This window comes from Rousettus aegyptiacus, unplaced genomic scaffold, assembly GCF_014176215.1.
Source record: "Rousettus aegyptiacus isolate mRouAeg1 unplaced genomic scaffold, mRouAeg1.p scaffold_m13_p_10, whole genome shotgun sequence".
In the NCBI taxonomy this organism is placed as follows: Eukaryota; Metazoa; Chordata; class Mammalia; order Chiroptera; family Pteropodidae; genus Rousettus; species Rousettus aegyptiacus.
The window spans coordinates 70855805-70927893 of NW_023416285.1; the positions used below are offsets into that span (position 1 = coordinate 70855805).

At 34.6% G+C, this 72089-nt stretch overlaps 1 long non-coding RNA gene across 1 annotated transcript; it reads right to left on the bottom strand.

The window, feature by feature from the left end:
* Nucleotides 1–34453: 34453 nt before the first annotated feature.
* Nucleotides 34454–55615, bottom strand: LOC107501689. The gene is made up of 3 exons (XR_001594855.2): nucleotides 55540–55615; nucleotides 45909–46072; nucleotides 34454–36047 (listed from the first exon to the last, which is right to left on the bottom strand). It is a non-coding gene; the product is annotated as an uncharacterized LOC107501689 (long non-coding RNA).
* Nucleotides 55616–72089: the final 16474 nt, after the last annotated feature.

Consider the following 72089-nt stretch of genomic DNA (forward strand, 5'->3'; position numbering starts at 1 on the left):
AAGAGACTCAGCATTGGCCATGAATGGAACATGAATGTCAGTCTTACCCTGTCTGGTAGCTCTTCTTTCTCCCACCTTCTCCATCTCTACTCTGTTCTCTGTTTTCATCAAAGATCTCTGAGAGAACATCAAGGACTATGTTATGCATCAGCTTATTTTGTTTTTTCCTCTTCTTCTTTTTCTCCTTATCCTTCTCCCTCTCCCTCTCCTTCTACTTCACTTTCTCCTTTCCCCTCCCCCCCTTTCAACCCCTCCTCCTCCTCTAGGACAGTCATGAAATCTGCAGTTTGCCATCACACTCATCTTTCCTATCAACTTACATTAGACCAGCTTCCCTTACCTTCATTTATCTACAGTCTGGGACATTTCTGTCTGAAGACAATGTATTTTAAACCTGTTCATGGAGCATTGCCTTGGTCAAAATGAATACAGTCTAGGAGTGGCATATCAGACATTTGTTCTTTACCTCAGAGTTTCAAAGCAGGTCACGTGCAGAGAATCTATGTCTAAATGACCACATCATTTTGAGACCTAGAATAAGAAATACAGGTCGTTCTTTGCTGTTCTATGGGTTTATGAATTGCTTTTCCTCTTCTGGACTGTAACACTTAAAGGCCATGTTTCTGAGTCTCTAGTCTGGCCAGAATGCTTCAGTCCTCACATTTTATTCATTTAACTTCTGATAAATAATCATAAATCTGCTTAAAAATCATTTTCTCAAGGGAGGAAAAAAATGGCATAGATGATAGAGGCTCTGTTCATTCCTCTGGCAACCAAATAAAAGTTGTGACAGAAAAAAGGAGCAGCAGCAAGGAAAAATCACCTGAGATCTAAATCAACAAGTGATACAATAGGGAGAAATCCAAGAAATCACCCTGCAATGGCAGAAGATAGGATGGGGTGAGGATGTAGGGAAATCCAGTCCTGAGCGGCTGAGAGAGATGGAGGCTGTAGCAGAGGCAGCTGCAGAAGCCTCTTAAAGGGGCCACATCCACAAGTGGATTTTCGTTGTGATGAATGTGCTCTCTCTGAGCACCAGTGCTGACTCAGCTGCACACAGAGGGCACCAGAGACTAATAGGTAGACATTTTTGGAGTGAGAGAAGAGCTCAGAGTGAGGGCTGAGGTGAGACTCACTCTGTACAGAAGTGCCGGCGGTATCCATTGTTCCTCTGTTGAGCCCTCTCCCCTCTCAATGCCTGACAAGGCTGCCATAGTCATGATGTCATCAAACTGGATAACAGAGGCCACTCCACTTAGAGGATTCCCTAAAACCCTACCTCCATCAACTTGCAGATCCACCAAAGCCACATCCAGGTGTGTCCTCAGCAAGTCAGGTGCTCCTTGCTGAGCAGCGCCTAGACTTACACTGGTGGCAGCTGGCCTTGGTTTCTGGTGTGTTGTTTTGAGGCAACTATAAGCACAGCATCTGGGGATTGCTTGCTGAATTTTAATAGGTGGCACTGGAGGGAAAGTGGCTTGAGCTAAATTGGGCCTGCAGCTAAACCCCTCTCAGGACTGTGCCACTGAACACCTTGCCGGAGCCCGCTGGCAAAGACTGAACAGCACCTGAAAGAGGGGGGGTGAAGCCTAAGGGAAAAAAAAAGAAGACAGAAAAGTTTGTATGGGAGGACGGGAGGACGTACAGTCAGAACTGCAGCCTTGAGTTTATTTAACCCAGTTTATTTATACCTAAGCACAGAGTACATTACCATAGGAATGCTGACATTAACATAAGTTCTTATACATCCTTCCCTCAGGGTACAAACATTCTTGCTTTCTGGGCTGTAAAACATTCCACCATCTTAAAAGGATTTCTTTAGGAGGCAAATCTCCTCACCAGGGTCAGTAATGTTTAACTTAAAACCCTGCTTAATCTCCTCACCAGGGTCAGTAATGATTAACTTAAAACCCTGCTTCCTAAAACCATTGTTTAAGCAGATTTAGCAGCTGGTTCAGTGCCTCGTAATGGCTCCTGACAACACCTACTTCACAAATCCACACTACTAAGACTGGGAGACTCAGGAGCTTTGCTTAGTACATAGAAACAGACACAGAAAGGCAGCCAAAAGGGGAAGACAAAGAAGCAGAAACCATATGAGAGTACAGAACAGAGATCCAGATATAATGGAATCAGGTAATCTAACAGATGCAGAGTTCAAAACACTGGTTATAAAGATGCTCAATGAACTTTTGGGAAGTGTAGATAAATTCAGTGAGAACTTCACCAAAGAGATAAAAAACATAAAAATGGAAATGGAAATTTTAAAAGGGAACCAATCTAAAATGAAGAACACATTATCTAAGATGAGAAGTATATTAAATGGAATAAACAAAGGAATAAACAAAGTGAATAAAGAAAAGGCTCAAACAACCTATCTAGAGGATGGGAAAACCAAGGACACTCAATCAGAATGGAAGGAAAAAGATGCCAAAACTAAAAAATAATTTAAGGCGCATATGGGTCATTATTAAGGGTCAAAATATCTGTCTGATCAGAGTACCTGAAGGAAAACAAGATGTTGAACAGCAGTTTAAAGAAATAATGATAGAAAACTTTCCTAACTTGGTGAAAAAAATAGACATAAAACCCAGGAAGCTCAGAAAATCCCCAAAACCAGGAATCCAAAGAGACTCACACCAAGACACGTTGTAATTAAAATGTCAAAGGTTAAATATAAAGAATGAATATTAAAAGCAGCAAGAGAAAAGCAGATAGTTACCGACAAGAAAATACCCATAAGACTGGTAGTTGATTTCTCAAAAGAAACTATGCAGGACGGAGGCTTGGCAAAAAATATTCAACATGATGAAGACCTCGGATCTACAACCAAGGATACTTTATCCAGCAAAGCTATTATTTAGAATTGAAGGACAGATAAAGAGCTTGCTAGTCAAATATAAGCTAAAAGAATTTGTCAACACCAAGCCAGTATTACAGGAAATGTTGAAGGGACTTCTTTAAGAAGAAAATAAAAACATGTATCAAAAACAGGAATAAAGAATGATAACAATTACATTCCTATCAATAAGTACCTCAAATGAAAAAGAATTCAGTGCTCCAACCAAAAGATAGAGTGAATGAATGGATAGAAAAACAAGACCCCTATATGTTGCCTATAAGAGACTCACTTCAGATTAAAAGATACACACAAACTAAAAGGAAGGGGGTGGAAAAAGATATTGCTTTGATGAGCCTAGAAGGTATTTAAGTTAGACAGAGAAAGATAAACACTATATGATTTCACTTACATGTGGAACCCAGGGAATAAAAAGAGCGAACTAACAAAAAAAAAATCATTTTCTCAGGCAGACCTGGCATGAATCTCCAGTCTAGGTTGAGCTGCTTCTGTCAGATGCTACTTTTGTAGTTGTAATTTCTTATCAGGTGTCTGTCTTCCCACCAGGCAGAATGCTACATGGAGACAGGGACCAGATCCACTTTATTCATTGCTGCATTCCAGAGCCTAACCCATTGTCAAGCATATTGTTATGTATTAAGTAAATATTTGTTGAATGAAGGAAGAAAGCAATAATGAGGTGGTGAGGTGAAATAATTACTATTTTCCAGTGTCTAAAAATCAGCCAACATCCTTGAGCTTTTGGCTTCCTATCAACCTTCACATTTAATTTCCTCACCTTTTTCCTGTGCTGAGATTCTAAATGAAAGTGTCAGGGGAAATATTCACAAGGGATGAATGTAACTTTTATAATCATTAATAATTTAGAACTTTTGTGGCAAAAGTCTCAGTGCCTCTCATGCAGCTGAAGCCTGAGAAGAAAACATTTAATTCTCAGTCATGTCTATTTAATAAATCAGGCTTCAATAACATTAATTAACTAAAAAAGCATATGATTTGGAAAAACCCATTAAACCTTTCCTAGATTAAATGATGATGAGAGGCTAGACCAATACCCAAGTTCGATCTCTGACTTCACTGTCAATCCTGTAGAATGGGGAAAGTTGGCTGCTGGTGGAACCATCTGGTTACACAGTGATAAGAAATATGTTAAAGCAACTTTTCAGACAAATGGGTTATGAACACATGTCAAAGTTTTATTTCAAATTTACCCTGAGGGAAAAGGCTCTTAGAAGCCCACTTCAGTGATTTCAATTTCACTCCAGAAGAGATATTGCAAAAAAGCATTAGGGGAGAGTGTCTGATTAAAGATAATTAGGAAAAAGACTAAAGATTGACTTAGTTCAGGCCACTACAACAAAGTACCACAAGATAAGGTGGCTCACAAAAAAACAGAAATTTATTTCTTACTGCTTTTGAAATTGGTAAGCCAAAGATCAAGTCACCAGCAGATTCATTGTCTGCTTCCTTGTTCATAGATGGCCATTTTCTCCCAATGTCTTCACATGAAAGAGAGAAAGAAAGGGAAAAAATGAGAGCAAGAATGGGAGGAAGAGAAAGAGATTTCAAGTCTCTTCTTATTAGGTCATTCTTCCATTCATGAAGGCTCCATCTCATGACCTAATCACTTCCCACAGGCACCACCTTATAATATCATCACATTGAGGGTTAAGATTTCAACATGTAAATTTGGAGAGAGCTCAAACATTTAGTCCATAACATCCCACTCCTGTCCTCCAAATTAATATTATCACACGCAAAATACATTTATTCCATCCCAACAACCCCAAAGTCTTAACTCATTCCAGTTTCAACTCTAAAGTCTAAAGTCCAAAGTCTCATTTAAATATCATATAAATCAGATATTGGTGAGACTCAAGGAATAATTAATTCTGAGGTAAAATTTTTCTCTATCCGTGAACCAGTGAAACCAAATGATTGTATTTCTCCAAAATACAAAGGTGAGACAAGCATAAGATAGACATTACCATTCCAAAAGGAAGAAATAGAAAATAAGAAGAAGAAAAGCCAAGTCCAAAACTTAGTAACATAAACTCCAGGAGATCTTAAGGCTCTAGAATAATGTTTTGGGGCTCAATGGTCTGTTCTCTAGGCCCATGGGGAGAGTGGTTTAGTCTTCCACCCCACTGGGGCGGTGCTCCACAACTCTGTCAGGTGAGGGTCACAGCTCCAAAGCCCTGGGAAGTCTGTCTCTCACACCTTTGGGCAGAGGCAATCTGAACTGTTGAAAACATGTTGATGCCCCTCTTCACCCCTTTGAAACTGAAGAGGTAGCCCTGATAATCTCAGGGTTACTGTTAGGATCATTCTTCCTTAGTCTTGAAGAATAGGTCCCAGCTTCTGTTGTGATGGCTGATCTAGCCTGTGCCTCATATTCACACTAATCTTACGAAATAGTGGTTTGGCCTCATGTTTAATGTTCTCATCCAAACATAATTTTTCTTTTTTTTTTTTTTTGGTAACATGTATAAAAATTTCTAAATCTTTAAGTTCTGGTTTCTTTTAGCTCAACAATTCTTTCTTCAATTAATTTCTCTCTTCTCGCATTTTACTGTAAGCAGTCAGTAGAAACCAAGCCACTTCTTCAACGCATTGCTTAGAAACATCCTCAGCTAAATATTCAATTTCATCACTTACAAGTTTTACCTTCCACAGAATACTAGGACATGAACACAACTCAGTCAAGTTCATTGCCACTTTATAACAAGTGTCACCTTTCCTCCTGTTTCCAATAATATGTTCCTTATTTTCATCTGAAACCTCATCAAAATGGCCTTTACCATTATATTCCTACCAACATTTCTGTTCATGATTATTTAGATATTCTCTAAAAAGACAGCTCTCTCTACAGCTCTCCTTTGAGCTCTTACCAGAATCACTTTTAAATGGCCCCTTACAACAATATTGACTCTAGTATGCACCTCACAAGTCTTCTAGCCTCTACTCATTACTCAGTTTCAAAGATGCTTCCAGATGTTTAAGTATTTTTTTTAGTAACAATACCCCATTCCTCAGTACCAATTTTTGTCTTGGTTTGGGTTGCTATAACAAAAATATTTTTTTGTCTTCCCGTCATCTTCCCCCCAGAGATCAATAGTAATCATTGTCAGAAAAGGCCGAGAAGTCCTAAATATTTCTTTGTCCTTCCGCCCTGATCCTGGCAATGTTTTTCTTTTCTTTCAAGCATGAACTATTTAGTGAGCTAGATTCTATGGAAATAGAGAGGAAACTGGCACAAACAGATTTAAAACCTTGCCCAATTTCACAAGAGTATTTAGGGGCAAATCTAGTTTTGGAAGTCACGTGTTTATCCTTTTCCTACATATTACAATTTATTGTATAGGAAAATTGTGACAGATGATCCAGGGCATAAAGAATACAAATGAAGTTCAGGAGAGAAGTAGAACAGTAGACAATCACTCAATTTTCTAGAACGCACAGATGTGTTAAACAATTTCATTGTCATAGTCACTTTATAGAATAAAAGTAAAACTGAATCAGGTTCTTAACATGTGCCAGGAACTGTGTTAAGTGCTTTATCTGGATTGTATCTTTCAATTCTCTAATTCTACTGAGAGATAGGAACTATAAATTCCCCTACTGTATAAGTAATGAACAGAAAACAAAACTAGACTGCACATTTGGAATCACCTGGCAAAAGAAGTGTTAAAATACTGATATCTGGGTCTTACCCCAAGAATTGCTTATCTAACTGATATTAAAGGGGGTGGAGGAGCTATGCAGCAAGAACTTAAAATTTTTCCAGGTGATTCTAATATGCAGCATGGTTTAAGAATCACAAGGTCAACTACATGGAACCAGATAGGTCAAATATTTGAACCCGGGCAGCTTAACTAGGGCACTCAGTTCTTAAAACCACTATTCTGCCTTTATGTTATGTGCACTTTGTAGAATTTCATGCTCACAAAAATAAAAAATGTAGGTGAATTTATTTCCATTTTACAAATGAACACATCTGAGGTAGAAATAAGTTGAATAACTTATCAAGCAGCATAGCAAATCGGTAGCAAAGTTTGGAGTCTCATCCAAGACTTTCCAGTGTCAATGTCCACCAAAAGTTGTCCTTTGTTATTCTTCTGTAAATATGGGAGTATAATATATCTAAACTATAATATTCATTGTGCACAGTAGAGAGGTAAGAAACAACAGAGGACTAAGAACTTGTACATGCTCAGAAGCTGGTATTTTTATCTCATTCAGAAAGAGGTAAGTTCCTGTTGTGTAATATATTTTCTCAGACTCACACAGAATGGTACATAATAGTGATATAGAATTTAAAGAATACTCTGTATATGAAACATCAGGTTTCTGTATACTTGCCTGATAATCTGGATATTGTTCACATTTTTTGAGTAAATAAGAAACTCACAAATAAATTTTGTGTGACGACTGTAAGGTAGGGGATTGTCTGCACCATATAAACACCAGATGTTGCTTTATAAATGCTAATTTGTGTGTATGTATATAGAGAAATAAGCTTTAAAAATGTAAAAATAAACTGAATCATCTATTTAGAAATATCAGATGAATGTATCCATTTTCTTTATCTTCGGAGGCCAACAAAATGGCTTTTAAATCTGCAATGTAGCATTAAAAATTGTTTCTTTGAATTACATTTCCCTATTCTAAGCAGCTAGCATATGGTGGCTTGTTTAGTCAAGTGATAAAGAATTATAGTAGAAAACAACCACCTAATTCAATTAGTCATCAGTCACTTAAAACACATCAAGCTTTGTTTCCACTGTCAGGGCCTTTATAACTAAATAAACCACTGATATTCCCTGTTCAGGCTTACAAAATGAAGTTGATTCTTGATCTTTTCTTCTCAGTGTATGCTATTTCCCCTTCCAGAAAGCCTTCTGTAGTCATCTCATTCTACTCAAATTTTCCAGAAAACATCTTTTACTGTTGTGCTTGTTATGCCCCCATTCCATATCGTGTGTGTGAGTGTGTGTGTGTGTGTGTGCGCGCGTGCGCGCGTATCTTTTCTTCCTTTGCATGAAGGACTGACTAGCTTAAACGGCAGGTCTCCCAGAAACCCTCCCAAAGGCTGCCATGTGAAATTTCACCTTCAATTCCCTTGCATCCCTTTAGCACAGCAGATTGTGGTTTGTCATCCTGCTTTCCAGAGGCCACCTTGCATTCCTTCCAGAAATGCATGAATGCCTGTTCTATGCTGAGAACTTATATCAGCAAGCAATGGGAATATTAAAGGAGTAAATCTTAGATGCTCCTAGTCTGACAATAGATATGAATACATAAAGTTATTAGAACATAATCGAATCAAAATTATTGTTTTTAAAAATATTTTACTTTAAAATAGATAACATATTTATATGTTAAAAGATTACAAAAAGATAAAACAATGAAAATTGTCTCATCTACCTTTTCTTCCAGTTATTCAGTTCCCCTTTTCAGAGACAGTGTTAGTAGTTCTTGTATTTTCTTCCAGTGGTAGTTCTTGAGTATATGACCAAGTACGCATGCATATGTATATACATACACGTGTATATAAAATTTTTAAAAATTTTTACACAACCTTTGCAAAAACCAAAACGAAGTTTTTCAGCTTGCTTTTTCACTTAATTCTAATATTTTGTATATCACTTGATCTGTACATAAAGAACTTAATTATTTTTTTAATTTAACCATAAAATTTTAATTTTATGGTATTTTCATAATAAGGATATACCATAATTTATATAATTGAATTCCAACTGAAGAATATTTTGGTTGTTCTCAATCCTTTGCCATTACGCAAATGTTACCTTACATATACATCATGTGTGTATGTATACATGTATGTATGTATGTATTCTTCTTATCTGAACTGCCCCGCAAAGTGTTAAAATGTCTATTTCCTCACACTCTTACCAGCATGTTACCAAACTTTTGATTTTGACCAATCCAATATGGGGGGAAATATTCCATTATCCCGGTTTAATTTTCATTTCTTTCATTATGAGTGAACTTAGATCTCTTTTCTCATTTAAGAACTATTTGTATTTCCTTTTCTATGAGTTTTCTGGACATTTTTGTAGCCAATTTTTCTATTGCATTGTTGTTTCTTGTTAATTTATAGCACTATAACTCAAGGAAAGTAACCTTACCTAAAGTGAGTTGGATATGTTTTTACTCTCAGTTAATATTTTGTCTTTTGAATTTGCTTTGTTTCTGGGGGCTTGATAAAACTAAATTTATCAATTCCAAAATGGATAAGAACTTTCAAATTGTGACACAAAAAGTTTAGTCTTAGCTAAACTTTTGAAAGTATATCTGGCTTTTCAGTTAGAGGAAAGAAGAAAATTATAGTTTGTTTTCTAATTGTTTCATATCTACATTCACATTACATATAATGGATGGACATATGCTGATACTAAGTAGGCAACTTTAAGAAGCAGTCAGCTAATACCTGTCATTCCAGTTATTTAAGGCTGCATAACAAATTATTCCAAAACTCAGTGCATAAAACAACCATTTATTACATTCATGGATTCTCTGAGTCAGAAATACTGACAAGACACAGCAGGAGCAGATTGTCTCTACTCTACAATGTCTGAAGCCTGCTGCAGTCTCAAAGCTGGAACTTGAAATTGTATTACAAAGGCTCAAACACTGCTGCTGGCAGCAGGCAGAGACATTAGCTAGAGCTACTGAACCAAGAGCCTTTATATGGTACCCTCATGTTGCCCGGAGTTCCTCACAATATGAGGGCTGAGTCCCAGAGGTGAGTGTCACAAAAAAAGAGAAAGCCAGACTAAAGTTGTATTATGATACACAACATCACTTCTGCTGTGATCTATTGGTCAGAGGAGTCATAGACAGTCCAGGTTCAAAGAGACAGAAAACACAGAAAGATAGATCTTCAGTTTAAAGACAGTCTCCATCTACAGACAGGATTCACCTGTTGGACTCATTGGATTAGAGGATCATGTCTGGCTTTCCTGTAGCAACAGCTAAAGGATTATCCCTGCTTCAATCCATAGGGCAGGTTCTTGAGCCACTTCTAGTGAGTGAGTCTGGTTAATGAAGTTGCTTCATCAACCACCTCAGAGTAATGGTAGAAAAAAGAAACATTCAATACTTACTTATCTAGGAACATTTCTTTTCTCCTCTCTTCTGCTGGTTATTTTTATAGTCTGTATTCCTTTTGTCAAATAATGGGGAAGACAAGATGGAAAAAAACTATCAACCCAATTGATTATGCATTAATCACTCTGGCAAGATCAGTGCTCAGAAAAAAAAAAAAATATTGCTGTTTACCAAAGGTGGAGTATGTGGATTATCTGAGTGAGTTTCAATTATCCATAGTTGTTTTTCTTTGCCCTGATTAGCATCATTGACTAATCCCATATTTTAAAAACAAAATTTCATATAAAGAACATATACAGAACATACCCTACTCAGTTAAATAGTCAATAAGTACAGCATTTCCTTTGGCTGAAATCTACAGAGTTGTTTTAATTAAAAAATGTACAAAAAAATTATCGATTTATCACTATGGCATTTCACTCAACAGAGCTAAATAGCACGTTAAATATAAATTCACACATGTCTTAAATAAGTAGCCAAAGTATAAGGTCTACTTGGTTTTTGTACCAGATCAGGATACAGAGTGAAGACAATTTTTAGGGTGAAACAAAGAACTACCAAGGACAATTGTCTTGATTCCAAAAAAAGGCCATCTAGATAGTGTAAAAGCAGTACCCAACAGATACCAGTAATCTTTTAATTTGTTTTAGAAATCGAAAGAGGAGGTCAGATGATAGAATTAGGTAGCAGGGAACCGAGAACAAAGAATTGTAGCAATCATTCTGGGCAGTGTAATGCAGCAGACACCAAAATACTGAACCATGAAGAAGAGTTCTCATGTCTCAAAGGGTTTCATGTCTCAGTAACTTTTAGCCTGGTGAACATGAGTCTCAGTAAAAAATTCTGGGTGCATTCTATTAGTAAAAGTAGAATATTTATATTAGTAGGAGCAATTAGCTTAAAATAGCAAGCACCTAGGAAAAAGATTCTGCTAATTGAGGAAGTGGGTAGTTGAGATCACAGGGTGAATTTATGAACTCCTAGGTTAGACACAGAGGAGTTTCAATGTATAAACCCAGTAACTCAAGAGCAAGCACTGAGCATATGATTTAATTTTAAGTATTCATTGATTATTTAGAAAAGGTTATTTTTAACAATGATTAGCAGATTTTCTTTAGACAATTGGAAGATCTGAATCTGTCTAAATTTGAGTAAGGATTCAAATAAGTTATGAAAAGACAGATTCCAAGAAAATGAGACAGGGGAGATAGCATGTTTTAATAGATGCTATAACACAAAGCATGTCCCCAACATCTAGTATGTTCATTGTTTTCTTTTCAAATATATTATCACTTTCATCAAATCTTCTAAAAAGATTCAACTGCTCTTGATTTCTGTCAATATTTCAGAACTTGCTGAAGGGGTAAGTTGGATATGACTTCAGGACCCTACTGATACTTTGGACTTTGCAAGCAGCCACTGTGTAACATTTTAGCTCAGCCTCCTAATAATGGGTGAGGATAACTGGATACTATCCTCCCAGCAATGAGAACACCATGACATCTAATTTTACATTTTGTGCCCTTTTCATAACAACAACAACAACAAAAAAGATAACTACGAAATCCCTCATGCTGCCCTGAGCATGTTTTAAACTGGTTGGAAAACTTAATTACAGCTCTTAACACTGATTTTGCGTCCTATATAATCCAAACGAATCCATATTTCAGTTTTAAGATTTACACTTGGGTCTGATCTTCATTTTATGTCTAAGTATTTCTTTCCAGCTGCAAAAAGCACTGACAATTTAAAATTGTTTTCTCGCAAATGAATATATAAGGGGAAAAATATATATATTTCATGTGTTATTTGAGCAGTATATAGTGCTGTGGCGGGCCCAACATCATTCTAGTATTCATTTTATTGAGCAGAGCCATATGTAAAATAATACTGGTAGCAGACATCTATTGATGATTTACTGCACACCAGTCAGTGTTTAAGATTTTTAGAAGTAATATATTTAAATATCTCATTTTTGTATGTAACATCTCATATATATGAAATATATCACAGAGTGACATCAGAAGCATGGCAGCGTGAAGGTTCTCCCTGTGAGGGTACTCCTTGTAAAGTTTCTTCCCTAATATCCACCCTTGAAATCACAAGCTGAAGACCTACATTACAACAAATAACACAGTGTGCACACCAGCATGTCTGAAAGACATGTGCATCAGAGAATCTAAAGGTGGGAGACTCACATAAGAAAGTGAGGTAGAAAGAAAAAAGAAACAGAGGCACTGTAGAACGCAGCCAGAAGCTCCCTGCAGGACCAGGAGGAGAGGGGAATTACATGGCAGATTTTTAACTCTTTGAAAACCGGAACAGTCCAGCCTGAATGATCAGCATATTCCATGCAGCGGAGATCAGTGATCAAGGCAAAGAGCAGGGAAGAGATGGAATGCAGAATGGTGATAGCTATGTCTTAGCAACTGCCATTGCCGGGCAGGATGCTGAGTCACAAAGCCTGGCCTCTTCCCACCCATCCCAGAATATGCCCTCCTCTACCCCACCTGCACCCTCCCAGAGCTAGCACTGACACTCAGGGGAGTCTGGAGCAACCAGAACTGAAACATACACTGCAGCTGGTCCTAGTGATAGAGGCAGAGATATAGAAACAAAGTAGCTGAGGGTTGAGGGCCAGCATTATCAGGAGGAAAACAATCAGGCACAATGCTGGCCTCTACCAATCCACCCCATCCCTATCTAGTCAGTCTTATTCAGAAAGAAGCAGTGGAACATTGCATCTGACAGTCGGAGCAGTACCACGACTCAGACCCCCATCGTCCCTCACAGTCTCCCATGGGAGTGAAGCACTGAGATAGAGGCAACCTGATCACAAAAGGGACACAGCTCCTCAGAGAATAAAGGGCATTTTTAACCTCAAAGCAGAGATCCAAGAGGCTTGGGCAGTGCAGGAGACTTGGGCACCACTTACTGGAAATCAAAATAAAAATCTCTTCTTATGAACCTGCTAAAGAGAGATCACTATATAATATTTAAAAAAAAAAAAAAAGCAAGGTACACTACCATTAATGCCAAAGCAGAGAGATAGTCTATCAAATACCATGAACAACTAAGGTGACAAGACAGTTCAGAAAGAAAATTAAAAACCTCTGGAAAGTAAACTTTAAAATATAGAAATATGTAACTTAAAAGACAATTAAAGGTTGCATTTCTGAAAATAATTAACAAGATGCAAGAAAATTCTAATCCACAATTCAAAGAATTTAGAAACAAAATCAACAAACAACAGGAATACCTTAGCAAAGAGAATCAAATAGAACTTCTGGTGATGTAGAAATCATTAAAAGAGATGAGGAATGAAATAGCAAGTTTAGAAAACAGAGCTGACCAAATGGAGGAAAGAATTAGTGATATCGAAGACAGAAATCTGGAAATGATGCAGATCGAAAAAGAGAGAGACTTGAGAGTGAAAAAAAGGTGTCTGACACCATCAGAAAAAACAATATCAGAATAATGGGTATACCCAAAGGAGAAGAGAGGGAGAAGGGAAGAGAGAACACATTCAAACAAATAATTGACAAGTATTTCCCAAACCTATGAATAAAACTGGATCCTCGAATCCAAGAAGCAAATAGAACGTCTAATTATCTCAAACCCAAAAACACCTTCTTCACACATTATTTTAAAATAGTCAAAAATTAACGAGAAAGAAAGATTTCTCAAGGCAGCCTGGAAAAGAAGGCAGTAATTTATAAAGGAAAATCCATTAGGTTAACATAGTTTAATATACACAAATCAATTAATGTAATATACCACATAAACAAAATAAAGAAAATATATATATCAATAGATGCAGAAAAAGCATTTGACAAGATACAGCATCCATTTATGATTAAAATACTTAATAAAATGGGTACAGAGAGAAAATACCTAAACATTATAAAGGCCATATATGACAAACTCTCAACTAACATCATACTAATGATGAAAAACAAAAACCTTCCCTCTAAGATCAGAAACAAGACAAAGCTGTTCACTATTGCCACTATGATTCGGTATAGTGATAGAAGTCCTAGCTAGAGCAATCAGGCAAGAGAAAGAAATTAAAGGCATCCAAATAGGGAATGAAGAGGTCAAATTGTCACGTTTTGCAGATGACCTAATTCTCTATATAGAAAATCCTAGAGACTCCACTAAAAAAAAATATTAGAAATAACAAACAAATACAATAAAGTTTCAGGATATAAAATCAGTGTGCAAAAATCAATAGCATTTCTATACTTTAACGATGAAATTTCAGAAAAAGAAATGAAAAAAAATTTTTCTTTTGCAACTGAAACAAAAAGAATAAAATACCTAGAGTAAACCAAATGAAGCATGTGAAGAACCTATACACTGAAAACTAATATACATTATTAAAAGAAATTAAAGGAGACACAGAAAAATGAAAAGATATTCCATGTTCATGGACTAGAAAAATCAACATAGTTAAAATTACCTTATTACCCAAAGCATTATACAGATTTAATGCAATCTCCTTCAAAATCCCAATGACATTTTTTAAAGAAACAGAACAAAAACTCATAGGATTCGTAAGAAATCACAAAAGACCCTGCATAGCCATTCCTGATTAAAAAAAAAAAAAGAGCAAGGCTAAAGGTATCAATCTGCCTGACTTCAAATTATACTACAAAGCAAAAATAATCAAAACAGAATGATATTGGCAGAAAAACAAACATACAGACCAACAAAACAGAATTGAAAGTCCAGAAATAAACCCCATATAGATGGGCAAATAATTTTTGACAAGGAGCCAAAACATACAATGGAGAAAGAAAAGCTTCTTTAATAAATGCTACTGGGTAAATTGGAAAGCCACATACAAAAGAATGAAACTAGACTTTTATCTGTCACCATACATTAAAAATAACTCAAAATGAATCAAAGACCTGAATATGCAACCTGAAGCAATAAGTTACATAGAAGAAAACATAGGTACTAAACTCATGGACCTTGGATTTAGAGAGAACCCAAGCTATAACGACTCCTTTAATGAATAAGGAAAAAAGCAAGGCTTCATCAAATCTAGCATATTGGAGGTGGTATTGTAAAAATGTGGCAATGAAAAAATTGCATTGGAAAGGGAAATTAAGGGGCCTGGACACAAGACGAGTCTTTATTACTACCTTACTTTGTTGCTTCTTGCAAATCACTAAAGATCTGGGTGATTGGCTCATTTGATTGCCGTTAGGAGACTGGCTGATGATCTCGCCTCCCCTTCCAGACTCACAAAACTATAAGCTAAACTGGTAGTTACCGAATGTCTTTCTATGAGCTCAGACCAGTCCATTTTAAAGTTTTCACCAACTTGTAGAAAAATGAGAAGCATAGGGTAAAGCAAAATTTTTTCAAAGAGTTAAATTTATTCAATTTGTTTTCTTTTGTTTTGCATCAATTTCTTTCTTTCTCTTTTTTAATTTTTTTTTGCTTTGTTAAAATATCCTTTCTTCAGAAATGGTGAGATTCAGTGGATAATAGGTACTTTAGAGGGTAGATGTTTTGTTTTTAATGTTTTACAAGCAAAATCAAAGTTGGCAGCAGTTACCAAGGCTATCCCAGCACTATTATTTTAAAATTCTGCTGAATGACAAAACTCATGGTCTCAACTTTTCACTTCAATAATATTAATATAATTGATACTAATTGATATCGATTGATTTAATTAATATTGATTCACATAAATGAATTAGGGAGAATATAGCAGGCATGAATTCATGTTATTCAAACTATGTTTGATGTAAACTTACATATAGTTCTGGCAGGTTTTTGAATTCTAGAGAAGGTGATACTTCAATATGTATTCCCATTAATAAACTTCTCTCAAAAATTTCTGACTTTTTTTTCAAAAGTTTAGGTTTATTCGCTTTAAGAAAAAAAAATTCTTAGAAAAAGAGGTCCCAAAATTTCCATTTTTCAACTCTCAAATGACCTCTCTGAAATTACTAAGAACAAAGAGAAAGGTTGCTTTTCTCAGTCCTCCTTCATTTATCTCAAAAATGCCTTGTTAGCAGCAACAATGTGTCCCTAAATCTAATACCCTCCTTCTTCTTAATAGGCAATTTAATATAGTGTAGCAAAAAGATCAGTGGACTGAGAGTCAAGATAAATAAAAGTGTCAAGTAACATTGTGAATAATGAGATAGTATTTTAATAACTGAGCACATTTTATAATGTAAATCAATCCTCAGATGATAAATATTCTCCTACCTCAGTGACCAGAAATATCACTCCTTCCTTTCTCTGCCAAATGCTGACCTTCTCCTACCCACTCTCTCTCTTATCCTCAAAAGCAAGTCTTCTTTCCCTATCTTTCTCTTGACTTCTGTATTTCCCTCAGGCGTGCCTCTTGTCTCTCTTTTGAGGCTCTCTTCTCTCTGGGATTCAGCTGATACGACTTTGCTTTTCTTCAGGAACAGCATCGCTGTTTGCAGGGTGCTCGGCTGCTACTCTCCACACTTTCCTTGCCTTTCTACTGCATGTTCCTTAGGTGTGATTTTCCCTGCTTTCACATCCCGTAATCTTTTTGTTTGCTTGTTTGTTTGTTTTATTTTGTTTTGTCTTTTTCCTTGCTTTATACAAACGTAATAGACAATTAGTTGCTTGTATTAACGTTATACAATTCGATGAGTTTTTTCTATTACAGTTGGCATATAATAACATTAGTTTCCGTTGTACAACATACTGATTAGAGACCTATGTAACTCACAAAGTGATCACTCCACTAAATCTAGTACCCCACCTAGCCCCTACATATTTATCACAACATTATTAACTATTTTCTTTATGCTACACTTTATATGTCCACGTCTATTTTGTAACTATCCATTCTTATTCCTTAACCCCTTTGCCCTTTTTTGCCACCGCCTCCCACCTCCAATTCTTTCCATGTGTTACTAAATGAATCCTTATTCTCCTTTTGGTGCTATGTAGCCTTTCTTTGAAAAAGGTTAGCTTGAGGCTTTCACTGATGAACCATTAAGGACTAAACATGTTGTTTCAAGTCAGTCATTCTAACTGCTGCAGTAACTGACAAGCTATACAGCACTACACTTTACTAAGGATCTAATTTAAAAGATGGTCTTTTTTTCTTTGCAAGGGGTAATGACTTGCGAGTGTCATTAAAACATAAATATCTGGAGCTTCAACTTCCTAAATGTAAGGATTTCCTTTCTCTATAAATACTTCAGGCAATTTTCTTCGTCTAAAGCAGATATTGAACACATGAACATATTTTTTAATTGCTTTAAACAAGATTGCATAGGTAATTACAGTAGTCCATTTACTTCAAATCTATTTAAATACTGTATTTTCTCTACATTGTGAAATTTCACAATAATGAGACTAATAATCTTACCTTTTACCCCAGCCCTATGTCAGGATTGAGAAACTTCTCCATCTCAGAGCATTCTGTCACATTTCCAGTTGAACATCAGAGGTTTATCTAGATGTTTTGGCAGTTTGGGAACAGTAATACCAAAGTATGCCATGTCTCAGCCATTGAGCCCAGGTTTCTTTCTCAACTATAATTTTGTAGGTAAAACCATGTCAATTATACCTACAAATTTTTCTGTGGTGATATTTATGTTGCAGGTTCATTTTTAAGTTCCTTAATAGTAATCTAAGACAATACAGTAAAAGAACCCCTTCTTTTAAAGAAGTACATTAGGAGCATATATAATCACACAATTGTTATAAAGACCAAATATAATATAAATAAACATATTTTGTAATGTTTAAACACTGAAGACAATAAAAGATAATGAAAAGGAAATGTATTGCATTTAAGTCTAAACTTTAATAAAAGTGTGTTATGCTAAAAACAGAAGTATTATTTATTCTCTCTACATATTTTTACTTCACAAATGTAAGCCAATAAGATTTCTGATATCTTTAATATTTATAAATCACTGCTTTTGTTAGAGTTTATATCAAGTCCACCTCCAAAAATATTTAAAAAGCTATTAAATAAAATAATGAGAAAAAACTTAAAGACCATTATGATACCAGAAAGATTTAGGAGAAACGTGAAAAAATCCTGGTATGGAAATTGTTGTGTATCAAATTTGACTCTGAATATATTATAAATCATAATTGACACATAAAATAAAGAGACATACTACAGAAATACAAATCCAAAAAAAATGTTGTTATCTTCTAGGAGCTTATACAAATGAGGAAAAAATTTTAAAGAAATGGTGAAATCAAAAGCAAAAGTAAGAGCTTATTTCTGGAAAGGGGCAAACTCAAGAGACAGATGATTGGTAAAGTTACAGACACATTTTAAAGGTGAGAAGAGAGACTAGAGATATTGCATTTCAGAGTACCTTATCTTCTTACTAACATAGTATATAAAGTTATCTTTTGCTTTGTAAGTAGGCTTATTGTTTCGGGGTCAGTAGAAAAAGTTTGCAATGACCATTGAGAACAAATAGGAAATAGAGTTTTTTCTTATATCTGTCACTAACAGTAGTCTATCAATAAGTAAAAAGTAAAGACAGCTGAATTTTTCCTCAATATATTGCAAGAACACGATCTGATGATCTTTTAGGCCAAGCAATTTCGATTAGTAATTCTGTATAGATAGTTTTGTTTATTAAATATACATTAGAGGAAATGATTTCTCTCCTTTTAGAGTCTAGACTTATGGCAATGTAGACTGACTCCTTTAAATATATGGAAACTAGCTATGTTTATTTTATGAGTTAGAAAATCTCATAACTCTCAAAGCCTATATCCAATTTGTATCTCTAAAATGACTTTTTATAAACCAGAATAAATATATAATCTGTTTTCTGTACACTATAGACTATTTATCTAGACCAAAGATATTTGAACATGTTAATTTTAGTGTAGTTTTTAAATACATAGCTGGGCTATGCACATAGAGCATGCTATTGATACCATACTTCATTTTAATCCCCCAGTTCACTTTCACTTTTCAAATCTGTTTTTGAGGAGTATCCCTATTACCTATCAGAATCAAATTATGATTTTTATTTTGATATTTTTTTCTCCGTAGAACTAAAAGTGGAGTCTGAAGATTATTCTATGGCTTGGAAGTCATTGCCGGGGTTGAAGGACCGGAGCTCAGAACTCCACCAGTTTTGATCTACATAGAAATGAAGTTGTAATGAATGGGAGAGGTATACGCATTCCATCCAGATCATTTTAATTGGGTCATAATTGTTTGGCAGATTTTTGTTGTTGTTATTGTTTATAGAACATTTAATTAAAGACAAAAATTTAAATTAGCCAAAATGTTTGTCAAACTAAAAATAGTTAAATATTATGAAACAGCATAGTCATGCAATTGCTAAAATATGGAAGGTCTATATGTACTGAAATGAAACCTGAGTTGCAGAACAAAACAGTAAAATCTTTTTTTTTTTTTTACAAAGCAACAAAGGTTCAATGTATGCATATGTGTTTATAAGGGAAATAAAAATATTTTGTAGGGTCTACAACAAACAAATTTAATAGTGATTACTTCTGGGAAACGATCAGTTTTCATTATATAGATAATATGTTTATTATATTTTCATTAATAGATATCTACATTGTTTTAATTTTGCATAAATAATTAGATTTATTCTTAAACACTGTCAATAAAAATTTTTAAGAGAAAAAAATGTACTGCAGACAAGTATAATCTATTTCATACATTGGTGGTTTCCATGTGAAAACAGTGTTTATTTTGTTATAATTATTGACTAAATTATAATTCTCCTCTCCTGTCATGTTCAAATATAAAATGTATAATTCTTTTCCATCTGTTTTTGTTTTTGTTGCAACTTCAAACTTTCCACTTTACAAGTATTTAACATGGTTGGAAAGTATCTCAGTCTTGCAATTCGAAGATCCTACTGACACGCAGCAGCGGCAGCAGCAGCATCTGATAGTTTGCTCTACTGAAGCAGAATCTACATTTTAAAAAGATTCCCAGTACACTCACACTTACATTAAATATTAAGAAGCGCTGTTCCAGAGGACTCATCTTCAGTCTGTGATTCCATAACAAGTATCTTATTTTTATTCAGATCATATTTTTATGGAAAACCTGGAATGATGGAGCCAGAGAAGACCAATACAGATTAGGAGGGCTGAAACCTTTGATTCATCTCCATATTGACTTTCTAAAGTTCATGGCTTAAATCATTTTCTTTGTTTGAAATCACTTCAGGACAAGTGAGAAGAGGGAAGATCACAAATTCAAGTATATAACTCTACTCATAGGCAGATAGAAAACAGCATGATCTCTTATAGTTTTTGACACTGAATTTAAAGTGGCTATTAAAAGATATGCCACACATAAAATGTGTAGTTTGTATAAACATTTATTTATTCACATTTAAATGAAAGGTCAGAAAGTAAAAGCAAGGTGGAAATAAAATGTGGTCAGAGTGAAATAAGTAGTGCTGGGCTATAAAATGGAGGAGAATACACATACCAAAGTGTTATTTTCTGAGTTTATTAGAAGTATAAAATACTTTGGAATAAAATTTAAAAACAGGGACACTTTAACAATAGTGATTGACACTGTCACTTCATTCATTTATTCTTTTTCTACTGATTTATACCCCACTACATAAAAAATATAAAGTGACATTGCCTGTCAACTTATACAATTTTGGAATAAATGAACAAATCATGCAAGCCTCTTTTGAGTATGGAAACTTTCATTTCCTGTAATATTACAGCTTATATACTCTAAAAACCCTTTTCCACAGAACAAATAGCAATGCTGGGTAAAATATAGCATATGTACTTTAAAATTAAAATCTGTGCTAGCAAAATTTAAATGAAATCTTCAGTGTCCTAAAGCAAAGATATCACTGAAAACTAGAGTGGTAAACACAGGAACAGGCACTCAACAGCCTTGGGGAAACTGTTGCTATCAATAACCTAGATTCATACATTTTAATGCTCAAAAGAAGGTAGGTGACTACCCATACAAAATGAAAACTTAGAACTGATATCTCACACAAAGTCAGGACATTTAAAACACTACATCCTCAGTGAAAAGATCAACTTAAAAGCTACATACACCAGCACAAGGAGAAAATTATGAAGTTGGTAACTAATAGCTAGGCTCTGGGTGGTAAAATTAGTCTCCTGTAAGAATTTGTAATTATAGGCCAAAGTCACATGTTAACAGAGCTAAATTTCAAACACACGTTTCTGAGAGGCCAGAAATTAAAATAAAGTGTTCTAGAGTTAATGATATCCTATGGTTTTTGGCCATTCAAATTCTCTCTTAATAAATTATCTCTCGATACAGGCTACGCAAGAGTCCCACAAATAAAGCCCTCTGATAATATGAGAGTTAGAAGGCAAAAACAGAAACATCAGGTGACACAACTATTAACTACAAATGATAAAATAAGTATGTTTAAAATGATGAGAAACATAAATAAAAAAATAAGGAAAAGCATTAAGTTACAATGAAAAAAAGAATAGTAGATAAGAAAAAGAACCAAATAAAATGTCTAAAAATGAAAAAAATATAATTACTGAAAGATAAAAAAGAAACTTTATTGGATAAGTTAATCAGCCAATGAGAGAATTATTGACCTCTAAGAGATTATTTAGAATATACTCTCAAAAAATAAAATGAAAGAAAATATGAAAGAAGAACTTCCAGCCAGGATGACAGAGTAGATAAACACTGTGCTGGCTTCTTCTCGTGACCACTTCAAAATTACAATTAAACTATAGAACAGAATCACCTGAAGTTAAAAATAAGTCCTATAACTAAGGATATAAAGAAGCCACCTCGAGACTAGTATAAGGCAGAGTGGTGGGGGGGGGGGAGGCAGGACACAGAATAGGCGGTCCCACACTCGCATGTGGTGGTTAAAAATCAAGAGAGATATCTAGACTGTGGAAGTCCACCTGGAAGAGTGAGGGAGTTCCAGGTCTACACAGGGTCCCAAGCACAGGGTTTTGGTGCTGGGAAGAAAAGTTTCCACAACTTCTGGCTATAAAAACCAGTGGATATTTTGGCATAAGGTTGTTAGAGTTCCAGGAATTCTCCTTAAAGGGCCCGTGCATGGGCTTACTCACTGATGTACTCACCACTCTGAGCTCTAGTGCTCGGACAGCAGTTTGAAAGGCATCAGGGACAGATGGGGAAAAATTGAATTGTCTGGCTTCAGGAAGAGGACTGGAGGGGGCGTAGATTTCTCCCTGATAGAACTACTGCCAGAAAACATTGTTTTTTCGTTGAGCTCTCCCCACTCTCAGCGTGGAGATGTAGGTGGCTGCCATACCTAAGTCTCCATGAACTTGGCTAACTATTGCTCTGCCCTGGTGATTCCCTTAGACATGGCCCCACTCAACTTGTGGAACCACCCAAGCCACTTCCAATGGCTTTTAAATACAAACGGTCTGTCTTGGTTCATGTTGCAGACTTTCTTAAAATATCTCAAAGCTTCACAAAACCCAAACTAGCAGAATCTGGACTTGGCGTGCCCCGTACCTCTTGTTGAGCATCCCAAGCCCAGCACTAGAGACAACCGGCCTCAGTTTGAGGCTTGGCCTCTCACACCTCCAAACCCAGTGCAGATAGAGGTCATATGCAAATAAATTGGTGATTCGAGCCACATGGACCCAATTCTTCGCATGTGGCTGAATTTGGCTGGTGAAGGGGAGGGTGGCATCTCAAGAGACCCAGGGCCAGCATGCTTCGAACAGAGCCAGAGTACCAAGCGGGTGATATTCAAGGATGGCACAACCAAAGGACAGACTAGGCAGGCACCAGAGTCCTACTAAAGTGAATCCTACTCCATACAGTCAGCCTTACACTATAGTCACAACCAGTCCCCAAAACCAATCAGCCCAAGGGTCAATCCCTCCTATCAATGTGGAAATGGCAACCAAGGCCCAATTAAAACAAGAGGTCACACATAGCCCATACAAATAACACACTTGGAGCACTTGGCTTAGGAACCAGGGAGACCGTGCCCCTTGACCCATAAGACACCTACTACATAATGCCGCACTACTAAGACTGAGAAACTTAACAGCCCTACTTAATACATAGAAACAAACACAAGTAGACAGCCAAAAAGGGATAACAAAAAAACTTGTCCTAAATAAAGAAAACAGAACAAGTCTCCAGGAAAAGAACTAAACAAAACGGAGACAAGCAATCTACGAGATGTGGAATTCAAAACAATGGTTATAAGGATGCTCAATGAACTTAAGGGAAGAGTAGAGAAACTCATTGAGAACTTTAACAAAGAGATAGAAAACATAAAAAAGAACTTGCCAGAAATGAAGAATACCTTAGGAGTAATCGACAATAGATTAGATGAAACTGAGGACCAAATCAGCAATTTAGAAGATAAGGTAGCAGAAAACACCCAATCAGTACAGCAACAACAAAACAATAATCCAAAAAAATAAGTATGGTTTAAGGGGTCTCTGGGATAATATCAAGCATACCATCATTTGCCTCATAGGGGTACCAGGAGGGGAAGAGATAGAGCAAGGAATTGAAAACTTATTTCAAGAAATAATGACAGAAAACTTCCTTAACGTGGTAAAGGAAATAAACATACAAGCCCAGGAGACTCAGAGTCCCTAACAAAGAGGCTCACATCAAGACATATCATTATTAAAATGCCAAAGGTTAAAGATGAAGAGACAATCTTAAAAGCAGCAAGAGAAAAGCAATAGTTACCTACAGGGGACCTCCCATAAGACTGTCAGCTGATTTTTCAACAGGAACTTAGCAGGCCAGAAGGGGCTGGCACTAAATCTTCAAAGTGGTGAAAAGCAAGGACCTACAACCAAGATTACTCTACCTAGCAAAGGCATTATTTAGAATTGAAGGACAAGTAAAGAGCTTCTCAGACAAGAAAAAGCTAAAAGAGTTCATCAACATCAAACCAGTATAACAAGAAATGTGGGAGGAGGAAGAGGAGGAGAAGGAGGAGAAGACAATCCGAATATCATGGCAGTAACTACATATCGACAATTACCTTAAATATATATGGATTAAAAGCTCCAATCAAAAGATATGAGGTGTCTGAATGAGTAAAAAACAAGACCTTTACAATCCTGCCTATAACAAACTCACTTCAGACTGAAAGGCACACACGGACTAAAAGTAATGGAAAAAGATATTTCATGAAAACAGAAATGGAAAAAAATAAAAGTTGAGGTAACAATATGTACACTAGAAAAAAATAGACTTTTAAATAAAGGCTATAACAAGAAACAAAGAACCCAGTAATCTCACTTCTAGATATTTTTCCAAAGAAACCAAAACACTCCTTTAAAGGGACATGAGAATCCATAAGTTCATTGCAGCATTATTTACTATAGTCAAGATATGGAGGCAACCTATATGTTCATCAGAGGATGAATTGATAAAGAAGGTGGTACATATATAAAATAGAATATTACTCAGTCATAAAAAAGAATGAAATATTGCCATCTTCAATAACATAGATGGACCTAGAGGATATTGTTCTGAGTGGAGTAAGCCAGACAGAAAGATAAATGCCATATAATTTAATTTACATGTGAAATTTAAGGAACAAAACAAATGAAACAGAAAAACTCATAGGTACAGAGAAAATTTTGATGGTTACCAGACGGGAGTCCAGAGGTGGATGGAAAAGGGGGAGGGATTAAGAAGTACAATTAGTAGTTACAAAATTGTTATGGGGATGTAATGTATAACATAAAGAATATAGTCAATAACATTATAATAACTACATATGGTGTTAGAAGGGTGCTAGATTTATGGGGTGGTCACCTCATAAGTTATATAAATGTGTTATCACTAGATTGCACACCTGAAATTAACATAATATTGTATAGCAACAGTAATGGAAAATAAAAGTATTTTAAAAAAGAAAATATGAAATAAGAATTGAGTCTAACATAAATCAAATAGATATTACAGCAGATGAGAACACAGAGTGGAGAAAAGACAATATTCTTAGAAACAATGAATGAGAAATTTCTAGAATTGGTGAAAGACATTTTTCCTATTCTAGACTCTCAAAGAGGGTATAAATAAAAATAAATCGACACCTATATAAACTCATTGCAGTGTAAACATCAAATTTATAATTATGAGAAAAAATGTAAAGCCAAAAATTCAGATTATTAAAAAAGGACAATAATGAAATAGTAAACCTTTTATTAAAATAATATCTGTAGAGAGTTGAGAGAATGGAGCATCAATCTATTATTTATACTTAACTTAAATATTACCTAAGAGTGAGGATAAAACAAATTCAGGTAATCAACCATTGAGTTTACCACTAACTGCTTCCTATTTTATTTCCTGTTTACAAAGTAAGGGCTACGCATTTTGGAAAGAATAAACATGAACCTAGGAAAAAAAAAGTTAATTGCAGGAATCATTGTAAAACAGAGAATATGTAGACAATAATGATTATATAAATAATAATAGTAATATTTAATTTGGGGAATTTAAGTACCAGGTAGAATTAAGTTACTAGACAACTATAATACATGACATGGACTATAGTAGCCAGTGTTATACATTCTAAGGTTTTTTTTGTATTGTTCTACAGAATAGTAAAAATGCTGATTATCTTTAAACTATTTAAGCTTTTAACCATTCCAGTCAAATATATCATATTAAAATTTTAAGTAAATCAGTTAAACAATAGGAGGATGTATAACAGCCAAATCAATAGAAGGGAAAAATCAAAATAAAGAAAATTTAAATAATATAAAAGGCATAAGAAAAGAGAGTGGGGGATATAATGCAAACAAAAGGAGAAATTAGTAAATAATATTAGGAGAAAAATAATTCTTAATCCCGGAGATATAAATTGTTTGAAGAATAAATTGTAACAAAAACTGTCCAAGTATCCTCTTCTACCCCCACAAACATATCCCAGACAGAGTTTGGGGTAGAAGGTGGAACCTTATCTAACATTTAATAAAGCCCTGTCTTAGAGTCGTTTAATTGCAAGCTCTATTTGCTGACTCTCTACAACTCAAAGAAAATCACATTTTAATGCAATAATATGGTGTAGCTTACAGATAAAAAATATAAGAGCTAAAATCTCTGTTATCAGGCAAGATAGGAACCAGGCTGAGAACAAACATTCAATTTCTTTAGGGCCATATAACCATAATGAATGATTCTCTATTTGTGTTTCACATCTCTGAAGTTTCAAATTATCAGTCTCATTGGCCTAGAAAGGTGGATAATTTGATTAATAGATGCACTAAAAAAACAAGCAGATGAGCAAAGCAGAGGAATGAGCAGAGTTTCTCAAATGAAAATCTATTGCCATAACTAAATGAAGGGAAAAAATCTACACTGGAAAAAAAATACCAAAGGTAATTTGACTGTATCTGCTGAATATTTGTCCGAATACAGCAGCAATTATATAGTATTTGACTCAAGGGTAAAGGATATATTTCCAGAATAGTTTTTACATTCTTTCTCTTTCTCTTTAAGCATTTAGACCATTGATCACAAATCAAATGACTGCTGGCATTGGACAACTCAAAGAAACAAGTAAAACAGTATTGGAATATGATGATAAATGGGAACTGACATTCAGTATCAGGAATAAAATAGGAACTGGTGATCATAAAGGAAGACTGGAGAGTTCCTGACCCAGCCCAAGGAAGTAGTGGTTACTCAGCTCAAGCCGATTGTCACCATGCAGAAATGCCAAATCTTTTACAAGAAAAATCAAGAGACAGAAATTTATGCAAAATAGCCAGTTATTTATCATGATATCAATATTTAATTTTGTTGTTGGAAACTGATTCAGTTTTCAAAATACTGTATGAACCAACATCAGATAAAGCAATTAAACACAGCTGCCAGAACAGTTCTGTTACTGGCCACCTATAGATTGTGGTTTGTGGATCAGTGACCTGTGGGTTGTATTGTCTGAGCAAGTTAATGGGAGGGAGTTATGAGAGCCTGTACTTCCAATTTGCTCCTCCCATCTTCTTTTACAGTAAAAGAGAGTTTGTGATCCACACTGCTCTCTGCTTCAGGCTGCTCTTGCTTCAGAAAGTAACGTGAGTGTGATTTCTGGGAAAAACTTTTCCTAACCACTAGCTGCTGCCACCCAAGACATGTTAGGTTCCTTGATATTCATGTTTTCAGTGTGCTCTATACTGTTCCTTTGCAGTGTTTCTTATAATTGTGAGTAATTATTTGTGTAAGTATACAGGAAATGTTCACTTTACATAAATGTTCACTTTACATAAAATTTATAAGGGCAGGGACCTTTACTGTTTTTCAATACTCCCAATTCCAAAACAAATACTTGGCATAGAATGGAATTTAAGAAAATACTAAAAATAGATTAGTATGATGAATGGACTAGGTAGATAGGAGATATATGAAGTAGATGATAGATAGATGATAGATAGATAAATCTATTCTTCAAATTAAATACTTATAATGTTGCTTCAATGTATTGTTAGTATCACAGTGACATAAATAAAATAAAAAATAAAATAAAATAATTATCAACTATCTGATCAGATAATGCATGAAAGTGAGCACATGTTAGTGTTTTTGCAGAAGCAGACTCTGAGACAAAAACTTGCCTGTAGAAGAAAACACAATTGAGGAAGTTGAACAAGTGAGATGGGAGAGTAAAGCCAATAAAATGTTCATTAATAAATATCTTGATTGCTTTGGAAAATCAGTATTGAATCCTAGTTGGAGACCCTCTGAGAAGCCATGTGAGATGTGGCTCACAACTGTCCCACCACAGGGCATGGAGCCTGGGACATTCATTTATCAATTTCAATCCCCTACTGGTTGAGAGTTGAGTGGCATTAACTCCCACTCCACCCCCATTTCTACGTAGCAAATTCATGTGGCAGAGCAAGCTCTCTCAGCATATTTCAGGTGGTAGTCCTCACTGGGCCTGGAATTGTGAACCATACTGCAGGTGAACTGGGGGAATTCCAGGGAATAAGACATGAGACCAGCAACATCCATTATAGAGTGCTAGCAGGAATAGATACCATGTTGAAACAGCCCTGTATCTGTAAGAAATGGTGGGGTTGGTATTATTTGTTTCCATAGAAAAGACTAAATACTATTTATCTATAACTGAATGCTAAGCCTGATTAATTTGGGTCCTTTGATGCCAGGAATTTTAGGGAACTGTTTTTCCTGGAAATCAAGCTTAAAAGTATTAGAATGCCACGTAAGAAAGGATTTTTTGGAATTAGAGTAGACATTTGCAGGAGTTAACAGCATTAATTGTTATTTAATTGGAAGACTATAGTGGAAATTCCAACTTGAGCTTAAGCTGTATCACCCTAGGATTGAGAAATGTCTAGGAACATCTAGAGAACTATAGGAATTGGGCCACCTGGGCTCTATTTCTTTAAAGTAGCTCTCTATGCTTCAAGGTAGAACTCACCCAGGAGAAAGGCGTCAAGATATATAACACTCTGTCCTTAATACAATCAAATGTCTGTCAAACAGATTATCTTCTGTCCCAGCTTCCATAGGTGCTATCCTGAGCCCTAGTAAAAGAAGTCTACAATAAAGGTGTGAGTAAAACTGAAAATAACTGATTCCCTAAATTCTGAAATGGATATTAACTACATAGTGACAGAAGAAAAAAAAAACGGAAATGTTTAGTCCTGTTCTATTGGTAATAGTTGCTTCAGATAATGGTGTCTTTGGCAGTTACAGGAATTAGTATGGATGAATTTTTGGTGGATTCATAGCTGGATAATAAGATATAAACTCGAATGTCCATAGCTGCTTCACTGCAGTCACTGGAAGCATAAGTTACCTTGCACAAGAATCACTTCTGGAACTAGGAATAATAAAGAAAACGTCATATATCACTGGATAGAATATAGTTTTACTATGGATCATACTCAAGGCAAGCTTTATGAAATTATAAAACAACTTAGAAGTATATTTGAGAAGGATACAATTCAGTTCATGCAATTTAAGGAAAGGGAACACAAAAAAATTTTTCTACAGTTCTCGTGTGACCTTCATTTGGTGTGGCCTGGAGAAACCTAGTTTGCATTAGGATTTATAAGGGACTTTCTGGAATTTTAAGACAATTTAAGGTACAGTAAGGTCAGAGTCAGGAATGACTAGGAAGCATAATCTCTTAAGTGCATCAGAAACTTAATTTGAATTTTTAAACAATCTACTAGCCCACAACTTTTTTAAAGCACCTCTATCAGGCCCTAGCAGGAGAGCAGGGTCACACATATTACGATGGATCATTTTAAGTGTCAAACAACATCAGAATATTTACAGTCCTAGAAATGCCAATTATTCCATGAACAGTGTATCTAGACAAAGGTCAGCTTAGTTTGTTGGTTCTGCTCTCTTCTTTTGTTCAACATTGGCTGTGGGCATTTTGTCATTGTGCCTTTTATTAATTTTGTAGTGTTTTGATTATAACATGTAATCATGGAAGAAGTTTTGGTGAATATCTTTATTTTCAGAATAAAGTTTTTAACAAATAAACATTCATAAAGTTTTAACAAGTAAATATTCATAATATTCGTCTTTAAAAAAATCACAAAACAGTTCTTGATGGATATAACAAGGAAAACTTCTTAGTGTAGTGAAGTTTTCCTTTAAAAAATATCAATGTCTTTAATAGAGACATTGCACTATTAGTCAGTAGTGCACTATCTACTTCTCGAAAAAGCACGTAGATCATCGATAGGATTTGGAAGACTCTAAAGAATGCTTAAAGAATTAGAAAATAAGAACTATGTGAAAAGACTTAGAAAACTAGGATTTCATTTTGGAAAGGAGACAACTATAAGAGGAATTATTTTTTCATAATAAAAGGGCTATTGTGAGCAGGATGATAACCAGTTGTTTTCTCTCTCTATTTGGAGAAAGATGAGAGGAAAAGGGTTGAATGGAGAGCATAAGGGAGCTAGGCTAACTGTTAGAAAGGATTTATTTTTAATAAAGGATGGTAACCCTGGAATACATTGCTGGCAGACATTGTCAAATATATTTGTGTGTTTGAAGTAAATAATGGGCCACACAATTTAAAATTCAAAAAGTTGTCCAGTGGTATCTCAAATCCTTATGCTTATCATCAAACAAGTTTAACAAAAAATAGTATTTCTACCTCCTTATCCTTTTGTCGTAATAGTATGTCATTATTACTTGTTATTAATTGTGTTTTCTTCACATGGAATTGTTTTATTGAATTTAAGTTTGGCTTAATTTTCTAGTTTCTCAATGTAGAAAATTCCTGACAGTGTAGTAAGTGGGAGATAAATAAGGTTAGTGATTTTAAAACATTTCGTGGGAAGAATCCTTGCTTTTAACAAAATATTTGTGATTGGTTACCTGTGAATGAGAGAAAATTAAGGCGCAGAAGGTGGGGCAGAATCCTGTTGATCTTGCCCCTCATATCTGCCCTTCCAACAAGCCCCAAGACATCCTGGAGAAACACTTATGGCTTTTTGAGCATAGTTTAAAAATCGCTGACCCAGATAAGAATGATAAATTGCACTCTGGCTATGTTTCACAGCTCACAAAATGATTTAAAGCATATTGTCTATGTCCTTCCTGCCTCAGCATTCAGATTCTATTTAAGTATATCATTTAAAAACATCTGGTAATGACTTTTTGAGTGTGATCATAAGTCTAGTTATATTAAGTTTAATGAAAAAAAAGTTTAATTTAGAATGGATTTTTTCTTTTATAAAAGTTAGAGGCATTTCTATTTCCATCACCTTTGGAAAATGTGAAATGATGAGAACTTATATTGAATAAAATACGCTAAAAAATTCTGTTGTATTAAAGTTCGATATTAAATCAAGGCTGACTTATCCGTTAGGCATAGCAGGCACAGTGTTCAGGACCAACAGTTGTTTTCAGAGCCAATGAAAATGTTTTATTCTTTTAAAAATCATAACTTAGAAACTCAACTGGCCAAAGAAAGCAGTTTACTATATAATATTAACATGTTATTTCGATCACCTTCATTCATCCCATTGATAAAGATAGAATTCCTGACCTAGGATTATGTCAGTGGCCGAAACGTGACACCTGACAGTGGAGAGATGGTATCAGCAGCAGTTTTTTGGTTACAGAGACTCCAAGTCTAAGAAAGGAACACATTGCACAATGCACACAGTTGTTGCACTAAGAACAGAGTGAACAACTGGTAGCTGTGGGAAACCGGCTTTGTTGTAACAAGAGGATGAAGTATCCCCTGGTTCCCACTGGAGGCTGTCATTGGCTGATTTGAACAATTTCATATGCCAAGTAGGAACCAATATCCATTACTCAGGGCTAAGCAGGACCTGTGCCTGGTCCCTTTGATAAAGAGAATTTGTTTGGCTAGAGACCTAATCTGTGGGAGCAAAACAGAGAACTACATTTAGTCATTCAAGGCCCTCTGAGTTTCACCAGATGTCAAGACAACAGATAATATTGAACTTTTTGGCTCTTAACACCACATATATTCATCTTTATACCAATTTGGTCATAAAATAATTTTAAAATATACTTTTATGAAAAAAGTAAAATAAAATAAAAAATATTTTTATGGAAGAAAGGATCCACAAAAGCAAAAATCTCTAGAGTCCATGAAAGTCATATGTAGCCCTGTTCGGGACTGGAAAATATAGAACTAGTCTGTACCCATCTGTCTCAGAAGAAAACAAGTCCTTTAATTAATCTCAATATCCTTCACAATCTTTCTCTATTCTTAACCTCCAAATTACAAATAATGTGGTCTATAAATCCAAAGTTACTGCCTGAAGGAAATACAGACTGTTCAGAGTCAAAATATGCTATTAATGTGGTTTTCTTTCCTGAAAAGTCACTATATGTAATCTTGAGCAAATTTCTCAATCTCCCTGAACTACAAGTTCCTTTTCTGTAAATAGTATAAAGAGCGAGTCAGTGAAATAGGGGAAAGCACCTCCCGCAGTGTCCAGCATGTGTTAGTTGGATATAAATTATCATTGTAGTCCAGTTTGTCTGACTTTATTATTTCTGAACATTTTAGATTTTCTTGGGTTAGGGTTAAGGTTAGGGTGTATAAATAAATAAATTTACATACATACCACAGGTTCTTGTCTTTACACTGTCTTCCTTGCCTAGAACTTCTTCTCACTCCCTGCTTATCTAAATTCTGCCTTTCTTTATAATGCCAACTTTCATGCAATTAAGTTATTTTTCACAAATTAGCTCTCTTTGATATTTTCTCTGAACTTTTGGAGAACTTGTTCTCTAAGACACTTATTTTGAACTGAACCTATATGCCTTGATTATTAACTCTTTAAATTATTTCCTATTTCCCTAGACTGGAGAACTTTAAATGTTAAGGAATTTGTCATATATCTTTTTTTTTTGGCCTTAATATAATTTCCTGCTCATAGTAGGAACTTAGTCAAGGATAAATAGCAGCCTTTTCCTCTGTGCTCTCATTTTCCTGTTTGTTTTAGCTGATAGCATTCTCATACTAAAACTCCAGATTCAAAACCTCTAGTTTCCAGAGATAAATGTAGATCCATGGGGACCTTTCAGTTAGTATGATCTCCATCTGTCTAGAGGTAGTTTTATTGTCAAAGAGCACAGATTTAGTGAGAGAAGTTTCACCCACCTAGAACACCAGATTCATTACTGCTCTCTTATGATCCAGGGTTTCATGTCCACCTCAGTGTTTTCTCAAATGCTTTCACCCTCCCACGCTGTCCTTCAAGCATTTACAATGTCCTGTCTCTGAATAGTTTCCTATATGTGCCCTAGTTCCACATTCTCTCACACTGCTTTAAGTCAGGCCTTCGTTAATTTCTTTCTAAATTAATGAAATGGCATTTAAATGGGTCTCTCTGTCTCCAGGCTTTATTTCCTTTAATTTATCCTACTCTTACCACCTGAATTATCTTCAAAAAACAGTCAATTTTTTACTCAAAGAGATAATCTCTTGAGCTAAAAATTCTGTTGGTTACTCAGTATTCAATTGTTTATAGTATAAAGTCCATGTTCAAATTATTTTGCCTAGAATTCTAGATCCCTTCAATATTTCAATAACTATTTTTTCAATCTTATTGTGTATCATATCATATCCATTAAACATTGTGCAAGCTAGATTCACAGCTCTCTGAAGAACAAATAATATTTCCTATTTTTCTGGCAACATTCAAGTTCTCTCTATTCATCTGTCCATGAACTGTCCTCTTTAGTTATAATCCCATCATTCTAAATTCAGTTCAGATCTCAAGTCTGTAAAGCTTTCTTGTATTCACTTTAGGAAGACTGCATCTCCTGCTTCCTATGCTTTCTATTTTGTCCATTTCTCATTCTAGCATTTTCACAATTTATCTTAGAGTGATGAATGTGTGTGAGTGTGTGAGTGTGTACGTGAGTGTGTATATATATGTGTGTGAGATAGAGAGGGATTCTCTGCTAGACGGTGAAATTTTGTTTGATAAATAGTATTGTCTGATTATCTTTTCATTCTAATAGTACTTAGAATTATGCCTCGCCCAAAGCAGCTAATCAATAAATGCTATTGAATTTATTTTTTCCCTTGAAGTGAACAAGAGAAACTCTCTAGGACTTTAGTGTCGAAAAATTTCCAATTAGCTATGTTCACCTAAAATGGAACTAAAAATTAATAAATAGTGTTTTATGCATTATCTCATTAATCACTTTAATTTTCTCCTTCAATTTTGAATGTAGGCATTACTTACCCTGATATAAGTAATTTTGTGATTGTTAGAAGAAAATTCAACAAGTTATAAACTGATTTTTCCCTACAACGGCATTTTTCAAACATTTTCTAAGAAAAGATTTCACAAATGAAGAGTTCCATGAATATAGGAGTTTTTGAAATACCAAGTTAAACCAAATTTAACCAACCTCTTTGCCACAGGTTTTTATTACAATTTTAATGCATTGCAAATATCAGAGAAAATATATATATATATATATATATATATATATATATATATATATATATATATATATAAAATTCCCCTCAGTAGAATGACGCACAGAAACCTTTTCTCCCAGTGCATATTGCATATTAATAGGATGATGTTCAGTGGAGTATTTTGGGAAACGTGCTGCATGGTTGTTAATCTATTTTAACATGAGTATAAATCTACTCATACTTAAATATATAAGAACACCAAATTACTTAAATATATAAGAACACCAAATATCTCCCTAAAAAATTAAGGATTCGATCAAAATGGCATTTACTAATGTAAGCCATATTAATGATTTCTTATAATATCAATGAGTCTGTATCTACCTCAGTCAAAAGTATTAAACACTTGATTGCAATAGTACACATATACTTTTCAGTACAAAACAACTAAACAATTTTCATAAACCTATGAATTTACACATAACATTTTTTAATTTTATGGAACCTAGCATTTAGGGAATGAGGAAATTGTTGAACAAACTGAAGTCATTTAATTTTTAAGCATTTAATTTTTACTCAATAAAAATTCCTTGCTTTACCTAGATGTATAAAATATAGTCTACTTATAAATGTCTAAATTGGTAGAGTTTGTATAATATTTTTGTTTTTGTGAATAAGTTATATCTTAAAGTCAATTATGTGGTTAGCATGAGACTTTTGAGCAAGGATTAAGGATTAGAGAGACAGCTAGTCCAAATAGTTATTGAAAAAATACTAGAATTGTTTGATCTAGTCATAGTAGTGATATAAACATTGTCTTACTAGTGTTTATTATAAAATGATGGGAGCTCTTATGCATAGGTAGTGTATATTATATACTGCAGAAAAGTTAAATTAGTCTAGAATACCTTACACTGTCTGCTCATTGGAAGCACTAGAACATTGGCTATGGTTTTTATTTGCTATTATCTCAATCATCTAATTAATTTCTAAAAGTATATATTTATTTGGTTTATTGTTTAGACATCAAAAAGATAACAAAATAATTAATTGAGACTAAAATAACATTATGAAATAAAAATTGCATGCAACAAATATTTTTTTACTGTATCATTCTAGCCTATGAGCCATCATTCGTAGGAATCAGTTGTTTTTAAGCTGACTTGACCATAAGATATGTGACCTGAATTGTACCAATCCTACTTATTCTACTTGGAACAGTGATTAGAGACTAATAGATAGCCATTAAGTATCCATGTGTGATGTTCCATGTAAACCCTGGAATTAGCCTTTGTGTGTGATTGAAGTGCAACATGTACTTTTAGTAGCTGAGGAAAGCCATATTATTCCTGAGGGAGCTGTTCTACAAGAAAAAAGAAACAGCAAGATTAGGTAAAATAAATACTCAGAGAAAATAGAGGACAGGGAGGAAAAAACATAGAAGGAGAAAAAGAGAATACTTCCTAAGTCCTGATGCTTCGAAGTTCACTTTTTAGGGCTTTCTTTGGGCCAAACTGCATTTGGTTTTTGTATATTTTGAGCCACTCATATTTTGATTCTTTAAAATCTCTATTTTGCTTAAGACATTTCAAGTCAGATAATGTTATTTTCCATAGCAAAGGAAGCTGTATGTTGTTCTCAATTGGATGCTGTTGGGAAGTGTGACTGGGAAACTTAATAAAACTTACCTAAGTAAAGATGTAATTGATAAAGAAGCAACAGTCGCTCATCTTAGCCAGGCTTTATCATTTTTGTGGTGTGGACAATGTTCATGTTTTTTTTGTGTTCAGACATAATTATTGAGTGTTCTTATTTTATCTTTCTTGATCTATCATGATCATAGTGTGGCCTTGTCTGATACTGATGTTCTGTAAATTGTTTATGTTCAACAGGAGAACACTAAGGCCCAGTCGATGATGTCAGATATTGCTTTTTTTAAATTTATTATAAGTAAAAAGTGGTCTTACCTTCTAATCAATTCCTCCTCATTAAGGGATTAGAAACACTATAGTTATCCCAGTTCACTCTGGTTCATCTTCTGTTGTCATCCAGATTCTGTTTGTTTGAAACTGATCTTCTCTATAACCCATGCTTACCTTGATCTATGCCATCACTACAACAGTAGGCTTTTTTCAGCGTGAAAGGATATAATTCTAGGAACAAAAGTTTCAGTTTACAAATTGTGCTAAAATTTGAAAATCAAATGCAACATCATTATCTACTATTTTTCCAAAGCTTATTCCTATTTGTTCCTATTTTGCAATGTTGAAATATCCAATACTTGCTGAGACAAGACTGTCATAATTGACTGCTCAATCCCATCTACCTACTACTCACTTCCCTATGTTTCTCTCTCTGGTCAGTGCCACACCTGGCAGAATTTCCCTGTGGTAGGAAAAAAAAAATGAGCTTTATATCACCTATCACCTAATTTTTGTTAGGAAAAAAGTGCCTTGCAGTTTAAAAACTTCCAGAATTTGGAAACTACCAGGGAAAGCTTCCATAATGGAATCATTATGATTATGATTTCATGATATTCTCTATTTTACTTTACTTTGTTTACTTTGTTTTATTTTATTATATTTTTATGTACTTTCGTGAAGATGATTTAAACACAGTTTGAGTAACTAAGAGAAAACCTAAAGAGTAGGGGCTACTTAGTTGACAGTCAACTACCCACAGACCTGAATGAACTAGCATTATTACAGAAACATATTTCTGAAGACTACAGCATCATTGTTACAAATAGGAGTTCTAAAGTCAGTTTCACTTAATTAAAGTGTTAACTCATCTATTTTCAAGTTGTGTTACTCTGGTTGATTTCATCTCTCTTGACATAGTTGCTTTACTTATAAGAGGAAAGAAAAACAGCATTAATCTGTGAAGGCTCAAAGAGAAAACGTGCATAAGGAATTTATCAGAGCTCCTGGGGCATAAGAAGTCCATAATAAATGCATACAAGACAAATCACACATAGACACACACACATTTTGCTGACATAAAAGTCAAAATGATTAATAGAGAATTACCTGACTTTTAATGAAAATATTTATTAAAAAAGTTAACAATGAGTTCATCCTATAAGGCAAATATCCATTAATAGTCACAAATTTCTCTCAATTTATAAATGGATATTTTCTCATCTATTAATTTCTAAATTTCCTAATTTGTGTTCACTTCTAGGAATACAAAGATAAAAGCATACATCTTTGATATTAGGTAGCCATTTTAAAGAAGAACAGGCATTTATAGTCAGTATATCTACTAGTTTTACACTGCTGCTTAAGCATTTACAATTGCAAATACTAAAGAAAAGTAATTCATGGCCTGCCTGGAGTCATTTGAAAATATGACATATTTTTTACAAACTATATTTCCTCTTAGTGTAAAAACAAGACTTTTGTTATTAAGAATAAATATATGCTACCCTATGTTCCTAAAGTAGTGAAAAAGTAGATTTGTCTACAAGAATGAGCTATAATCACTCAATAAGTGTTTTTTTCTTTTTTTTTCCAGAAAGTTGCCTCCAAAGCACAGGGCGGAAAAGTTACCAAAATAAATTATCCAGATAAAATATAGAAATACATTAAATTATAAAAGAGAGTAATCCTAGATATTGTGCTTTCCAAAATATGTTACTACCTATAGATTTATAGGTTTTTAAAATTTTTTCTCTTTTGTTATTTAAAGTACAATGACTATTGGTTTACCTTCAGTAGAAATAATAAATGCCAGGCATATATGTGAAAACTGATATGAAAATCCAAAAAGGGAGAATACTTTTACTTTTTTGTAAATTTTTATTTTAATTTTTTTCAGTTTATTGGGGTAACATTGGTTAATACCATTATATAATTTTTAGGCTTACATTATAATTTGACATCTATATATTCTATTGTGTGATTACAACCCAGTTTCCTTCAACTACCATATATTCGATCCCCTTAACCCATTTCATACTCCCTCAATCCCCCTATATTTGACCCCCTTTACCCCGTCTATCTCCCGCCTCCTCCCTCATCCCCTACCCTCTGGTAACCACTAGTCCATTGTCCATGTCCATGAGCCTCTGTTTGTCCTGTTCATTTGTTGTTTTTAGGTTTATATATGTTATATAATGTGATTTTCAACTTTTTCTGTCTGGCTTACTTCGCTTAGCATGATTATCTCGAGGTCCATCCATGTTGTCACAAATGGCAGTATTTCATCTCTTCTTATGGCTGAGTAATATTCCATTGTATATATGTACCACTGCTTCTTTAGCCAATCATCTATCGTAAGATACATCAGTTGCTTCCATATCCTGGCCACTGTGAATAATGCTGCTATGAAAATTGGTGTGCAAATATCTTTTCAGATATGGGTTTTCAAGTCTTTGAGGTAAATACTCAGTAGAGAGATTGTTGGATCACATGGTAGATCAATTCTTAGTTTTTTGAGGAACCTCCATACTAATTTCCATTGTGGCTGTACCAATTTGCAGTTCCACGAGCAGTGTATGAAGGTTCCTTTTACTGTGCATCTTCTCCAGCAGTTGTTATTACTTGTCCTGTTGATTATAGCTATTCTAACAGGTGTGAGATGGTATCTCATTGTGGTTTTGATTTGCATTTCTCTGATAGCGATGTTGAGCATCTTTTCATGTATTTGTTGGCCATTTGTATGTCCTCTAGGGAGAAGTGTCTATTCAGGTCCTCTGCCCATTTTTGATTAAATCATTAGTTTTTCTGCTGTTATTGAGTCATTAGAATTCTTTATATATTTTAGATATTAGGCACTTATCAGAGGTGTTGCTTTCAAATATATTTTCCCATTCAGATGGTTGTCTCTTTACCTTGTTACAATTTCTTTTGCTGAGCAGAAGCTTTTTAGTTTGATGTGTACTTGTTCATTTATTTTTGCTTTTACTTCCCTTGCCTTTGAGGTCAAATTCATAAAATCTTCTTTAAGTCCAAGGTCCTTGAGTTTAGTTCCTATGTTTTCTTCTATGCATTTTATTGATTCTGGTCTTATATTCAGGTCCTTAAACCATTATGAGTTCATTTGGGTGTGTGGTGATAGACAACAGTCTAATTTCATTCTTTTGCAGGTGGTCTTCCAATTTTCCCAGTACCATCTGTTGAAGAGACTTTTCTTTCTCCACTGTATGTTTTTGGCTTCTTTGTCAAAAATTATTTGCCTATATAAATATGGATTCGCCTCTATATTCTAATCTGTTCCACTAGTCCATGTGTCTGTTTTTCTGTCAATACCATTCTGTTTTGATTACGGTCTCTTTGTAGTATAATTTTAAGTTGGACAGGGTGATGCCTCCAGCCTTGTTCTTTTTTCTGAGGATGGCTTTGGTAATTTGGGGTCTTTTGTACTTCCATACAAATATGATGATTTTTTTTAAATGTCGATGGGATTTTGATGGAAATAGTATTAAATGTACATAATGCTTTAGGTAATATGTTCATTTTAACTGTGTTGATTCTTCCAATCCAAGAACACAGAATATCTTCATATTTCTTTGTATTTTCTTCAATTTCTTACATAAAGTCTTGTAGTTTTCATTATATAAGTCCTTCACATGTTTTGTTAAATTTATTCCTAGGTATTTTATCCTTTTTGGTGCAATTGCAAAAGGAATTATTTTTTCCACTTCTTTTTCTAATGCTTCATTATTAGAGTATAGGAATGCTATTGATTTTTGAACATTGGTTTTGTATCCAGAGACTTTACTGTATTTCCTTATTATTCCTAGTAGTGTTGTTGTGGAGTCTTTAGGGTTTTCTATATAGAGAATTATGTCTTCCGCAAACAGTGACAGTTTGACTTCTTTGTTTTCTATTTGGATACCTTTTATATCTTTCTCTTGCCTGATTGCACTCGCTGGCACCTTCACAGTTATACTGAATAATAGTGGTGATAGTGGACAGAATTGTCTTGCTCCTGATCTTAGAAGGAAGGTTTTTAGTTTTTCAACATTAAGTATAATGTTGGCTAAGAGTTTGTCATAGATGGCTTTTATTACGTTAAGGTACTTTCCTTCTATATCCATTTTGTTAAGTGTTTTGATCATAAATTGATGCTGTATCTTGTCAAAGGCTTTTTCTGCATCTACTGATATGATCATACGATTCTTATTTTTTAATTTGCTTATGTGCTGAAACACATAATCTATTCATGCATGTTGAACCATCCCTGTGTCTCTGGGATAAAGCCCACTTGATTGTGGTGCATAATCCTTTTAATATACTGCTGTATTTGGTTCGCTAGTATTTTATTTAGGATTTTTGCATCTGTGCTCATGAGAGTTCTTGCTCTGTAGTTTTCTTTTTTTGTGTTATTTTTAGCAGGTTTTGTTATCAGAGTAATATTGGTCTCATAAAATGTGTTCGGAATTGCCTCCTCTTTGATTTTTTGGAAGAGTTTGAGAAGAATAGGTTTTAAATCATTTTGAATGTTTGGTAAAATTCACTGATGAAGCCATCTGGTCCTTGAGTTTTACTTTTTGATAGGTTTTTGATGATTGTTTCAATTTCCATACTGCTGATCTGTCTATTAAAATTTCCAGTTCTTCTTGACCTAGTCTAGGAAGGTTGTATTTTTCCAAGTACTGGTCCATTTCTTTTAGGTTATTAAATTTATTTTATACTTTTTCATAGTATTCTTGTATGATCCTTTGTGTTTCTGTGATGTCAGTCATAATTTCTCCCCTTTCAACCTCAATTTTGTTTATTTGTGTTCTTCCTCTTTTTTCTTCAGTGAGTCTAGCCAGGGGTTTGTCAATTTTATTAATCTTCTCAAAGAACTAGCTGTTTATTGTATTTAGTTTTTTCTATTGTTTTTTGTTGTTTGTTTTCAATTTCAATTATTTCTGCTCTAATTTTGATGATTTCTTTCTTTCTTTTGACTTTAGACTTGATTTGTTCTTCTTTTTCTAGTGTTTTAAGATGAAGCATTAGGTTGTTATTTGGGCTCATTCTTGCTTTTGGAGATAGCCCTGTAATGACATAATCTTTTCTCCTATGACTGCTTTTGCCATTTCCCAAAAGTGTGATAAGTTGTACTATCATTATCATTCATTTCTTTGTATCTTATGATCTCCCTTTTGATTTCTTCTCTGACCCAGTTACTCTTCAATATCATGTTGTTCAATCTCCATGTATTTGTGTTTCTTCCTGCAAAAGCAGTTGATCTCTAGTTTCAAAGCATTATGATCAGAGAATATGGTTGGTATGATTTCAGCCCTCTTATATTTGTTTAGGCTATCTCTGTGTCCCAGTATGTGGTCGATTCTTGAGAATGTTCCATGTGCACTAGAGAAGAATGTATAAGCAGCTGTTTGAGGATGGAAGGCTCTGTAATATCAATTATCTCCAGTTGGTCTAATGTGTCATTTAAGGCTATTTTTTTTTATTGATATTCTGTTTGGATGATCTGTCCACATCCAACAGTATGGTATTTAGGTCCTATGATAGTGTTTTGGTCTGTTTCTCCCTTTATTTTTGTTAGTAATTGCTTTGCATATTTTGGGACTCCCTGTTTGGGAGCATAGATATTAAGAAGTGTTATGTCTTCCTGGTGCATGATTCTCTTAATCATTATGAAGCATCCCTCACTATCTTTCTTGATCTTTTTCTTAAATTTTAAAGTCTATTTTGTTTAATAATAATACCACTACTTCCACTTTTTTCTGAATGCCATTTCCATGAAATATCATTTTCCACCCTTTCACTATGAGTTTATAGTTGTCTTTGGAGCTGTGTTGTGTCTCCTGGAGGCAGCATATGCTTAGGTTTTTGGGTTTTTTTTTTTTTTTTTTTGATCCATTCTGCAACTCTGTGCCTTTTTATTGGTGAGTTCAGCCCATTTACATTTAGGGTGATTATTGAAATATGAGGTCTTTTATAGTCATTTTATCTTTTGCTTTCTGGTAGCTCAGTGTTTCCATTGCTTCCTTGTCCTTGTGTTTCTGTTTTCTTTATTTTAATTGGCTTCTGTGGCTTTTCCCTCTGGTCCTGCTTGTTTTATGTTATTTATATATTTCAGTACTGAATCTTTGGTGTGTGGTTACCATTATGAATATAAAAAAGGTAGTTATGTATATACGGTCATCAGTTTTCTTCTGCGTATGCCTTTTCTCCTTTTCCTGCTGAGAAAATGGATCTTTGAAACCTCCCCTTTTCAGTCATTGTTATCTCAATTTGTTCCTATGCATGCTGAACACTCATTACTATCTTGCTGTAGCATTTTTTTTCTTATTATTTAAGCATTTAATGCCCTGTTCTTAGTAAGGGTTGCACTCTTCTGCTTCTATTTGCCTGAAAGTCACCTTACTCCTAATTATGCATTTTTTTATTTTGTTATTTTGTTTTAAGTGAACTGACATCTTTCAATTTTTCCTGTAGTGCAGATCTCATAGTGGACAATTCCTGCAATTTTTGTATATCTGGAAAAGTCTTCTCCTCCATATCTAAATGAGAGCTTAGCTGGACACATTATTCTAGACTGGTAGTTCCGTTCATTTAATGGTTAAAATATTTGATTCAATTCTTTTCTGACTTATAAGGTTTTCACTGAGAAGTCCAAGGATGATCTAATGAGTTTTCCTTTATAAGTTACAATCTTGTTTTCCCTGGCTGCCCTGAGAATTCTGTCTTTGTTGTTAATTTGATAACTTTAATCCAATGTGTCTTGGTGAAGGCCTTTTTCAGTTGAGATAACTGGGTGTTCTGTTGACTTCTTAAATTCCAAGCTCCAGCTCATTCCTGAGATTTGGGGAATTCTCATTCACTATTTGTCTGAAAATGCTTTCTAGTCACTGCTCCTTTTCCTCACTTGCAGTAATGCTCATTATTCTTATGTTTCCTCTCCTAATGGTATCAGCTACTTCTTGGTATTTCTCTTTCATTATTTTTCATTCTTTAGTTTTTCTCTTCTTCCTTCTGATTTGCGTCTAGATTTCTGTCTTCAATATCACTGATTCTTTCCTGTATCTGGTAGACTTTATTTCCCAAGCTTGCTATGTCATTTTTCAACTTTTGCAATGTGTTCTTCATCTCAAGAAGTCTATTTGGTTCTTTTTGAGGGTTTCAATCTCTTTGTTCTGTTCAACCATTGTTTTTCAATTCCTGAAAGTGTTGATTTGAGTTGTTTTGAATCTCATTGATTTTTTTTTCAGAAGTTCCATCCTGAAATCTCTGTCATTTGTCGCATATTTCTATGTCTGTAAGCTTATTATCTGGGTTTTTTTTCTCTTTCTTTCTGAGATACCTCGTGACCTTGGTCATTCATGATGTTTAATGGAGTATTTCTCTGTCTAGGCATTAATGGAAGTATATTCTCCTTTTTTTTTCCAGAAAGGAGGTTTATTATATAAAGGTCTCTCCTTAAGTAGCTACAAAGAAGGTGCTTTTCTTCTGGTTTCCAGTAGGTGGCATCTAAGCCTCTTGGATGCTTGCTTTATATAAAGCCTTAAAAATTCCTTTTTATTTTTTGATAGATAGTTAATCATGCTCACTACCCTCAGTTTCAGTGTCCCTGTCTGTGTTAGCAACAATTTTGGTAGTGTTTGTTCAGATCCCCTGGGGCTCTGCTGTGATTGGTCTCAGAGAGTATTGGGAGAGGGGCTCTCTGTGTTGGGAATTGGGGGCTGCTGCTCAGCCTTGGTTTTGCAGTCAGGCCTGGTAAAAATCAACTGTTCTTTGTCTGCGGTCCCATCCTGCTTCTCTGCTTTCTGCCCTGATTACTGGGCCTTGCTTCCAGCTAGTAGAAATTCCAGCTCTTCCAGGCAGGCTAATCGAGGAAGTCACCACGCCTTCACTCCTCCCCCTCCTCCTGCAAAGAACTCCAGTAGCTCTTATGTGCAGAGCCTACACTCAGACGTGTAGGTGAGCAGTTTGAGTGATTTTTGTTGAGCTGTAGATGTTCAGCTTATTGTTGTTTCAAGGGGAGAGATTTGAGGATGTCTCTCACTCTGCTATGTTTCCCAGAATTGGGAGAATACTTTTAATTATGACTATGCACGTGGTTTGAAATAAAGTTTATTTTTTAAATGTTATGATTTTTTGACTTTTTAAAAAATGATTTCTCAAAAGGAAATTTATTATAGTGTCTACATTTAAAGAGTCCAATGGAAAAAATACAAAGTCTTGTGGATGCTATTACCAAATACAGCAATTATTAAAATACTGGTACTATATTTAAATGTATCTTTTATCAATTATATCTTGTGATGTACACAAGGTACAGGAGAATGCCTCTTAATTACATTTACATTATGACATTTAATTACAAGATCTGAATAGTACCATAATTAATTTTTCAAGAAGCCTCAATATTCCTAGTGTCATCCTTTCTGAAGCCTTAATATACCTAGCACTTATTAAGTATTTGTCATGTGTCAGGGACTGTGCTAAGTGATTTACATATATCATGTTAGCTTTACTCAAGAAAAAATCATATGAAATACATACCATAGCCGTCATCTCACAATTGAGGAACCAAATCTCAGAGAGCCAATTGACATGCCTAAGATCACATAGGTGGTAGGTCTGTTGAAATCAAAAGCCCCTAATCTTAATCACTAAGCTATAATGCTTCTCCTTGGCAGTATTATGTGAGTACTTTATATGTTAAGCCTTCCATTGTCTCATTTATTGTGTACACCTACTATGCAAGAGTAGGTACCTACCCATTTTAAAGATGAGAAAATAGACTACAATGTTAGTAAGTTAAAACCAGTATCTAAATTTAGATTTGTCTAAATCCAAAGTCATAATTGTAATGTACAAGTCATACTGTCCAAATTTCATATGTGCCTGAAAAAAAAAAGAAGCATTATTTTATTCTATGTATATCCTTATTCAGACTAGCATTTTTCTAGTAAATGGTAATATATTTTGGAAACAGGTATAATTATTATTGTCATTAATATATATATTTTTTCATCCTACCTAAGAAGGAAACTTTTGCAAGAACTTACAGTTCTTTGGGAAAGTACCAAAGTTATTGAACTATATTTCTGAAACAGATTTGAATACTGAACTCAGGCTTAATAAATAAATTTACATAATCCAAGCATTTCTACTAAGCTGCCTATGATTTTAGAATTGAAGGATGAAAATATCTCTATCTACTAATTGTATTTAACAAGCACAGTTTAAGATAAATTCTGGGACAATAAGAAACCTGTGAACTAGATGAAACCTTTCTCGTGCGACCCTCCATTACACCCTATCATGCTTCTTAGTCCACAAATAAAATGTGCAGATTACTAGTAATAGTATGTACCAGCAAAGAAGAGCAAGACATTGAATCAGTTTTATCACAGGTCAACAAAAATGTATAATAGAGTATGAATGATGCTAAAAATAGGAACATTTAAAGAAGGAGAGTAACTCTAAAGATAATTAGGCACTCAAGGAAAAAAGATATAAGGAAGAGGATATGAAAACCATTTAAGCTCTGAAGCCTTTAAGTCTTCAAGGAAGAAAGGTGCAAGAATATTAACTTCATGGAATGCTAATTTGTTTGTTGTTGCTCTCACTGCATTTGCTTTCTATTTTTATAATCACAGGGATTTCACTAAGCTGTTATTTTAATTTTGCAGAACAAAATAACCCTGCCTAGAATTTAATTTAATAAGCACATTTTATTTGTAAGCTTTTGTCTTTAAATGTTATAGAAGTAGCATTTAGGAATAAACGGAATCCTCTCTCCTCCATTCCCAATTCCAAATCACCAAACTGAGACTCTAATTACGCTGGACTGAAAGTTCAAATACTCACTCCTGAATTATTCCACAGTGTCTAGGGTATAGATCTATTGTACAAACCGTCAGAAGCCAATTTTAGGGCATTTTGGATGGGGAGTCACTTCTCTACTCCCCCGAAAATTAAGAAAACATAATGGATGTCCTTCACTCATGCCCAGGACAAAGTTTCCCTCCAACCATTTCCCAATGAACAGTTTATGAAGTAAAAAGTGTATTAGACACCTCTTAAGGAGATCCTCCCAGATTTTACCTTTCTCTCATTTAAGTTGTCACTATATCCAGGAGTTCTGTCTGAGTTGCTGTCCTATTCCCTCAGACATCATCTGAGCACACCTTTCTTCTTGCTAGTGCTGTGTGCTTCTTGTGTTCTGCCCTGGTATTCCCCAGTTGAGGGCTTACAATGCTTCTGAACACCTATAGAGGAAAAAAGAATGATGGGGAGTTTAATACTTTAAAGTACAACTTCACTAGAGGCAATTAAAAGTTAGTAGATAAATTCTTACCCCTTTCAACTTCCCAGTGGACTCTCTAGAGACATAAATATATGGCTTCTCATTACATGGTCTGACAATATCAAATAGTTAGTCACCTCAATAGCACATCCTCACATTGACTCTCTCTCCAGACCACCTTATCTCTCCTTGCCCTTGACTGCTTCTGCATGGGATAAGTCCTGATCAAGTAAAAATCGTAAGCCTTTTACCTTAGGCTCTGCTTAGTCTGGGAAATCAGACTAAGTCAGAGAGGTTGTTTAATTTATTGATTCATTCATTAAGAAAACAATAGAAGCTGAGAAAATAAAACCTTTCACAAACTTTATACATTGCTTCAAAAACATTTGTTGACTATTAAACATCAAGAACTGTACTTGCTCCTATGGATATAGTGCTACATAGGAAGACACTACTGCCTTCAAGAAGCTTACATTCCCTTTGGAGAGACATAAAAAAATCAAGTCAATAAGTAAAGTAATTAGAAATTGTGTTAAGTTCTAAGAATAAAACAAAGCAGCATTCTGAGGAAACAGCAAAGGGAGAGATTCTTTTAGAAACGGCTGCATTTGGGGATGTTTAGCAGACAGAATTCTTAGTGGCAAGCATCAGAAGCTGACTCCAGCTGGTTATAAGAAAATATTGAAAATATATCAGCTAACTTTCAAAACTGTTGAGGGGAATGGAGAACCAGACAGAGTATTCTAGGACCAAAACCAAAACCACACAACAGAACCATCCTGATGAAGAAACAGCTGCTAATGTTTCTGCTGACCCACCATGGCCAATGTAAATCATTTCTGCTGCCCACCAATGTCGCTTTGATATAAAAAAATTTATTTTTAATACTGGAAAACTAATACCACTTCCACAGAGGAAAACACCTCTACTGCCTTCTGTGACAGCAAAAAGGGAGACACCACTCAGATATTTTTTGAGATTATTGAGAGAGAGTCTGCTTAGTTGGTTTTGCTCATTTATCTGCTTCTTAATGCAAAGGAGCCTTGGAATCTGAGTTATGTTTGTGTTGGACGTGTGAAACTCATGATATGGGTATTCCCATAAATATAGAAAGACAGCTATAATAGGACAAATGCATTAAAAAAGTACGCTTTTTCAAGACACTGTGTAAAAAACTAAAAGAACTGTTATTGTTTAATAGAACAACAAGGTTATTCTCAGCTCTAGAAAGAGATATATTAGGGCTATGTTGAAGAGTTACTACATCTGGATCATAGAGGACAAAGGCAAAAGTGACATAAGACGAGGTTGGAAAGCTAGATAAGACCATGTTATGAAGGACGTTAACACATGTTGTCCTTTAAATATCATCCCTGCCTAACAGTCCTCCATTCTGTTGTTAGTTTGCGAGATGATTTGGGATCTATGCAAACCACAACTGTGAAGTTGGAAACTCATTTTCTCTCCATTGTAAAGAGTTCAGGAACCCGATAAGTATTCATACGAAATAAATGAATGGAACACAAGATGAATTTTCATATAAAGGTTTAAGTTTTAAAATTGGAATATTTTAATAAGAACTGAACATTTTCATTTGGATGCTAATATTCTGAAAATTGTAGTATATGACAAATCGTGTTCTCCAACAATTTATGATAGTTTAAAAAATAGAACTATAAAATATTTTACACCATTCTCTTTCTAGGTAGACCATACCATATGCATATTTTCTTAAATTGCAATACAAATTTAGAAATAATTATTTACGGACCTGATAAATTTGTCGCAGAGTTTCTGCATGCATACATTTTTCTATCACTAAAAATTGGATTTTAAACACTCCTTTCAGAAACCCAAACTTGAGTAATATTTAAGGACAAATAGTATGTTATTTTAAAGCTTTAATGTTAATATTATATATATAGTGCATGAAAAAAGCTCTATGATATCATATATAGAGCTATTTCACACAATATGTGTTATACTTCCAATCTTTTATCTGTTTCTGAAATAACACATGGTATAAAAGCATGTAAATCTTTTACATTGGAAAAAATCTGTCTTTTTTTTTTTCCATAGCAAAGAATAAACTCAAATATATCTGGCTATTTGCTACACATTTTCTGAGTTCGTAGTCATAGATTACTTACTGTTATAACCAATAGCTATTATTATACACAATAACATATACCAGATGTTCCCATGAGATATCACATTTACTCACCACATTAATAAAGTGATTATTACTACAGTTTTACAGATAAAACAATAATGGGTCACTGAGGTGTATTGATCTTCCAAATATTGCAAATCAAAGATTACAAAGCAATCTCACATAGCTACATGAAATACATGAGGTCAGGGATTCCACCTAAGTCCTTGATCAATGATTCTGGTGCTCTTTTTACTTTCCCACATTATCACCAGATTATAAACATTTTTCAATAAACATCTGTGCTACTTTCAAAAATATATAAAAATAACTTCTTTTATGGTTACTTTATATTATAACTGATTATTGCAACAAAGCTACTCTGAATCACATTTTCATCGAATCTAGATAGAGCCATTTTTTCCCCATTTTCCTTCCTTTCTTGGAAAAATAGCTACACAGAGGAAAAGAGATAATTCTCGCTCATGCATTTTACTGGTTAAAAGAGAAGACAAGAGTAAAGGCATCTCCCAGGCAGAATTACTTCATAGTTCTCCTTGGGAAATTGCCAGGAGACAGAGCATATGCTCACTCTACATTTCAAATACAGATATGCCACACATTGTTATATGTTGTGAGGCATCACACACTGTCAATGTATATTAGTGTGTCATTGATTCTAATATATTTTAGTGTGTTTTATTTACAAAGTCATAAGAAAGATACAACCTCAAAAACATAATCCCCATTATGTATAGATTAAAATAAAAGTAAGGACAATATTAAGAGCAAAGACAAGTATTTACTCAGCAATATCAAATGACAGCATGGTCAGATGAGACACATATATTTCTCACATTATATGATAGGGTAAAGGTTTTTCTTCCTTTGGAAGATACAGGAGGAGTAATGTTCAGAGAAGGTATACATAAATGGAATATCACTATTTGTAAATGGATGTAATAAGTTCAGCCTAAAATTATTAGCTAACAATAACCTTGTTTCCATAGGTCTCTACATTTTTCTGGAATCTAACCTTCAACTACCTATGTCATGACTTAATTCTGGAAGCTCCCAGAAGGTATCTCATCATGTGCATTCACACACAAATACATTTTCTCAGCAGCTGTTAAAACAGAAATCAGGTTTTTTGTTTGTTTTGCCTTTAGCTCTTATTGTTCTAAAACCACAAAGGTGTTCTGTGCGAATAAATAACACTTGAGACCATTTGTTTTCATCAAGTAGCAACTGCTTGAGAATTTCTCAATGCTACGTTGTAACAAGAGCAGGAAGCATCTGGATTCATTTATGAATTAGGAGAATCTGCATTTTCTTGTCTTCTAGTTCTATTTCATTATCTAAACATTCTGACTTCTAGATACCTTATATTTGTATTAACTTTTCTTAAGAGATATAGAAAGGTGTGTATTCACCCATATGTGACCAAGGTAAACTATTCCAAGCTGATTCTCAATTTTGCAGTTCCACAGATCTAATTTAGTTAGCTCACCGAGAGAACAGATTCAAGACAACAAAATTAATAAATACAATTTCCAAATCAGATGCCAGCTTATTAATTTTTAAGGGGAATATTTATTATCTAAGGACATAAATATTCATGTTTGTCATGGACTATGACTGAAATTTCAGTCATTTTGATTTATGGTTATGCATTTATCAATATCTCCATTTTCCTAGTATTATTAGTGTTTAGGAAAGCTGGCTTTCACTACTTTACTAGAGAGAAGAGGTATAACACAAAATATGCCTATCAAATGTATTCAAAGTATATACAATAGAAAAGTGTCCAAGCATATACAATAGAAAAGTGCCAACAAATAGTCGATGTTTGGTCCACAGGTGCCAAGTTTTCAGATGTCTCCATATCATTGAAATGATGGACATGGGCTAGAAAAAAACTGCATAGAGAAACATCAATCATTTTTCTCACTTGTAATCTCTCAGCAATTATATTACAGAATCAATTTAGGTGTTCAGGCAACTGAACCATAAATGTCATTCTAAGTCCTCAAATGGAAATTAATATAACTTCTTTCTTGACTAGCATTCAAAATGAATTATTAATATTATTTTTACTAAACTCAGGTTATACTTTGAATAAGGGAGAAAAAAGTGAAATATAAAGAGGAAAAGAATAATAGAGTAGATTTTTTGCAATTTTTAAATTTCAAACTACCTTTTTATCCTGATATATTTCACACTTTCAACAACTGAAGTATTTTCTCTTCCATCCCATCATGCAATTAGTACTGATGTTAGCTTATAAATTTAATGCCAATATTAATTTCTTTAAAAAGGTAAAATGTTATTAAAGTAAAGCATATTATCATGGCTTATACTTGCCTCACAATGTTACGGCTTATGGTCTCTATCAAGGCATTAATAATCAAAAGCAAAAGTGAGAATTATCCAACATAGAAGAGGCCTACTACAGTCTTTTAAAATCAGTTTTATATATAATTTCTACAGTTTTTGTTCCTTATTATCTTTTTTATTTTTAAGGCATCTTTCTATTTTCAAGTCACTCATTAGTTGGATAACAAGGAGATATTGAAAGAAAAATGGCAGATATAAGATAGACCAGATTTTATAACTGCAGATAAATAATAGAAATTTGAAGACAAAGCTTTGGATATAACTAATAAAAAATAAACCAAGCATTAAAATAGATATTTTCTAAGAAAAATTCAGATTACCATACTATCATCTCATAAGTCATTATGTATATAAATAGTTCTTTCATTTAAAAAATTTCAGTGGGAAATCTTGTTCTCCCCACTTCCCACCAGTGTTCTTTCAAAAATAGTTTTAAATACATTGTGATTATTTCTTTTTCTATTTTAGGAAATATACTTGTTATTGTTGATTTAGTTAAATGTCTCTAAAATCTGAAGCAACATATTGAGCACATATTGAATTATAGCTATGTCTTAAAGTAGGATTGATGTCATTAACTGAACAAATTATTTCATAAATTGCCTCTAAAAACTGAAGGATCAGTAATTTTGTAAAGAAGGCTGGAAGCTTCACATACAAGTTTGCTGAGTCTCCTTAAGTCTATACACTGGTATATAAATAACAGGAAGTGAGCTTCGAGCATCTAAAGAAAGTTGGAGCTAGCTATCTGCTATATCACGGCTCTTCCTGATTCTTTTATTATGTTCTCTACAAATTAGTGACTTCTTAAAACAATAAAATCACTTACTATTAAAAAATTGATAGCCATCGCTTTCCTTATTAACTCTCTCTTGACTCACGTTGTTGAAAATTAAATGATAGGCATGTCTATGGATGTGTGTGTACACATATATTATATCCTGAAGCTCTGTGGTCCTGTTTTCCTCCTGTTCTTCATGCTATACATTTCAATTTTGTCCTAGTCCGTATTGTACTAAGTGATTAACTACATGCCATCTTCCAAAGAGGAGTTGCATTATCACAGGGACTTTCTAATGTGTGCTAAATCAAATATTTAATTTGTTTAATTGTTACAAAGGCCAGTGCAATGGAATGGTCAACAATCACTCCCTGAACTTCACAACCCTCATCCCTAGATTCAGAGAGTTGGGTTTTTATATCTTGACTCCTTTATTTCTCCTGCTATGTAATGCTTTGCAATTAATTTCAAGCCTTGTCACTTCCAGGACAAGAGAGATTTTACAGTCTGGGAATGATTACTCTAGATGGGATTAATCTATGATGAAATAGTGTTGAGGGATATATCTAGACATACAGATATTTGAGTTTCAGGCATTGGGCTCTAGGAAAAAGCTCCTTCATATGTGTTCTATCTAGCTCCTCGCCTCATGCCAACTGCCTGAATTGAATTGAATTTTAACTAGTTCTTTGCCAGAAGTGTTTATTTTATATATTAGTGGTAAATTTGAGCTTTCTTTAGAGGTCAGCTTTTCTGTAATTAATCTTGGATGATTTGCTCATTAAGAATGACTCATATTTTGGTATATATATGATTAGTGTGAAAATTTAAGTTTACCTTATATTGTGAGCCCTTTTTGAGGTTTAATATATTAGAAATATATAGTGGTAGAAAGATGTCCAAAAGTCAAAGGAGTGAACTTCAAGGGGTTTTCAATGGCTAAATCTGGGACAATTTGAGGAATAAAATGAAAAAAAAATAGTAATAGATTACAACCCATAGAATAAATCAAGCATTCATGAGTTTACATCAAGAAATAATTGAATAAAAATGTAAATGAGTGAAAAGGGAAAGCTCTTCCCTACTACAAAATTCCAGTTAATAAATTTTGAGGACATAATAAGATAGAAAATTCGCTATGTAGCAAATACTACATTAATAATTGTTTTAGTCAAGACTAATCAATAGATGCTAAAATTCATGGACAAAAGTATGATGAGACACAGAATATTTACATCATCTTCAAGAATATCCTCTCAAGATAATTATTAATTACAAGGAAAAAAAAATAGTAACAGTAACTTTAGAGTGGAGAAACTTGGTAGACTCCACCTTACCCAAGTGGTCAAATCCAGCATTACCAGCATGGATAAATTGACAAAACTGACACCATGTGCCTACTGAAATGGCACTTTAAAAAGGACACAATATCACTTCTGTGTATTTTTGCCAAAACTATGTAACCTCGTTTAATCAAGATGAAAGGTGAGATAATCTCAGAGAGCCATTCCACAAAATAATTGTCCAGTATTCTTCAAAAGAGTCCACATCATGAAAGACAAAGAAAGCTAAAAATCTGTTTTAAATTAAAGGAAACTAAGGTGACATGGCAACTAAATGCGACATTTGATTCTGGATTCATTTCTGAGTCACTAGTGATACAATCTACCAGATTTTAATAAGATATGCCAGTTAGTTAACAGTATAGTATCAATACAAATTTCTTGTGTTTGATAATTATAATGTGGTTATGTAAGATGATTACATGTATGAAATCTATATAAAGAGTATACAGTAAGAATATATGGAAATTCTCTTTTTTTCAAGTCAGAAACTATTTTAAAAATAAAAATTGGAAAAATGTTAAAAGTTATAGAAAATTTTCTGATCTCTAAAATGTTTGCATTTTCCTGACCTCTTTCAGGAGCCAATTCATGAACTCTATCACTGGACTACTAAAATGGTCTCTTAGCAACTCCAGTCCATTCTCTATACTCTAGCTAGAATGATCTTTTCAAAACTAAATATGATCATATCATCTGCCTCCCATGACTTCATGTTTCTTTAATGGTAAAGATGCTATACGCCCTTCAGTAAGAGAATCTTTACAATGATAGTTACTCTTCCTATCAGGTGTTCCATTCTCTTCTTTGCTAATAACTACTATTTTTTTAGGCACCTGATGAAGCCTTTCCACCTTTATTGACTTGGTCAAATATCTCTATCACAGACATCATGACATATGGTTCTGTCCCTTTTAGGATTTGTCATCTCTGGCCAAGGGAAGAAGGACCATAGTGTTGTCACATATTTAGTTTATTACTCAGTATTCAGGGGTTCCCTATATAATCAGATATGACATACTTGTTGAAATTCTAAAAGTCCTGCTTCTTGGGATAGGAAAAGCTGAAGAAAGACATGTATTAAAAGGAGTATGCAAAAAAAAGAAAAAAGAAAAGTGTGATATCTGGGCTAGTAAAGAAGCTCTGGTTTCCTACTCCTATAATTTAACCTTTTGCTGACAAGAGCAAAGGATGTTAAACCTAAAAGCTCCTATTGACCTCAAAGTCTTTACTTAAAAAGAAGATAAAGATAATGGTCGAAAGGGAATAAGAAGTCTTGTATGAATAGTATGGATTGAATTATGTCCCCCAAAATTCACGTTAAAGCCTTAACCTCCAGTGTGACTATTCTTAGAGACAGAACTTTTAAGAAGTAATTAAAATTAAATTAATTCAATAAAGGTGAGGCCCTAAACTTATAGGTTTAGGGTCTTTATAAGAAGAGACATGAGCGAGCTTCCTCCTCTTTCTGACTGCCATGTTAGGACAGCACCAGAAAGCTGCCATCTGCAAGCCAGAAAGAGGGCCCTTATTAGAAAACTATCCTTCTAGATGGATCTTGGACTATTAGCCTCCAGACTGAGAAAATAAATTTCTCTTGTTTAAGCCACCAGTCTGTTGAACATATTTGACTTGAATTTCCTCCTTAAAACTCACTGGGAATGATTTTCTGAGGCAAATATTACTCTGATACCAAAACCTGGTAAAGATAACACAAAAAATCAAAACTGCAGACAAATAACTCTCATGAACACAGATGCAAAAATCCTAAATAAGAAACTAGCAAACTGAATACAGCAACATATTAAAAAGATTATATGCCACGATCAAGTGGGCTTCATCTCAAAGGCACAAGGATGATTCAACATACTCAAATTGATTACTATGATACACCACATAAACAAATTAAAAAATAAGAATTATATGATTATATCAAGAGATGAAGAAAAAAAAGCCTTCAACAGGATACAGTATCCATTTTTGATCAAAACATTTAACAAAATCAGTATAAAAGGAAAGTACCTTAACATAATAAAGGCCATCTATGACAAACCTTCAGCCAACATTATACTTAATGGCGAAAAACTAAAACCCTTCCCTCTAAAATCAGGAACAAGGCAAGGCTGTCCACTATCACCACCATTATTCAATATAACTTTGGAGGTCTTAGCGAGTACAATCAGGCAAGAGAAAGATATAAAAGGCATCTAAATAAGAAATGAAGAAGTCAAACTCTCACTATTTGTAGATGATATGATTCTCTATATAGAAAACCCTAAAGACGCCACAAAAACACTGCTAGAAACAATAAGTAAATACAGTAAAGTCTCGATACAAAATAAACCTAACTTTAGGTTTATTTTCCAGGTAAGTTTGCAAATACCAAGTATTAAATCTGAAAGACTTACTCATCTATTCATGACAATCTAAACTGGGACAGTTTAGGTGTATATGCAGGATAGCAGGATTCATGCTCCCTTTAAGCAAATTGGCCCCAAGAGAAGATATCATTGAGTGAGAATATCTGGTCATTCTCAAATTGACAATTCAGATTTACTAAATGCTATGATAACAAACCCTATAGTAATGCAAATTTGTGTATAACATGTAGCATGACTAGCTTTTCTCTTGATTCCAGGACTCTCAGCTATCATGGCTATCATGTGGGAATAGAAGAAACTCCAGTACTTTAGAAGAGGAAAGGAAATCGTAGAGGAAAAAGTGCAGTGTGGCAGTGAAATGGTAACCAACCTCACCTCAGGAAGTTGGGAGATAGAGGGTGTATCTTCTGTCGTAAGTATTCATTCTCCTGACCAAATCTGCCCATATCAAATGCTGAAATTAGCACAAACAAACCAAGACAGTTCGGGAATTGCTGCCTCTGTTTCAGAAATTCCTGCCAACCTTAGGACCCAGAATGGTCCCCACTGATATTTACCTTGGATCAACAACAATTGAGTGGGGTCAAAGTCAAGATTTATATTGATTTGAAATCTCAAGTTAGGTCTTCAGAACTCTAGCCAGCTCACCTTGGTTATTCATTAACCTCTCAATAAAAAGACCTCATTTTTAACATGACTAAAAATTTTAGACCTTGCATATGGTATAATGGAGATATAATAAGGAAGAAAGAAGTAAGTAAAGAGGCACTTAGATAAAATTGTTTCTCATTGAATCAAGAACATAAAAAAAGTATATTGCCTTCTAATGACATAGTTATCTATTTAATAATAATGTTTTGTTTTGTTATGTCAAATTAAATATTTAGAAGGATATATTCTAAATTGTAAACACCAGATAGCTGTACTGACAATATATTTTAAATTAATTGTTGTTTATATGTTTTTGATTAAATTTACATTAAAACTACATTAGCTATATAATTTTATATTTTAAAAAACACTATTTTAATTGTACTGGAATCTCAATGATGTGATTTCTTACTTATATTGTCACTTTATAAAATTTGCAATAACATTAGTAAAATTTGATGTAATTTAAAAATAAGTATAGTGGAGAGTCCTGCCTGAGAAAGAACCTAGAATTTCAAAACTGTGAATTGTTTGCTATGTCTTTAGGTTATGTTTTTAGGAAAAATCTTTTAATTGGTCTGTTTAGTGAAACAAACACCAAGTAAAAGCTCTTTTCAGAAATAGAAATACTTAAGACAATTTTATTCTATCATTTATAATACTCTGTAATGTATAGCCAGATCTGATTATCTGTGGTTCACTTCCCTTATGAAATAAATGCATCTTTACTACCTATGAATTGAATTCTGTATGCCTGGCTATTAGTGAGGTTCTTGCATAATTAGACATTGTCTTTTTAAAGAGTTGTTCAAACCGATTGAAAATGGAGATGGAGAAGTTTCCATGGAGAGTTATAGGTCTTTCTTTCACTTTGCACTGTAGGAGAGACTCTGCCAACCAAGGGGCCTAAGTTTGGCAACTCATGATTCTGGACTTTCAATGGCCTTCACATGCTATATTGAGGGAGAATGTTTAACCCAGACTTTAAATATCACAGTATATTTAATCTAAAGTTTATGGACATACCAAAAAACAAAGCCAGGTATCAGCAAATTGAGTAAGGTTTCCTTAGAAAAAGGAATATGCTTATAGTCTGTCAGCATATGAACACAGAAATATACATTGTAAATTTTACATAATTTCTATTATTCTGAATATTCAGGAAAGTCAAGTTGAAATTTAGAGGCTGAACTTCGTGTTTCTGTATAGAATTACAAATTAATTTTGCCTAAGTTTCTGATTTGTAGCAAAAAAAAAAAAAGGTGAGATCTGTGTCCCTTTTTTAAGGTTAAAATAGTAGTGATAAGAGCAGTCATCAGCAAAGGACAGCTGTGCCTGAAGAGTGGTGATACCACAACAGCCATCGCCAGCTGAGCCAGCATTGTTTGGGGCTGAAGAAGAGTAATATGAGAGACTTATTTCTGAGCACTCATGTGACATCTATCTGTGGAGCTCTTAGAAATAGCTAGAGGATATGTTGAAAGATGCTGATTTCTGTCATTCAAGCACATAGTGATGATGCCTTCATAATTTGGATATTTAGAGTTACTTATGATGATATATGGTAGTCATAAGCTGGTCTGGCCAGCAAACATTTGGATTGCATAAGCTTCATTTGTTATGAAACACACTACATGAATTTTTTTTTTTTCATTTTTATAACCCAATGCAGAGAGATTGAAATTCTGTTCTAGTGATTTTTATTTTCCCCTAAGGAAGTCTCTCTGTTTTGGAAGAATTCTTTGAAACTGCAAATTAACAATATCTTTCTCTCAAAGAAGTTACTTTATACCCTAAATAAATTAGTTTAATATGTATATAGCTGATTCTTGTCTTATAAACAAAATCTCAGGTGATAGGTAAGCCAGTTAATTCAATAAAACTAATCAATTCAAGAAACAAAAAAAGAATTTGTCAATCAGTTCAGTCAGAAATGAAAGTGATGTTTCTCCTTGTAAAGTCTATAGAGAATAAGATACCTGGATCATACCAACCAGTATACTGCTGATTTTGCAAACAAAAATAAATAAATAAATAAAATATCTTGATTCCAAATATTCTATTATTTTACTAGGTAGCATAGTCACCTAAAGATCAAAAAGCTCTTTGTGGAATGGGTGTAGGGATGAGTTGGAGGGAGGAAGAATCAGAATGAAGATGAAACAAATTGATAATGTATTCATTAGAAAGTCTTTGTGATGGAAGGGAAGGTTAAATAGTACATTTTATAGCTGAGACAAAGTAACTAAGCTGTCCTAGACATTACTGCAGTGTATGATTTTCTCTTAGTATTTTTTAACTGAAGTTTTTTTCTAATACTTAATTTAAAAAAAAAAAGAGTCAAGGTAGCTATAAAATGCTGTGAGTTCAAGTTGAAATATCTTCCATTACTTCTTTTAGTCTGTTCAGAAACATGGACTGTGTCAAGTTCATCATTTAAAAAAATTAGAATGCAAAGATTGCAGACTAGGTAAAAGCAAAGGTCATCTCCTCTCAGACCGCATTAAAACTACAACCAAATTATAAAAAATAATCAACGTGGAGAATTGCCTGAAGTCCAGCAAATCATAACACTTAGGTTTGATAATATAAAGAAAGAGCTACATCAAAGCCAGTAGGTGGGCAAAGTCAGAAACTGGGCTGGACCAGCACCCACAGGTGGTGGTGCTGCAGGCTCCTCTCCCAACCCCCCACCTCCGAAAGCAGAGAAGGGTCCTAACCCCACATGGGGCTCCCCAGCCCAGAGTCTCAGCCCAGGAAAGAGGAATTTCCAAAAAATCTGACTGTAAATATCAGAAGGAATTCTAACCTTTTGGATGAGAAGGAAAGAGACTGAAATCTCAGATGCCTCTTTAAAGGGCCCACACACACAGGCTCTCTTGCCAACCTGGGGCACTGGCAGTGGGATGAAGGCTCTGGCAAGATCAGACAGGGAAAGAGTGAAGTACTTGATGCCAGAGCTAGGGCTGGATAGGTAGCTACCATTGTGCCTTAGTCAGGCCTTCCTACAGGGCAGTCTACAGACCTTAAACACCAGCTTGCCTGTGTGGACCCCTCCCCCACACAGCCAATTCTGAAACTGCACTGGCTTGAGGAGATCAGCCTGTCCCACCCAAACTGCATATTGTCCAGGGCGCCTTGACCTCAACCAGCTCTGTGAGCACATTTTGGGGACAGTCTCAGGCAGATCACTGCTACCAACATGAGCCTGGGCAGATCACCAGGAACCATAGGCTAGTCCCAGACAGCAGCTAGTCTCACTGTGATCTGTGATTAGTGGGAATGTGTGGGCATATAAATTGCAGCAAAACTGAGAATGTATTGGCTGGACAGTCCTTGATGGTGACAGGCAGCTTCCCTGCCCTACCCCTATCCAGGGTTGCTCATTCTGCGCAGGCAGTAGACACTAGTGAGCAAATTTCAGGGAAAACACTGATGGACAAATCACTGTTGCCAGCACAAGATACAATACCAATTAGGCAGATCACAGAGGTTGGCGGGCCCATCCCAAACGGTAGTAGGTCGCGCAGTGATATGTGACTTTTGTGGAAGTCCACAGTCCCAGCTGAAAAGCTGGTGCTATATAGGCTTGATGGCCTCATGCCTCACTGAGACACCACTGCACCTAACCCAAAAATTACCTGCAACAAGCCTGCTCTCAGGCAATCCAGTTCCATGCTGTGCTTTCCTTGAGTCATGAATTCAATACTGAATAATAGAACTCAGTTTGGGCGGCACATACAAAGCCCATGCATCTAGAAGAAGCTCTCAGTGGCAGGCCATAAACACATGCCTACAGGCTTCAGTCACTCTTGAACAGATCTTGGGTGTTTGCAGGCCAGAGGTGGGCAGCTTTGCTGTCATCTGAAATTTGTACAGAGAGGCACAAAGACAGTGCTAGCATGTAAATTGACACTGCAGTGGAAGGGGGAAATCTGCTCAATATATCCAGGTGACTCCCTGAGTCCTGCATCCAATGCATATATCACCCAGAGGTGCCTCCAGTTGTGGAGTTTATGGACAATTGACAGGCAGCCTCAGGCATTGAGGAGCATTAGTCTTTCTGCTAAACTGCCCCAGGCCAAATACTGGGGGTAACGGGACCATGACTTACAGCATTGTCTCTCCATTTACCTATAAATCTAAATAGGTAGCAACCATCTGCAGATTTCTTTGTAGCCCTCGCCAGGTAGTCCTGAGCAATCGAAAGCAGTGGCTGACTTTGGCCTAATGGGGAGCCACTCCCAAGGGACCACAAAATCAACACATCCGGAGGCTGGCACTAGACACAACAGAGAAACTCCTGACTAGCCCCATAAGTGGTACACACAACGGGCGGTCCCAACAAGTATAGAAGCCTGCTAGGTCAAATCCCACTCAGTGGGGTCAGCCCCAACATAGCAATCCTTACCCTGTGGGCACAGCCAATTCCTACACTTAGTCAGCCTGAGCATTAATCCTATCTACTGATGTACTAACACCAATAAAAGCTTAGCTATAACAGATCATACACACAACCCACACAAAGATCATATCTAGAGACCCCAGCCCAGGAGATTAGGGTGAGTGCACCACTAGGCCCCATAGGACACCCTCCACATAAGGCCACCTGACAAAGCCGAGGGAATGAAACAAATATTTCTATAGAGACAAACACACTAATAAAATGAGAAAACAAAGAAACATGCCACAAATTAAACAACAGGAGAAAACTTCAGAAAGTAAGCTAAATGAAATGGAGGCAAGCAACCTACCAGAGACAGAGTTCAAAATAATGGTTATAAGGATGCTCAATGAACTTGTGGGGAGAATGGATGAGCACAATGGGCACCTCAACAGAGAGATAGTAAGCATAAAAAATGACATATAAACCTTAGAAAAGAACTAGACAGAAATAAAGAATACAATAACTGAAATAAAGAATACACTAGAAAGATTCAACAGTAGATTGGACAAAGCAGAAGATCAAATCAGTGAACTGGAAGATAAGGTAGCAGAAAACACCTAACTGGAACAGCAAAAAGAAAAAAGAATTTTAAAAAATGAGAATAGTTTAAGATACCTCTGGGATAACACGAAGTGTAACAATATCCATATCATAGGAGTACCAGAAGGAGAAGGTAGAGAGAGCAAGAGGTTGAGAATCTGTTTGAAGAAATAATGACAGAAAACTTCCCAAACCTGGCAAAGAAATTAGACATACAAGTCCAGGAAGCACAGAGTCCCAAACAAGAGGAATTCAAACAGACCTACACCAGGACTCATCATAATTAAAATGCCAAAGGTCAAAGACAAAGAGAGAATCTTAAAAGCAGCAAGAGAAAGGCAGCTAGTTACAAGGGTACCCCCATAAGAATGTCTGCTGATTTTTCAATGGAAACTTTGCAGGCCAGAAGGAACTGGTAAGAAAGAAATATTCAAAGCTATGAAAAACAAGAATCTATGACCAAAAATACTCTACCCAGCAAGGCATTTGATTAAAATGGAAGGTGAGATAAAGAGCTTCCCAGACAGGAAAAAGGCTTAAGGAATTCATCAACAATAAGCCAGTATTACAAGAAATGTTAAAGAGACATCTGTTAAAAAAGTAAAAAAGGAAGGGGAAAAACAAATAAATACAAATAATAAAATGACAATAACTATGTACCTACTGAAATCACTTTAAATGTAAATGGATTACATGCTCTAATCAAAAGATATAGAGTAGCCGAATGGATAAGAATGTAAGACCCATACATATGCTGCCTACAAGATCCCCACTTCAGATCAAATGACACACACAAACTGCTAGTAAAGGGATGGTAAAACATATTTCATGCAAATGGAAATAAAAAATAAAAACTGGAGTAGTAGTACTTATATCAGACAAAAAAGACTTTAAATCAAAGGTTATAATAAGAGACAAAATAGGGCAATACATAATGATAAAGGGATCAATATATCAAGAAAACATGACCCTTGTACACATAAATGCATTCAGCATAGGAACACCTACAGACATAAAGTAATTATTGACTAACATAAAAGGAGAGATCAATAGTAATACACTCACAGTCGGGGACTTTAACACCACATTGATACCAATGGACAGATCTTCCAGACAGAAAATCAATGAGAAACAATGGGACTAAAAGACACACAAGACCGGATGGATATAATAGATATTTTCAGAGCATTTCACCCCAAAGCAGTAAAGTGTACATTTTTCTCAAGTGTACATGGAACATGTTCTGGGGAAGACCATATGTTAAGCCATAAAACAAGTATCAGCAAATTTAAGAAGATTGAAATTGAATCAACCGTCTTTTCCAATCATAATGGTATGAAACTAGATATCAATTACAAGAAAAAAACTGGAAAATATACAAACACATGAAGGCTAAATAACATGCTACCAAAAAATAAATGGGTTAACAATGACATTCAGAAAGAAATCAAAAGATTTCTAGAGACAAATGAAAATGAAAACACAATAACTCAAAATCTATGGGACAGAGTGAAAGCAGTTTTTAAAAAATTTTTTTAAAATTAAGTTTATTGGGGTAACATTGGTTAATACAATCATATAATTTTAAGGTGTACACTATCACTTGACATCTGTATATTCTATTGTGTGTTCACCACCCCAAAGTCCAGTTTCCTTCAGCTACCATATATTTGATCCCTTTTACCCATCTCAGCTTCCCCCTACCCCCTATATTTGACCCCCTTTATCATGTCTACTTCCCTCCCCCACATCCCACTAGTAACTACTACCCGAGAGTCCATTGGTAACCACTAGCCTATAGTCCATGTCCATGAGTCTCTGTTTATTTGTCCTGTTCATTTGTTGCTTTTAGGTTTATATATAGGTGATATCATGTGATTTTCAACTTTATCTGTCTGGCTTACTTCGCTTAGCATGATTATCTCGAGATCCATCTGTGTTGTCACAAATGGCAGTATTTCATCTTTTCTTATGGCTGAATATTATTGCATTGTATATGTGTACGACAGCTTCTTTAGCCAATCATCTATTGTAGGGCACTTTGGTTGCTTCCATATCCCGGCCACTGTAAAAAATACTGCTATGAACATTGGTGTCGAAAGCAATTTTTAGAGGGAAATTCATAGCATACAGGCCTACCTCAAGAAATAACAAAATCAATATAACCTTACTTACACTTAGAGGAACTAAAAAATTAACAGCAAACAAAGCCCAAATGGAGTAGAGAGAAAGAAAGAATCAAAGCAGAAGTAAACAAAATAGAATGTAGAAAAACAATACAGAACATTAATGAAACCAAGAGTTGGTTCTTTGAAAGGATAAACAAAACTCATAAACCCTTAACCAGACTCGTCAAGGAAAAAGAAAAAGAATTTGAATAAATAAAATCATAAATGAAAGAGGAGAAATAACTACAGATGCCACAGAAATATAAAGAATCACAAGAAAATACTACGAGCAATTATATGTCAACAAATTTTGTACAATTGGGAAAAAATGGATACATACCTAGAAACATAAAATCTCCTAAAACTTAGTCAAGAAGAAACAGAAAATCTAAACTGACCGATTACCACCAATGAAATAGAATGAGTAATCAAAAACTTCCAGAAAACAAAAGTCCTAGACCCAATGTCTTCATAGGTGAATTTTACCAAATGTTCAAAGAATTAACACCTATGCTTCTCAAACTAGTCCAAAAAATTCAAGAAGAGGGAAGGCTCTCTAACTCCTTTTATGAGGCCACCATTACCTTGATTCCAAAACTAGACAAAGACATTACCAAAAAAAAAAAAAAAAAAAAAAAAGATATAGGCCAATATCTCTTATGAACATTAATGCAAAAATCCTCAAAAAAATATTAGCAAACTGAATTCAGCAATACATTAAAACTATCATACACCATGATCGATTTGGATTTATTCTTGGGATGCAAGGTTGGTACAATATCCACAAGCCAATTAATGTGATATACCACATTAACAAATTGAAAGATAAAAACCATATGACCATATTAATAGGTGCATAAATTGTTCAACAAAATCCAGCATCCATTTACGATAAAAACTCTCAGCAAAGTGGAAATAGAAGAAACACACCTCAACATAATAAAGGCCGTATATGACAAACCTACTACTAACATCTTACTCAACTGAAAAACACTAAAAGTGTTTTCCTTATGATCAGGAACAAGACAAGGATGACTACTTTCACCACTTCTGTTGAACATCGTATTGGAAGTCCTAGTCATAGCAATCAGACAAGAAAGAGAAATAAAAGGTATCCAGATTAGAAAGAAAAAAGCAAAATTCTCCTTATTTGCAGATGACATGATACCATATATAGAGAACCCTATAGATTGCACTCAAAAACTGTTAGAACTGATCAATGAATTCAGTAAAGTAGCAAGACACAAAATTAATATTTAGAAATCAGTGGTGTTTTTATATACCAATGATGAACTTTCAGAAGGAGAAATTTAAAAAGCAATCTCATTTATAATGGCATCAAAAACAATAAAATACCTGGAAATGAAACTAACCATGGAGGTAAAAGACCTGTTCTCAGAAAATTATAAGTCATTGGAAAAAAGAAATAGAAGAATATATATATATATATAAATGGAATCATATATCATGCTCACCAGTAAGAAGAATCAACATCATTAAAATGTCCGTATTACCAAAGCAATCCATAGATTCAATGCAATCTCTATCAAAATACCAATGGTATTTTTTAGAGAGCTACAACAAAAACAAAAAAGCTTAAAATTTACATGGAACCATAAAAGATCTAAAGTAGCCATAGCGGTCTTGAGAAAGAAAAAAAGTTGAAGATATCACACTACCCAATGGCAAACTATGTTACAAGACTACAGTGATCAAAACAGCATGGCACTATCATAAAAACAGATACCTTGATCAATGGAAGAAAATAGGAAGCCAAGAAATAAATCTATGTGTATATACTCATTTAAAATATTACAAAGGAGACAAAAACATACAATGGGGTAATGACAGTCTTCTCAATAAATAGAGTTGGGAAAACTGGACAGATATATACAAAAAGAAAGAAAGAAAGAAAGAAAGAAAGAAAGAAAGAAAGAAAGAAAGAAAGAAAGAAAGAAAGAAAGAAGAAAGAAAGAAGGAAGGAAGGAAGGAAGGAAGGAAGGAAGGAAGGAAGGAAGGAGGAAGGAAGGAAGGAAGGAAGGAAGGAAGGAAAGAAAAGAAAGAAGAAAGAAAGAAAGAAAGAAGAAAGAAAGAAAGAAAGAAAGAAAGAAAGAAAGAAAGAAAGAAAGAAAGAAAGAAAGAAAGAAAGAAAGAAACTGAATCTCTTCCTGTATATGGTGTACCTTCTTACACCATGTACAGGAAGAGATTCGAAATCAATTAAAGACTTAAATGTAAGACCAGAAATCATAAAACTTTTAGAAGAAAACATAGGCAGTAATCTTTCCAATATTGCTACTAGTAATTTCTTTTTGGGTATATCTCCTTGGGAAAGGGAAACAAAAGAAAAATTAAACAAATGGGATTACAGCAAACTAAAAAATTTTTGTATGAGTTCTTTGTATATTTTGGATATTAGGCCTTTATCGGAGGCGTTGCTTGTAAATATATTTTCCTGTTTGGATAGTTGTCTCTTTTCCTTGTTCACGATTTCTTTTGCTGAGCAGAAGCTTTTCAGTTTGATGTAGTCTCATTTATTTATTTTAGCTTTTAATTCCCGGCATTTAGGTCAAATTCATAAAGTTCTCTTTAAGTCCAAGGTCCTTGAGTTTAGTTCCTATGTTTTCTTCTATGCATTCACTTGTTTCAGGTATTATATTCAAGTCCTTAAACCATTTTGAGTTAATATTGGTGTGTGGTAATAGGCAACAGTCTAGTTTCATTTTTTTGCAGGAGGCTTTCCAGTTTTCCCAGCACAATTTATTGAAGAGGGTTTCCTTTCTCCACTGTATGATTTTTTACTTTTTTTTGTCAAAAATTCTTTGCTCATATAAAAGATCTAAAATAGGTCTGGATTCTCAATTCTGTTCCACTGGTTCGTGTGTCTGTTTTGCTGCCAATACCATGCTGCTTTGATTACTGTCACTTCGTAGTATAATTTGAAGTTGGGTAGAGTGATGCCTCCAGTCCCATTCTTTTCTCTCAAGATGGCTTTGGCAATTCAGGGTCTTTTGTGCTTCCACATGAATCTGATGATATTTTGTTCTATTTAAAGAATGCTGATGAGATTTTGATGGGGAAGGCATTAAATCTGTATAATGCTTTAGATATTATGGTCACTTTAACTATATTGATTCTTCCAATCCAAGAACACGGAATAACTTTCCATTTCTTTTTATCTTCTTCAATTTCTTTTAATAGAGTCTTGTAGTTTTCACTATATAGGTCCTTAACATGTTTCATTAAATTAATTCCTAGGTATTTTATTCTTTTCATTGCAATTGTAAAAGGAATTATTTTTTCCACTTATTATTAGAGTACAGGAACACTATGGATTTTCAACTGTTAATTTTGTATTTAGAAACTTTACTGTATTTGCTTACTGTTTCTAGTAGTGTTGTTGTGGAGTCTTTAGGGTTTTCTATATAGAGAATTATGTCATCCACAAATAGTGACAGTTTAACTTCTTCATTTCCTATTTGGATGCCTTTTATGTCTTATTCTTGCCTGGTTGCACTCGTTAGGACCTCCAATGTTATATTGAATAACAGTGGCGGTAGTGGACAGCCTTGCCTTGTTCCTGATCTTAGAGGGAAGGGTTTTAGTTTTTCACCATTAAGTATAATGTTGGCTGAGGGTTTATCATACATGGCTTTTATTATGTTAAGTTATTTTCCTTCTATATAGATTTTGTTAAGTGTTTTGATCGTAAATGGATGCCGTATCTTGTTGAAGGCTTTTTCTGCATCTATTGATATGACCATATAATTCTTATTTTTTAATTTATTTATGTTGTGTATCACATTAATTGATTTGCGTATATTGAACCATCTCTGTGCCTTTGGGATGAAGCCCACTTGATTGTGGTGTATAATCTTTTTAATATGTTGCTGTATTCAGTTTGCTAGTTTCTTATTTAGGATATTTGCATCTGTGTTCATGAGAGTTATTGCTTTGTAGTTTTCTTTTTCTATGATATCTTTCCCAAGTTTTGGTATCAGGGTAATATCGGCCTCATAAAATGAGTTGGAAGTATTGCCTCCTCTTTGATTTTTGAAAAAGTTTGAGGAAAATAGGTATTAAATCTTCTTTGAATGTTTGGTAGAATTCACTGATGAAGTCATCTAGTCCCGGACTTTTACTTTTTGGTAGATTTTTGATGATTGTTTCAATTTCTGTACTGTTAATCGGTCTATTTAGATTTTCCAGATCTTCTTGATTTAGTCTAGGAAGATTGTGTTTTTCTAAGTACTGGTCCATTTCTTCTAGGTTATTTAATTTATTATTATATACATTTTTATAGTATTCTTGTATGATCCTTTGTATTTCTGCAATGTCAGTCATAATTTCCCCCCCTTTCATCCCTGATTTTGTTTGTGTTCTTTCTCTTTTTTTTTCAGTGAGTCTAGCCAGGGGTTTGTCAGTGTTATTAACCTTCTCAAAGAACTAGCTCTTTGTCATATTTATTTTTTCTATTGTTTTTTATTTGTTTGTTTGTTTGTTTTCAATTTCATTTATTTCTGCCGTAATTTTGATTATTTCTTTCTGTTGACTTTAGGCTTCATTTGTTTTTCCTTTCACAGTTTTTAAAGATGAATCATTAGGTTGTTTATTTGGGCTCATTCTTGTTTTTGCAGATAGGCCTGTAATGATATAAACTTTTCTCTTAGGACTGCTTTTGCCATGCCCCAAAAGTTTTGATAAGTTGTGCTATCATTATCATTAGTTTCTATGTATCTCTTGATCTCTCTTTTTATTTCTTCTGTGACCCAGTTATTCTTTGGTAGCATGTTGTTTAATCTCCATGTATTTGTGTTTCTTCCTGCTTTCTTTTTGCAGTTGATCTCTAGTTTCAAAGTATTATGATCGGAGAATATGTTTAGTATGATTTCAACCCTCTTATATTTGTTGAGGCTATCTCTGTGTCCCAGTATGTAGTAGATCCTTGAGAATGTTCTATGTGCACTTGAGAAGAATGTATAAGCAGTTGTTTTGGGATGAAAGACCCTGTAAATGTCAATTATGTCCAATTGGTCAAATGTACCATGTAAGGCTGTTATCTCCTTATTGATTGTCTGTTTGGATGATCTGTCTGTATGCGACAGTGGGGTATTTAGGTCCCCTACTACGATAGTGTTTTGGTCTGTTTCTCCATTTAGTTCTGTTAGTAATTGCTTTAGATATTTTGAGGCTCCCTCTTTGGGAGCATAGATATTAATTAGTGTTATGTCTTCTTGGTGCATGATTCCCTTAATCATTGTGAAGTGCCCCTCAGTATCTTTCTTTATCTTTTTTATGTCGAAGTCTATTTCATCTGATATTAGTATTGCTACTCCTGCTTTTCTCTGAATGTCAATTTCTTGAAATATCCTTTTCCACCCTTTCACTGTGAGTCAATATTTGTCTTTGGAGTTAAGAGTATCTCCTGAAGGTAGCATATGGTTAGGTATTCTTTTTTGATCCTTGCTGCAACTCTGTGCCTTTTTATTGGTGAGTTCAGTCCATTTACATTGGGGGTGATTAGTGAAATATGAGGTCTTTTTATAACCATTTTATCTTTTGCTTTCTGGTAGCTTGGTGTTTCCATTACTTCCTTGTCCTTTTGTTTCTGTTTTCTTTATTTTGGTTGTCTTTTGTGGGTTCGGCCTCTGGTTCTTCTTTTTTTATGTTAAATACTTCAGTTCTGAATTTTAGTGTGTGGTTTTCAGTACAAATATGTAAAGGACAGTTATACGTATATGTATATGTATATATATATGTATACACACACACATACACACACACAGACACACACACACAGAGTCATCCATTTTCTTCTGCACATGCCTTATCTCCATTTCCTTTTACAAATTTGGATCTTAGAATTCTCCCCTTTTCAGTCATTGTTACCTCAATTTGTCCCTATGTAAGCTGAATGTTCATTACTATCTTGGTATAACAATTTTCTTCTTCTTATTTAAGCTCAGTAAGGGTAGCATTCCTCTGCTTCTATTTGCCTAAAAGTCATCTTGCTCCTAATTCTGAGCTGCCTTGTCACCTTGGTTGTTCGTGGTGTTTAATGGACTATTTCTGTGCCTGGGCATTAATGGAAATGCATTCTGCTGTTTTTCCAGAAAAAGTCTCTCCTTAGCCTGTTGCAAAAAAGGCACTTTTCTTTCAGTTTCCAGTATGTGGCATCTAAACCTTTTGAATCCCAGCTTTATATTAAATCTTAATAATGCTTTTTAAATTTTCTTGTAGATATTTAATCATGCTCGCTACCCTCAATTCCAGTCCCTGTCAGTATCATTGACAGTCTCGGCGGTGTTTGTTCAGATTCCCCTGGGTCTTCGCGGTGGTGGGTCTCAGAGCGTACAGGGGGAGGGCCCTCTGGATGAGGGTTAGGGGCTGCAGCTCAGCCTTGTTTTGAAACCTCAACCAGCAAAAATCAACTATTGTTCCTCTGTGACCCCGATTGGGCCCTGCAGCTTTCCTAGGCAGGGATATACCGGGAACTCGCTGCAGGAACTCGCTGCTCTTTCTTCCCTCTCCCTCCTCCTGCAGGGAGCTTCAGGGCCTGTGAGAAGCAGCTTCTGTATTTCTCCCACTCTGCCACTCAACACCGAGGGTTCTGACCTGTGTTAGCTCTTATGCACAGATCTCACTCTCAGACATGCTAGTGTGCAGTTTGGGTGCTTTTGTTGAGTTTTAGATGTTCATCTTATTGTTGTTTCAAGGAGAGAGACCTTGGCATGTCTCCCACTCTGCTGTGTTTCCAAAGATCTCCCAAAGTTCTTGCTTTTATATATTTTTATGAAAATAATTGGAGGATGCATGAAAAAAAAGTATAATTTAACCAAGAAATTATTTGTATTCTTGATTCTTTTTTGCTTAATCCTTCTCCTTACCCAGCCCTTCAATTACCCCTACTCCATCCAGCTCCCCACTTTGGTAGTTAAGTGAAAACAAAGATTTGATTAATTCTGTGTTAACTTTAAAGAAGGAATTTTTGTTTTTAAACCTGATGACTATCAAGTTCAGAGTTGGCTCCTTAGTGGAATGATTAAAGCTGTGTTATTTTACATGTGTAGGTACCTCTAAAATTGAGTGGATTCTGGCTAATTTAATGAAAAACTGCAAATAATATATGTTTTATGTGAACTGACAAGAGTTGATCAGAATAATATACTCTATAATAATAAATATACATCCATTTAGCTCTAGTAGTGTGAGAGATATGTACCTGATGCTAAATACCATTAATTAGACAGAAATAAAGCTGGTCATTGAGCTGATGATGATAAAAAAAATCATTTCTCATTTCTCACGGGGCACATTGGATAAATTTTAGATTATATATAATCACATCCTTCATATTTCCAGGGAAGAAGGATACAAGTCTAGAACAGATAACCTCTGTGGAAATATTTTTGGAAATCATCCTGCTGTTTTCCTCTAAAACAAATGTACTGTAAGTAAATCTTGTTTTTTCTAGTAAACAGAATATTTGATCTGATTCCAGTAAAATTGTACATGCAAAAAAATGTTTCTCCGCTGATTTTAATGGCAACATCAAAAGTATATTCATCATTGCACAGCCCTCAGAATTGAGTAGATTTTATTATCCATGACCAAGTCAGGAACTAAACTTTTGTACATTTTTAGTAATGTTTTACCATGCCATCTTTATATACTAAATTAAATTATGCAAAGACCAAATAAGATTTTTGCGAAATTCTGTAATCTTTAAGCTAATGTATTCAAAACCCACCAAAATAAATGAAATTGGAGAGCTAGAGAAGAGAGAGGTCAGAAAACTTTTCTTCACTCCTTCCCTGCTCAGGCACATTTCCTGAAGCCTCTATCTCTTCAGGATTAACGTTTTTGCCAAATGGTCCTCTTCTAGGGTTCCAAGTTTCTCAGAGCTGCATGTTATTATTTCTACCTCTTTTACCTTAATGATTAACAGTGATAGCGGCTTTTTACTATTGCTAGTCTCTGGGCTCCTCAGCATTCCTTGCTGATTCCATTAATAATGCCCACATCTTTGTAAGTCGTCCCTTTGTTAATAAATATTTCTTTACCTGATCAGTCTGAGTGAAATTCTAGTTTCTTCTAGGACTCCGATTGCTATGTAGAGGTTATATGTAATATATATTAAGCAAATATATAGTCATTAAATGCTTTCATGCCTACCTTTTAGGCCTAAAAGAAAGAGAGAGAGAGAGAGAGAGAGAGAGAGAGAGAGAGAGAGAGAGAGAGAAACAACTCCATAAAACAACCCAGTGATTTCCAACCAAAGAGGTTCTAGTTAGATGAAGTGCTCAATTCATCATTATAAAAGTACTAAAGTTATTCTTAGATTAGACCCACAGGCTAATCAAAACAAAAAGTTTTGTTTTAGTTTAGTTTCACTTTACTTTGGCTAAAATGATGACAACTCAGTGAGGTACCACTGTTTATCTTAGAATAATCAGAAGGTTTAATTAGTGATTTTATGCATCTAAATAATAACTATGTGATAACTAATTATTTATACTTAGTAACTATAATGAGGCATAAATAAGCAAATATATATAAATACACACACACACACGTACATACATAAAAATTTAGAGTTCATAGTGGAAAATCAATAAAAAGAAGTTATAGGCATTGAAAATTTGTCAATGACTGGCTTAATATTATAACATCAGTAAAGGAGTCTCTCCTTAAGCCTGGGATCTCTCTTTCTAGATTCTGCCACACTCCTCAACGATACTTTACAATGCAAGGTAGCTATCTACTTGTGAGTTTTTAGTCCTCAGAGGCCCTGAGAAATCAGCTAGAGTATCCTCTCATTGTGGTTATATACTACTGCTTGCTTCAGGCCCATAAATTAGAGAGGTATATAAGAAGACAGAGTTGGACCAAAATTTCATATTAATCAATTCTAAATTTGAGAATTAGTTTCATAGACTAGCCCTAAACTTGACTGCTAGGTGCCTCAATGTACCTAATCTCTGTTTTGCTTTCCCCACACCAACATTTTACCACCCAGAACTGGATTCACTCCCTTAATAATTCTCATTTTCTGTTACTAGCCATTAATGATTGACTTCATGCTTCAGTTAGTAGTTTCCAGGACTGTTAGAGATAAG